The sequence below is a fragment of the Misgurnus anguillicaudatus genome, chromosome 5, assembly GCF_027580225.2.
Source record: "Misgurnus anguillicaudatus chromosome 5, ASM2758022v2, whole genome shotgun sequence".
In the NCBI taxonomy this organism is placed as follows: Eukaryota; Metazoa; Chordata; class Actinopteri; order Cypriniformes; family Cobitidae; genus Misgurnus; species Misgurnus anguillicaudatus.
This window is the reverse complement of record NC_073341.2, coordinates 154265-226353: the sequence shown is the minus strand read 5'-3', so window position 1 is coordinate 226353 and position 72089 is coordinate 154265. Positions and strand designations below refer to the sequence as shown.

The 72089-nt window shown below is 34.9% G+C and overlaps 1 long non-coding RNA gene across 1 annotated transcript; it reads left to right on the top strand.

The window, feature by feature from the left end:
• Positions 1 to 30077: 30077 nt before the first annotated feature.
• Positions 30078 to 36516, top strand: LOC129434329 (uncharacterized). The gene is made up of 3 exons (XR_012369460.1): positions 30078 to 30977; positions 33435 to 33483; positions 35714 to 36516. It is a non-coding gene; the product is annotated as an uncharacterized lncRNA (long non-coding RNA).
• Positions 36517 to 72089: the final 35573 nt, after the last annotated feature.

Below are 72089 nucleotides of genomic sequence, written 5' to 3'. Positions count from 1 at the left end.
ATCACCTCTGCAAGCCTGTAAAGCAAATAATATAATACATTACCATTGACTGCCATAGTAGGAAAAAAATATTTTGGAAGTATTTTGATATATGATGAAGAAAATATTTTGAAAAATAATTAGCACACAGTTGATATTACCTTTTAAATTTCATCATTTTTATTCCTACTATGGAAGTCAATGGTCACTATCTGCTGTGGGTTTACCATCACTCCTCAAAATATCTTCTTTTGTGTTAATCAGAAAAAAATAATGCATACAGATTTAAAACAACACGAGGATGAGTGAATGATGACAGAATTTTCATTCAACTATCTCTTTAAGTTGTGCATTCAGTTGTGTCAAGGATGTTTAAGTCTTCATTATATCACCTCTGCAAGCCTGTAAAAGCAAATAATGAAATACATTACCATTGACTTCCATAGTAGGAAAAAAATATTTTGGAAGTATTTTGATATATGATGAAGAAAATATTTAGAAAAATGATAATTAGCACACAGTTGATGGTACCTATTAAATTCCATCATTTTTTTAATCCTACTATGGAAGTCAATGGTCACTATCTGTTGTGGGTTTACCATCACTCCTCAAAATATCTTCTTTTGTGTTAATCAGAAAAAAATAATGCATACAGATTTAAAACAACACGAGGATGAGTAAATGATGACAGAATTTTCATTGAACTATCTCTTTAAGTTGTGCATTCAGTTGTGTCAAGGATGTTTAAGTCTTCATCATATCACCTCTGCAAGCCTGTAAAAGCAAATAATGAAATACATTACCATTGACTTCCATAGTAGGAAAAAAATATTTTGAAAGTATTTTGATATATGATGAAGAAAATATTTAGAAAAATGATAATTAGCACACAGTTGATGGTACCTATTAAATTCCATAATTTTTTTAATCCTACTATGGAAGTCAATGGTCACTATCTGTTGTGGGTTTACCATCACTCCTCAAAATATCTTCTTTTGTGTTAATCAGAAAAAAATAATGCATACAGATTTAAAACAACAAGAGGATGAGTAAATGATGACAGAATTTTCATTGAACTATCTCTTTAAGTTGTGCATTCAGTTGTGTCAAGGATGTTTAAGTCTTCATCATATCACCTCTGCAAGCCTGTAAAAGCAAATAATGAAATACATTACCATTGACTTCCATAGTAGGAAAAAATATTTTGGAAGTATTTTGATATATGATGAAGAAAATATTTTGAAAAATAATTAGCACACAGTTGATATTACCTTTTAAATTCCATCATTTTTATTCCTACTATGGAAGTCAATGGTCACTATCTGCTGTGGGTTTACCATCACTCCTCAAAATATCTTCTTTTGTGTTAATCAGAAAAAAATAATGCATACAGATTTAAAACAACACGAGGATGAATGAATGATGACAGAATTTTCATTCAACTATCTCTTTAAGTTGTGCATTCAGTTGTGTCAAGGATGTTTAAGTCTTCATTATATCACCTCTGCAAGCCTGTAAAAGCAAATAATGAAATACATTACCATTGACTTCCATAGTAGGAAAAAAAATTGGAAGTATTTTGATAAATGATGAAGAAAATATTTTGAAAAATAATTAGCACACAGTTGATATTACCTTTTAAATTCCATAATTTTTATTCCTACTATGGAAGTCAATGGTCACTATCTGCTGTGGGTTTACCATCACTCCTCAAAATATCTTCTTTTGTGTTAATCAGAAAAAAATAATGCATACAGATTTAAAACAACACGAGGATGAGTAAATGATGACAGAATTTTCATTGAACTATCTCTTTAAGTTGTGCATTCAGTTGTGTCAAGGATGTTTAAGTCTTCATCATATCACCTCTGCAAGCCTGTAAAAGCAAATAATGAAATACATTACCATTGACTTCCATAGTAGGAAAAAAATATTTTGAAAGTATTTTGATATATGATGAAGAAAATATTTAGAAAAATGATAATTAGCACACAGTTGATGGTACCTATTAAATTCCATAATTTTTTTCATCCTACTATGGAAGTCAATGGTCACTATCTGTTGTGGGTTTACCATCACTCCTCAAAATATCTTCTTTTGTGTTAATCAGAAAAAAATAATGCATACAGATTTAAAACAACAAGAGGATGAGTAAATGATGACAGAATTTTCATTGAACTATCTCTTTAAGTTGTGCCTTCAGTTGTGTCAAGGATGTTTAAGTCTTCATCATATCACCTCTGCAAGCCTGTAAAGCAAATAATATAATACATTACCATTGACTGCCATAGTAGGAAAAAAATATTTTGGAAGTATTTTGATATATGATGAAGAAAATATTTTGAAAAATAATTAGCACACAGTTGATATTACCTTTTAAATTCCATCATTTTTATTCCTACTATGGAAGTCAATGGTCACTATCTGCTGTGGGTTTACCATCACTCCTCAAAATATCTTCTTTTGTGTTAATCAGAAAAAAATAATGCATACAGATTTAAAACAACACGAGGATGAGTGAATGATGACAGAATTTTCATTCAACTATCTCTTTAAGTTGTGCATTCAGTTGTGTCAAGGATGTTTAAGTCTTCATTATATCACCTCTGCAAGCCTGTAAAAGCAAATAATGAAATACATTACCATTGACTTCCATAGTAGGAAAAAAATATTTTGGAAGTATTTTGATATATGATGAAGAAAATATTTTGAAAAATGATAATTAGCACACAGTTGATGGTACCTATTAAATTCCATCATTTTTTTAATCCTACTATGGAAGTCAATGGTCACTATCTGTTGTGGGTTTACCATCACTCCTCAAAATATCTTCTTTTGTGTTAATCAGAAAAAAATAATGCATACAGATTTAAAACAACACGAGGATGAGTAAATGATGACAGAATTTTCATTGAACTATCTCTTTAAGTTGTGCATTCAGTTGTGTCAAGGATGTTTAAGTCTTCATCATATCACCTCTGCAAGCCTGTAAAAGCAAATAATGAAATACATTACCATTGACTTCCATAGTAGGAAAACAATATTTTGAAAGTATTTTGATATATGATGAAGAAAATATTTAGAAAAATGATAATTAGCACACAGTTGATGGTACCTATTAAATTCCATAATTTTTTAAATCCTACTATGGAAGTCAATGGTCACTATCTGTTGTGGGTTTACGATCACTCCTCAAAATATCTTCTTTTGTGTTAATCAGAAAAAAATAATGCATACAGATTTAAAACAACAAGAGGATGAGTAAATGATGACAGAATTTTCATTGAACTATCTCTTTAAGTTGTGCATTCAGTTGTGTCAAGGATGTTTAAGTCTTCATCATATCACCTCTGCAAGCCTGTAAAAGCAAATAATGAAATACATTACCATTGACTTCCATAGTAGGAAAAAATATTTTGGAAGTATTTTGATATATGATGAAGAAAATATTTTGAAAAATAATTAGCACACAGTTGATATTACCTTTTAAATTCCATCATTTTTATTCCTACTATGGAAGTCAATGGTCACTATCTGCTGTGGGTTTACCATCACTCCTCAAAATATCTTCTTTTGTGTTAATCAGAAAAAAATAATGCATACAGATTTAAAACAACACGAGGATGAGTGAATGATGACAGAATTTTCATTCAACTATCTCTTTAAGTTGTGCATTCAGTTGTGTCAAGGATGTTTAAGTCTTCATTATATCACCTCTGCAAGCCTGTAAAAGCAAATAATGAAATACATTACCATTGACTTCCATAGTAGGAAAAAAAATTGGAAGTATTTTGATAAATGATGAAGAAAATATTTTGAAAAATAATTAGCACACAGTTGATATTACCTTTTAAATTCCATAATTTTTATTCCTACTATGGAAGTCAATGGTCACTATCTGCTGTGGGTTTACCATCACTCCTCAAAATATCTTCTTTTGTGTTAATCAGAAAAAAATAATGCATACAGATTTAAAACAACACGAGGATGAGTAAATGATGACAGAATTTTCATTGAACTATCTCTTTAAGTTGTGCATTCAGTTGTGTCAAGGATGTTTAAGTCTTCATCATATCACCTCTGCAAGCCTGTAAAAGCAAATAATGAAATACATTACCATTGACTTCCATAGTAGGAAAAAAATATTTTGAAAGTATTTTGATATATGATGAAGAAAATATTTAGAAAAATGATAATTAGCACACAGTTGATGGTACCTATTAAATTCCATAATTTTTTTCATCCTACTATGGAAGTCAATGGTCACTATCTGTTGTGGGTTTACCATCACTCCTCAAAATATCTTCTTTTGTGTTAATCAGAAAAAAATAATGCATACAGATTTAAAACAACAAGAGGATGAGTAAATGATGACAGAATTTTCATTGAACTATCTCTTTAAGTTGTGCCTTCAGTTGTGTCAAGGATGTTTAAGTCTTCATCATATCACCTCTGCAAGCCTGTAAAGCAAATAATATAATACATTACCATTGACTGCCATAGTAGGAAAAAAATATTTTGGAAGTATTTTGATATATGATGAAGAAAATATTTTGAAAAATAATTAGCACACAGTTGATATTACCTTTTAAATTCCATCATTTTTATTCCTACTATGGAAGTCAATGGTCACTATCTGCTGTGGGTTTACCATCACTCCTCAAAATATCTTCTTTTGTGTTAATCAGAAAAAAATAATGCATACAGATTTAAAACAACACGAGGATGAGTGAATGATGACAGAATTTTCATTCAACTATCTCTTTAAGTTGTGCATTCAGTTGTGTCAAGGATGTTTAAGTCTTCATTATATCACCTCTGCAAGCCTGTAAAAGCAAATAATGAAATACATTACCATTGACTTCCATAGTAGGAAAAAAATATTTTGGAAGTATTTTGATATATGATGAAGAAAATATTTTGAAAAATGATAATTAGCACACAGTTGATGGTACCTATTAAATTCCATCATTTTTTTAATCCTACTATGGAAGTCAATGGTCACTATCTGTTGTGGGTTTACCATCACTCCTCAAAATATCTTCTTTTGTGTTAATCAGAAAAAAATAATGCATACAGATTTAAAACAACACGAGGATGAGTAAATGATGACAGAATTTTCATTGAACTATCTCTTTAAGTTGTGCATTCAGTTGTGTCAAGGATGTTTAAGTCTTCATCATATCACCTCTGCAAGCCTGTAAAAGCAAATAATGAAATACATTACCATTGACTTCCATAGTAGGAAAACAATATTTTGAAAGTATTTTGATATATGATGAAGAAAATATTTAGAAAAATGATAATTAGCACACAGTTGATGGTACCTATTAAATTCCATAATTTTTTAAATCCTACTATGGAAGTCAATGGTCACTATCTGTTGTGGGTTTACGATCACTCCTCAAAATATCTTCTTTTGTGTTAATCAGAAAAAAATAATGCATACAGATTTAAAACAACAAGAGGATGAGTAAATGATGACAGAATTTTCATTGAACTATCTCTTTAAGTTGTGCATTCAGTTGTGTCAAGGATGTTTAAGTCTTCATCATATCACCTCTGCAAGCCTGTAAAAGCAAATAATGAAATACATTACCATTGACTTCCATAGTAGGAAAAAATATTTTGGAAGTATTTTGATATATGATGAAGAAAATATTTTGAAAAATAATTAGCACACAGTTGATATTACCTTTTAAATTCCATCATTTTTATTCCTACTATGGAAGTCAATGGTCACTATCTGCTGTGGGTTTACCATCACTCCTCAAAATATCTTCTTTTGTGTTAATCAGAAAAAAATAATGCATACAGATTTAAAACAACACGAGGATGAGTGAATGATGACAGAATTTTCATTCAACTATCTCTTTAAGTTGTGCATTCAGTTGTGTCAAGGATGTTTAAGTCTTCATTATATCACCTCTGCAAGCCTGTAAAAGCAAATAATGAAATACATTACCATTGACTTCCATAGTAGGAAAAAAAATTGGAAGTATTTTGATAAATGATGAAGAAAATATTTTGAAAAATAATTAGCACACAGTTGATATTACCTTTTAAATTCCATCATTTTTATTCCTACTATGGAAGTCAATGGTCACTATCTGCTGTGGGTTTACCATCACTCCTCAAAATATCTTCTTTTGTGTTAATCAGAAAAAAATAATGCATACAGATTTAAAACAACACGAGGATGAGTAAATGATGACAGAATTTTCATTGAACTATCTCTTTAAGTTGTGCATTCAGTTGTGTCAAGGATGTTTAAGTCTTCATCATATCACCTCTGCAAGCCTGTAAAAGCAAATAATGAAATACATTACCATTGACTTCCATAGTAGGAAAAAAATATTTTGAAAGTATTTTGATATATGATGAAGAAAATATTTAGAAAAATGATAATTAGCACACAGTTGATGGTACCTATTAAATTCCATAATTTTTTTCATCCTACTATGGAAGTCAATGGTCACTATCTGTTGTGGGTTTACCATCACTCCTCAAAATATCTTCTTTTGTGTTAATCAGAAAAAAATAATGCATACAGATTTAAAACAACAAGAGGATGAGTAAATGATGACAGAATTTTCATTGAACTATCTCTTTAAGTTGTGCCTTCAGTTGTGTCAAGGATGTTTAAGTCTTCATCATATCACCTCTGCAAGCCTGTAAAGCAAATAATATAATACATTACCATTGACTGCCATAGTAGGAAAAAAATATTTTGGAAGTATTTTGATATATGATGAAGAAAATATTTTGAAAAATAATTAGCACACAGTTGATATTACCTTTTAAATTCCATCATTTTTATTCCTACTATGGAAGTCAATGGTCACTATCTGCTGTGGGTTTACCATCACTCCTCAAAATATCTTCTTTTGTGTTAATCAGAAAAAAATAATGCATACAGATTTAAAACAACACGAGGATGAGTGAATGATGACAGAATTTTCATTCAACTATCTCTTTAAGTTGTGCATTCAGTTGTGTCAAGGATGTTTAAGTCTTCATTATATCACCTCTGCAAGCCTGTAAAAGCAAATAATGAAATACATTACCATTGACTTCCCTAGTAGGAAAAAAATATTTTGGAAGTATTTTGATATATGATGAAGAAAATATTTTGAAAAATGATAATTAGCACACAGTTGATGGTACCTATTAAATTCCATCATTTTTTAATCCTACTATGGAAGTCAATGGTCACTATCTGTTGTGGGTTTACCATCACTCCTCAAAATATCTTCTTTTGTGTTAATCAGAAAAAAATAATGCATACAGATTTAAAACAACAAGAGGATGAGTAAATGATGACAGAATTTTCATTGAACTATCTCTTTAAGTTGTGCATTCAGTTGTGTCAAGGATGTTTAAGTCTTCATTATATCACCTCTGCAAGCCTGTAAAAGCAAATAATGAAATACATTACGATTGACTTCCATAGTAGGAAAAAAAATTGGAAGTATTTTGATAAATGATGAAGAAAATATTTTGAAAAATAATTAGCACACAGTTGATATTACCTTTTAAATTCCATCATTTTTATTCCTACTATGGAAGTCAATGGTCACTATCTGCTGTGGGTTTACCATCACTCCTCAAAATATCTTCTTTTGTGTTAATCAGAAAAAAATAATGCATACAGATTTAAAACAACACGAGGATGAGTAAATGATGACAGAATTTTCATTGAACTATCTCTTTAAGTTGTGCATTCAGTTGTGTCAAGGATGTTTAAGTCTTCATTATATCACCTCTGCAAGCCTGTAAAAGCAAATAATGAAATACATTACCATTGACTTCCATAGTAGGAAAAAAATATTTTGTAAGTATTTTGATATATGATGAAGAAAATATTTTGAAAAATGATAATTAGCACACAGTTGATGGTACCTATTAAATTCCATCATTTTTTTAATCCTACTATGGAAGTCAATGGTCACTATCTGTTGTGGGTTTACCATCACTCCTCAAAATATCTTCTTTTGTGTTAATCAGAAAAAAATAATGCATACAGATTCAAAACAACACGAGGATGAGTAAATGATGACAGAATTTTCATTGAACTATCTCTTTAAGTTGTGCATTCAGTTGTGTCAAGGATGTTTAAGTCTTCATCATATCACCTCTGCAAGCCTGTAAAAGCAAATAATGAAATACATTACCATTGACTTCCATAGTAGGAAAAAAAATATTTTGAAAGTATTTTGATATATGATGAAGAAAATATTTAGAAAAATGATAATTAGCACACAGTTGATGGTACCTATTAAATTCCATAATTTTTTTAATCCTACTATGGAAGTCAATGGTCACTATCTGTTGTGGGTTTACCATCACTCCTCAAAATATCTTCTTTTGTGTTAATCAGAAAAAAATAATGCATACAGATTTAAAACAACAAGAGGATGAGTAAATGATGACAGAATTTTCATTGAACTATCTCTTTAAGTTGTGCATTCAGTTGTGTCAAGGATGTTTAAGTCTTCATCATATCACCTCTGCAAGCCTGTAAAAGCAAATAATGAAATACATTACCATTGACTTCCATAGTAGGAAAAAATATTTTGGAAGTATTTTGATATATGATGAAGAAAATATTTTGAAAAATAATTAGCACACAGTTGATATTACCTTTTAAATTCCATCATTTTTATTCCTACTATGGAAGTCAATGGTCACTATCTGCTGTGGGTTTACCATCACTCCTCAAAATATCTTCTTTTGTGTTAATCAGAAAAAAAATAATGCATACAGATTTAAAACAACACGAGGATGAGTGAATGATGACAGAATTTTCATTCAACTATCTCTTTAAGTTGTGCATTCAGTTGTGTCAAGGATGTTTAAGTCTTCATTATATCACCTCTGCAAGCCTGTAAAAGCAAATAATGAAATACATTACCATTGACTTCCATAGTAGGAAAAAAATATTTTGGAAGTATTTTGATATATGATGAAGAAAATATTTTGAAAAATGATAATTAGCACACAGTTGATGGTACCTATTAAATTCCATCATTTTTTTATCCTACTATGGAAGTCAATGGTCACTATCTGTTGTGGGTTTACCATCACTCCTCAAAATATCTTCTTTTGTGTTAATCAGAAAAAAATAATGCATACAGATTTAAAACAACACGAGGATGAGTAAATGATGACAGAATTTTCATTGAACTATCTCTTTAAGTTGTGCATTCAGTTGTGTCAAGGATGTTTAAGTCTTCATCATATCACCTCTGCAAGCCTGTAAAAGCAAATAATGAAATACATTACCATTGACTTCCATAGTAGGAAAACAATATTTTGAAAGTATTTTGATATATGATGAAGAAAATATTTAGAAAAATGATAATTAGCACACAGTTGATGGTACCTATTAAATTCCATCATTTTTTTTAATCCTACTATGGAAGTCAATGGTCACTATCTGTTGTGGGTTTACCATCATTCCTCAAAATATTTTCTTTTGTGTTAATAAAAAACTAATGCATACAGGTTTTAAACAACACGAGGATGAGTAAATGATGACAGAATTTTCATTGAACTATCTCTTTAAGTTGTGCATTCAGTTGTGTCAAGGATGTTTAAGTCTTCATTTTATCACCTCTGCAAGCCTGTAAAAGCAAATAATGAAATACATTACCATTGACTTCCATAGTAGGAAAAAAATATTTTGGAAGTATTTTGATATATGATGAAGAAAATATTTTGAAAAATGATAATTAGCACACAGTTGATGGTACCTATTAAATTCCATCATTTTTTTAATCCTACTATGGAAGTCAATGGTCACTATCTGTTGTGGGTTTACCATCACTCCTCAAAATATCTTCTTTTGTGTTAATCAGAAAAAACTAATGCATACAGGTTTTAAACAACACGAGGATGAGTAAATGATGACAGAATTTTCATTGAACTATCCCTTTAAGTTGTGCCTTCAGTTGTGTCAAGGATGTTTAAGTCTTCATCATATCACCTCTGCAAGCCTGTAAAGCAAATAATGAAATACGATACCATTGACTGCCATAGTAGGAAAAAAAAATGGAAGTATTTTGATAAATGATGAAGAAAATATTTTGAAAAATAATTAGCACACAATTGATATTACCTTTTAAATTCCATCATTTTTATTCCTACTATGGAAGTCAATGGTCACTATCTGCTGTGGGTTTACCATCACTCCTCAAAATATCTTCTTTTGTGTTAATCAGAAAAAAATAATGCATACAGATTTAAAACAACACGAGGATGAGTAAATGATGACAGAATTTTCATTGAACTATCTCTTTAAGTTGTGCATTCAGTTGTGTCAAGGATGTTTAAGTCTTCATCATATCACCTCTGCAAGCCTGTAAAAGCAAATAATGAAATACATTACCATTGACTTCCATAGTAGGAAAAAAAATTTGAAGTATTTTGATAAATGATGAAGAAAATATTTTGAAAAATAATTAGCACACAGTTGATATTACCTTTTAAATTCCATCATTTTTATTCCTACTATGGAAGTCAATGGTCACTATCTGCTGTGGGTTTACCATCACTCCTCAAAATATCTTCTTTTGTGTTAATCAGAAAAAAATAATGCATACAGATTTAAAACAACACGAGGATGAGTAAATGATGACAGAATTTTCATTGAACTATCTCTTTAAGTTGTGCATTCAGTTGTGTCAAGGATGTTTAAGTCTTCATCATATCACCTCTGCAAGCCTGTAAAAGCAAATAATGAAATACATTACCATTGACTTCCATAGTAGGAAAAAAATATTTTGAAAGTATTTTGATATATGATGAAGAAAATATTTAGAAAAATGATAATTAGCACACAGTTGATGGTACCTATTAAATTCCATAATTTTTTTAATCCTACTATGGAAGTCAATGGTCACTATCTGTTGTGGGTTTACCATCACTCCTCAAAATATCTTCTTTTGTGTTAATCAGAAAAAAATAATGCATACAGATTTAAAACAACAAGAGGATGAGTAAATGATGACAGAATTTTCATTGAACTATCTCTTTAAGTTGTGCCTTCAGTTGTGTCAAGGATGTTTAAGTCTTCATCATATCACCTCTGCAAGCCTGTAAAGCAAATAATATAATACATTACCATTGACTGCCATAGTAGGAAAAAAATATTTTGGAAGTATTTTGATATATGATGAAGAAAATATTTTGAAAAATAATTAGCACACAGTTGATATTACCTTTTAAATTCCATCATTTTTATTCCTACTATGGAAGTCAATGGTCACTATCTGCTGTGGGTTTACCATCACTCCTCAAAATATCTTCTTTTGTGTTAATCAGAAAAAAATAATGCATACAGATTTAAAACAACACGAGGATGAGTGAATGATGACAGAATTTTCATTCAACTATCTCTTTAAGTTGTGCATTCAGTTGTGTCAAGGATGTTTAAGTCTTCATTATATCACCTCTGCAAGCCTGTAAAAGCAAATAATGAAATACATTACCATTGACTTCCATAGTAGGAAAAAAATATTTTGGAAGTATTTTGATATATGATGAAGAAAATATTTTGAAAAATGATAATTAGCACACAGTTGATGGTACCTATTAAATTCCATCATTTTTTTAATCCTACTATGGAAGTCAATGGTCACTATCTGTTGTGGGTTTACCATCACTCCTCAAAATATCTTCTTTTGTGTTAATCAGAAAAAAATAATGCATACAGATTTAAAACAACACGAGGATGAGTAAATGATGACAGAATTTTCATTGAACTATCTCTTTAAGTTGTGCATTCAGTTGTGTCAAGGATGTTTAAGTCTTCATCATATCACCTCTGCAAGCCTGTAAAAGCAAATAATGAAATACATTACCATTGACTTCCATAGTAGGAAAAAAAATTTGAAGTATTTTGATAAATGATGAAGAAAATATTTTGAAAAATAATTAGCACACAGTTGATATTACCTTTTAAATTCCATCATTTTTATTCCTACTATGGAAGTCAATGGTCACTATCTGCTGTGGGTTTACCATCACTCCTCAAAATATCTTCTTTTGTGTTAATCAGAAAAAAATAATGCATACAGATTTAAAACAACACGAGGATGAGTAAATGATGACAGAATTTTCATTGAACTATCTCTTTAAGTTGTGCATTCAGTTGTGTCAAGGATGTTTAAGTCTTCATCATATCACCTCTGCAAGCCTGTAAAAGCAAATAATGAAATACATTACCATTGACTTCCATAGTAGGAAAAAAATATTTTGAAAGTATTTTGATATATGATGAAGAAAATATTTAGAAAAATGATAATTAGCACACAGTTGATGGTACCTATTAAATTCCATAATTTTTTTAATCCTACTATGGAAGTCAATGGTCACTATCTGTTGTGGGTTTACCATCACTCCTCAAAATATCTTCTTTTGTGTTAATCAGAAAAAAATAATGCATACAGATTTAAAACAACAAGAGGATGAGTAAATGATGACAGAATTTTCATTGAACTATCTCTTTAAGTTGTGCCTTCAGTTGTGTCAAGGATGTTTAAGTCTTCATCATATCACCTCTGCAAGCCTGTAAAAGCAAATAATGAAATACATTACCATTGACTTCCATAGTAGGAAAAAATATTTTGGAAGTATTTTGATATATGATGAAGAAAATATTTTGAAAAATAATTAGCACACAGTTGATATTACCTTTTAAATTCCATCATTTTTATTCCTACTATGGAAGTCAATGGTCACTATCTGCTGTGGGTTTACCATCACTCCTCAAAATATCTTCTTTTGTGTTAATCAGAAAAAAATAATGCATACAGATTTAAAACAACACGAGGATGAGTGAATGATGACAGAATTTTCATTCAACTATCTCTTTAAGTTGTGCATTCAGTTGTGTCAAGGATGTTTAAGTCTTCATTATATCACCTCTGCAAGCCTGTAAAAGCAAATAATGAAATACATTACCATTGACTTCCATAGTAGGAAAAAAATATTTTGGAAGTATTTTGATATATGATGAAGAAAATATTTTGAAAAATGATAATTAGCACACAGTTGATGGTACCTATTAAATTCCATCATTTTTTTAATCCTACTATGGAAGTCAATGGTCACTATCTGTTGTGGGTTTACCATCACTCCTCAAAATATCTTCTTTTGTGTTAATCAGAAAAAAATAATGCATACAGATTTAAAACAACACAAGGATGAGTAAATGATGACAGAATTTTCATTGAACTATCTCTTTAAGTTGTGCATTCAGTTGTGTCAAGGATGTTTAAGTCTTCATCATATCACCTCTGCAAGCCTGTAAAAGCAAATAATGAAATACATTACCATTGACTTCCATAGTAGGAAAACAATATTTTGAAAGTATTTTGATATATGATGAAGAAAATATTTAGAAAAATGATAATTAGCACACAGTTGATGGTACCTATTAAATTCCATAATTTTTTTAATCCTACTATGGAAGTCAATGGTCACTATCTGTTGTGGGTTTACCATCACTCCTCAAAATATCTTCTTTTGTGTTAATCAGAAAAAAATAATGCATACAGATTTAAAACAACAAGAGGATGAGTAAATGATGACAGAATTTTCATTGAACTATCTCTTTAAGTTGTGCATTCAGTTGTGTCAAGGATGTTTAAGTCTTCATCATATCACCTCTGCAAGCCTGTAAAAGCAAATAATGAAATACATTACCATTGACTTCCATAGTAGGAAAAAATATTTTGGAAGTATTTTGATATATGATGAAGAAAATATTTTGAAAAATAATTAGCACACAGTTGATATTACCTTTTAAATTCCATCATTTTTATTCCTACTATGGAAGTCAATGGTCACTATCTGCTGTGGGTTTACCATCACTCCTCAAAATATCTTCTTTTGTGTTCATCAGAAAAAAATAATGCATACAGATTTAAATTAACACGAGGATGAGTGAATGATGACAGAATTTTCATTCAACTATCTCTTTAAGTTGTGCATTCAGTTGTGTCAAGGATGTTTAAGTCTTCATTATATCACCTCTGCAAGCCTGTAAAAGCAAATAATGAAATACATTACGATTGACTTCCATAGTAGGAAAAAAAATTGGAAGTATTTTGATAAATGATGAAGAAAATATTTTGAAAAATAATTAGCACACAGTTGATATTACCTTTTAAATTCCATCATTTTTATTCCTACTATGGAAGTCAATGGTCACTATCTGCTGTGGGTTTACCATCACTCCTCAAAATATCTTCTTTTGTGTTAATCAGAAAAAAATAATGCATACAGATTTAAAACAACACGAGGATGAGTAAATGATGACAGAATTTTCATTGAACTATCTCTTTAAGTTGTGCATTCAGTTGTGTCAAGGATGTTTAAGTCTTCATCATATCACCTCTGCAAGCCTGTAAAAGCAAATAATGAAATACATTACCATTGACTTCCATAGTAGGAAAAAAAATATTTTGAAAGTATTTTGATATATGATGAAGAAAATATTTAGAAAAATGATAATTAGCACACAGTTGATGGTACCTATTAAATTCCATAATTTTTTTAATCCTACTATGGAAGTCAATGGTCACTATCTGTTGTGGGTTTACCATCACTCCTCAAAATATCTTCTTTTGTGTTAATCAGAAAAAAATAATGCATACAGATTTAAAACAACAAGAGGATGAGTAAATGATGACAGAATTTTCATTGAACTATCTCTTTAAGTTGTGCATTCAGTTGTGTCAAGGATGTTTAAGTCTTCATCATATCACCTCTGCAAGCCTGTAAAAGCAAATAATGAAATACATTACCATTGACTTCCATAGTAGGAAAAAATATTTTGGAAGTATTTTGATATATGATGAAGAAAATATTTTGAAAAATAATTAGCACACAGTTGATATTACCTTTTAAATTCCATCATTTTTATTCCTACTATGGAAGTCAATGGTCACTATCTGCTGTGGGTTTACCATCACTCCTCAAAATATCTTCTTTTGTGTTAATCAGAAAAAAATAATGCATACAGATTTAAAACAACACGAGGATGAGTGAATGATGACAGAATTTTCATTCAACTATCTCTTTAAGTTGTGCATTCAGTTGTGTCAAGGATGTTTAAGTCTTCATTATATCACCTCTGCAAGCCTGTAAAAGCAAATAATGAAATACATTATCATTGACTTCCATAGTAGGAAAAAAAATTGGAAGTATTTTGATAAATGATGAAGAAAATATTTTGAAAAATAATTAGCACACAGTTGATATTACCTTTTAAATTCCATCATTTTTATTCCTACTATGGAAGTCAATGGTCACTATCTGCTGTGGGTTTACCATCACTCCTCAAAATATCTTCTTTTGTGTTAATCAGAAAAAAATAATGCATACAGATTTAAAACAACACGAGGATGAGTAAATGATGACAGAATTTTCATTGAACTATCTCTTTAAGTTGTGCCTTCAGTTGTGTCAAGGATGTTTAAGTCTTCATCATATCACCTCTGCAAGCCTGTAAAGCAAATAATATAATACATTACCATTGACTGCCATAGTAGGAAAAAAATATTTTGGAAGTATTTTGATATATGATGAAGAAAATATTTTGAAAAATAATTAGCACACAGTTGATATTACCTTTTAAATTCCATCATTTTTATTCCTACTATGGAAGTCAATGGTCACTATCTGCTGTGGGTTTACCATCACTCCTCAAAATATCTTCTTTTGTGTTAATCAGAAAAAAATAATGCATACAGATTTAAAACAACACGAGGATGAGTGAATGATGACAGAATTTTCATTCAACTATCTCTTTAAGTTGTGCATTCAGTTGTGTCAAGGATGTTTAAGTCTTCATTATATCACCTCGGCAAGCCTGTAAAAGCAAATAATGAAATACATTACCATTGACTTCCATAGTAGGAAAAAAATATTTTGGAAGTATTTTGATATATGATGAAGAAAATATTTTGAAAAATGATAATTAGCACACAGTTGATGGTACCTATTAAATTCCATCATTTTTTTAATCCTACTATGGAAGTCAATGGTCACTATCTGTTGTGGGTTTACCATCACTCCTCAAAATATCTTCTTTTGTGTTAATCAGAAAAAAATAATGCATACAGATTTAAAACAACACGAGGATGAGTAAATGATGACAGAATTTTCATTGAACTATCTCTTTAAGTTGTGCCTTCAGTTGTGTCAAGGATGTTTAAGTCTTCATCATATCACCTCTGCAAGCCTGTAAAGCAAATAATGAAATACGATACCATTGACTGCCATAGTAGGAAAAAAATATTTTGGAAGTATTTTGATATATGATGAAGAAAGTATTTTGAAAAATGATAATTAGCACACAGTTGATGGTACCTATTAAATTCCATCATTTTTTTTAATCCTACTATGGAAGTCAATGGTCACTATCTGTTGTGGGTTTACCATCATTCCTCAAAATATTTTCTTTTGTGTTAATAAAAAACTAATGCATACAGGTTTTAAACAACACGAGGATGAGTAAATGATGACAGCATTTTCATTGAACTATCTCTTTAAGTTGTGCATTCAGTTGTGTCAAGGATGTTTAAGTCTTCATTTTATCACCTCTGCAAGCCTGTAAAAGCAAATAATGAAATACATTACCATTGACTTCCATAGTAGGAAAAAAATATTTTGGAAGTATTTTGATATATGATGAAGAAAATATTTTGAAAAATGATAATTAGCACACAGTTGATGGTACCTATTAAATTCCATCATTTTTTTAATCCTACTATGGAAGTCAATGGTCACTATCTGTTGTGGGTTTACCATCACTCCTCAAAATATCTTCTTTTGTGTTAATCAGAAAAAACTAATGCATACAGGTTTTAAACAACACGAGGATGAGTAAATGATGACAGAATTTTCATTGAACTATCCCTTTAAGTTGTGCCTTCAGTTGTGTCAAGGATGTTTAAGTCTTCATCATATCACCTCTGCAAGCCTGTAAAGCAAATAATGAAATACGATACCATTGACTGCCATAGTAGGAAAAAAAAATGGAAGTATTTTGATAAATGATGAAGAAAATATTTTGAAAAATAATTAGCACACAATTGATATTACCTTTTAAATTCCATCATTTTTATTCCTACTATGGAAGTCAATGGTCACTATCTGCTCTGGGTTTACCATCACTCCTCAAAATATCTTCTTTTGTGTTAATCAGAAAAAAATAATGCATACAGATTTAAAACAACACGAGGATGAGTAAATGATGACAGAATTTTCATTGAACTATCTCTTTAAGTTGTGCATTCAGTTGTGTCAAGGATGTTTAAGTCTTCATCATATCACCTCTGCAAGCCTGTAAAAGCAAATAATGAAATACATTACCATTGACTTCCATAGTAGGAAAAAAAATTTGAAGTATTTTGATAAATGATGAAGAAAATATTTTGAAAAATAATTAGCACACAGTTGATATTACCTTTTAAATTCCATCATTTTTATTCCTACTATGGAAGTCAATGGTCACTATCTGCTGTGGGTTTACCATCACTCCTCAAAATATCTTCTTTTGTGTTAATCAGAAAAAAATAATGCATACAGATTTAAAACAACACGAGGATGAGTAAATGATGACAGAATTTTCATTGAACTATCTCTTTAAGTTGTGCATTCAGTTGTGTCAAGGATGTTTAAGTCTTCATCATATCACCTCTGCAAGCCTGTAAAAGCAAATAATGAAATACATTACCATTGACTTCCATAGTAGGAAAAAAATATTTTGAAAGTATTTTGATATATGATGAAGAAAATATTTAGAAAAATGATAATTAGCACACAGTTGATGGTACCTATTAAATTCCATAATTTTTTTAATCCTACTATGGAAGTCAATGGTCACTATCTGTTGTGGGTTTACCATCACTCCTCAAAATATCTTCTTTTGTGTTAATCAGAAAAAAATAATGCATACAGATTTAAAACAACAAGAGGATGAGTAAATGATGACAGAATTTTCATTGAACTATCTCTTTAAGTTGTGCCTTCAGTTGTGTCAAGGATGTTTAAGTCTTCATCATATCACCTCTGCAAGCCTGTAAAGCAAATAATATAATACATTACCATTGACTGCCATAGTAGGAAAAAAATATTTTGGAAGTATTTTGATATATGATGAAGAAAATATTTTGAAAAATAATTAGCACACAGTTGATATTACCTTTTAAATTCCATCATTTTTATTCCTACTATGGAAGTCAATGGTCACTATCTGCTGTGGGTTTACCATCACTCCTCAAAATATCTTCTTTTGTGTTAATCAGAAAAAAATAATGCATACAGATTTAAAACAACACGAGGATGAGTGAATGATGACAGAATTTTCATTCAACTATCTCTTTAAGTTGTGCATTCAGTTGTGTCAAGGATGTTTAAGTCTTCATTATATCACCTCTGCAAGCCTGTAAAAGCAAATAATGAAATACATTACCATTGACTTCCATAGTAGGAAAAAAATATTTTGGAAGTATTTTGATATATGATGAAGAAAATATTTAGAAAAATGATAATTAGCACACAGTTGATGGTACCTATTAAATTCCATATTTTTTTTAATCCTACTATGGAAGTCAATGGTCACTATCTGTTGTGGGTTTACCATCACTCCTCAAAATATCTTCTTTTGTGTTAATCAGAAAAAAATAATGCATACAGATTTAAAACAACAAGAGGATGAGTAAATGATGACAGAATTTTCATTGAACTATCTCTTTAAGTTGTGCCTTCAGTTGTGTCAAGGATGTTTAAGTCTTCATCATATCACCTCTGCAAGCCTGTAAAGCAAATAATATAATACATTACCATTGACTGCCATAGTAGGAAAAAAATATTTTGGAAGTATTTTGATATATGATGAAGAAAATATTTTGAAAAATAATTAGCACACAGTTGATATTACCTTTTAAATTTCATCATTTTTATTCCTACTATGGAAGTCAATGGTCACTATCTGCTGTGGGTTTACCATCACTCCTCAAAATATCTTCTTTTGTGTTAATCAGAAAAAAATAATGCATACAGATTTAAAACAACACGAGGATGAGTGAATGATGACAGAATTTTCATTCAACTATCTCTTTAAGTTGTGCATTCAGTTGTGTCAAGGATGTTTAAGTCTTCATTATATCACCTCTGCAAGCCTGTAAAAGCAAATAATGAAATACATTACCATTGACTTCCATAGTAGGAAAAAAATATTTTGGAAGTATTTTGATATATGATGAAGAAAATATTTAGAAAAATGATAATTAGCACACAGTTGATGGTACCTATTAAATTCCATCATTTTTTTAATCCTACTATGGAAGTCAATGGTCACTATCTGTTGTGGGTTTACCATCACTCCTCAAAATATCTTCTTTTGTGTTAATCAGAAAAAAATAATGCATACAGATTTAAAACAACACGAGGATGAGTAAATGATGACAGAATTTTCATTGAACTATCTCTTTAAGTTGTGCATTCAGTTGTGTCAAGGATGTTTAAGTCTTCATCATATCACCTCTGCAAGCCTGTAAAAGCAAATAATGAAATACATTACCATTGACTTCCATAGTAGGAAAAAAATATTTTGAAAGTATTTTGATATATGATGAAGAAAATATTTAGAAAAATGATAATTAGCACACAGTTGATGGTACCTATTAAATTCCATAATTTTTTTAATCCTACTATGGAAGTCAATGGTCACTATCTGTTGTGGGTTTACCATCACTCCTCAAAATATCTTCTTTTGTGTTAATCAGAAAAAAATAATGCATACAGATTTAAAACAACAAGAGGATGAGTAAATGATGACAGAATTTTCATTGAACTCTCTTTAAGTTGTGCATTCAGTTGTGTCAAGGATGTTTAAGTCTTCATCATATCACCTCTGCAAGCCTGTAAAAGCAAATAATGAAATACATTACCATTGACTTCCATAGTAGGAAAAAATATTTTGGAAGTATTTTGATATATGATGAAGAAAATATTTTGAAAAATAATTAGCACACAGTTGATATTACCTTTTAAATTCCATCATTTTTATTCCTACTATGGAAGTCAATGGTCACTATCTGCTGTGGGTTTACCATCACTCCTCAAAATATCTTCTTTTGTGTTAATCAGAAAAAAATAATGCATACAGATTTAAAACAACACGAGGATGAGTGAATGATGACAGAATTTTCATTCAACTATCTCTTTAAGTTGTGCATTCAGTTGTGTCAAGGATGTTTAAGTCTTCATTATATCACCTCTGCAAGCCTGTAAAAGCAAATAATGAAATACATTACCATTGACTTCCATAGTAGGAAAAAAAATTGGAAGTATTTTGATAAATGATGAAGAAAATATTTTGAAAAATAATTAGCACACAGTTGATATTACCTTTTAAATTCCATCATTTTTATTCCTACTATGGAAGTCAATGGTCACTATCTGCTGTGGGTTTACCATCACTCCTCAAAATATCTTCTTTTGTGTTAATCAGAAAAAAATAATGCATACAGATTTAAAACAACACGAGGATGAGTAAATGATGACAGAATTTTCATTGAACTATCTCTTTAAGTTGTGCATTCAGTTGTGTCAAGGATGTTTAAGTCTTCATCATATCACCTCTGCAAGCCTGTAAAAGCAAATAATGAAATACATTACCATTGACTTCCATAGTAGGAAAAAAATATTTTGAAAGTATTTTGATATATGATGAAGAAAATATTTAGAAAAATGATAATTAGCACACAGTTGATGGTACCTATTAAATTCCATAATTTTTTTCATCCTACTATGGAAGTCAATGGTCACTATCTGTTGTGGGTTTACCATCACTCCTCAAAATATCTTCTTTTGTGTTAATCAGAAAAAAATAATGCATACAGATTTAAAACAACAAGAGGATGAGTAAATGATGACAGAATTTTCATTGAACTATCTCTTTAAGTTGTGCCTTCAGTTGTGTCAAGGATGTTTAAGTCTTCATCATATCACCTCTGCAAGCCTGTAAAGCAAATAATATAATACATTACCATTGACTGCCATAGTAGGAAAAAAATATTTTGGAAGTATTTTGATATATGATGAAGAAAATATTTTGAAAAATAATTAGCACACAGTTGATATTACCTTTTAAATTCCATCATTTTTATTCCTACTATGGAAGTCAATGGTCACTATCTGCTGTGGGTTTACCATCACTCCTCAAAATATCTTCTTTTGTGTTAATCAGAAAAAAATAATGCATACAGATTTAAAACAACACGAGGATGAGTGAATGATGACAGAATTTTCATTCAACTATCTCTTTAAGTTGTGCATTCAGTTGTGTCAAGGATGTTTAAGTCTTCATTATATCACCTCTGCAAGCCTGTAAAAGCAAATAATGAAATACATTACCATTGACTTCCATAGTAGGAAAAAAATATTTTGGAAGTATTTTGATATATGATGAAGAAAATATTTTGAAAAATGATAATTAGCACACAGTTGATGGTACCTATTAAATTCCATCATTTTTTTAATCCTACTATGGAAGTCAATGGTCACTATCTGTTGTGGGTTTACCATCACTCCTCAAAATATCTTCTTTTGTGTTAATCAGAAAAAAATAATGCATACAGATTTAAAACAACACGAGGATGAGTAAATGATGACAGAATTTTCATTGAACTATCTCTTTAAGTTGTGCATTCAGTTGTGTCAAGGATGTTTAAGTCTTCATCATATCACCTCTGCAAGCCTGTAAAAGCAAATAATGAAATACATTACCATTGACTTCCATAGTAGGAAAAAAATATTTTGAAAGTATTTTGATATATGATGAAGAAAATATTTAGAAAAATGATAATTAGCACACAGTTGATGGTACCTATTAAATTCCATATTTTTTTTAATCCTACTATGGAAGTCAATGGTCACTATCTGTTGTGGGTTTACCATCACTCCTCAAAATATCTTCTTTTGTGTTAATCAGAAAAAAATAATGCATACAGATTTAAAACAACAAGAGGATGAGTAAATGATGACAGAATTTTCATTGAACTATCTCTTTAAGTTGTGCCTTCAGTTGTGTCAAGGATGTTTAAGTCTTCATCATATCACCTCTGCAAGCCTGTAAAGCAAATAATATAATACATTACCATTGACTGCCATAGTAGGAAAAAAATATTTTGGAAGTATTTTGATATATGATGAAGAAAATATTTTGAAAAATAATTAGCACACAGTTGATATTACCTTTTAAATTTCATCATTTTTATTCCTACTATGGAAGTCAATGATCACTATCTGCTGTGGGTTTACCATCACTCCTCAAAATATCTTCTTTTGTGTTAATCAGAAAAAAATAATGCATACAGATTTAAAACAACACGAGGATGAGTGAATGATGACAGAATTTTCATTCAACTATCTCTTTAAGTTGTGCATTCAGTTGTGTCAAGGATGTTTAAGTCTTCATTATATCACCTCTGCAAGCCTGTAAAAGCAAATAATGAAATACATTACCATTGACTTCCATAGTAGGAAAAAAATATTTTGGAAGTATTTTGATATATGATGAAGAAAATATTTAGAAAAATGATAATTAGCACACAGTTGATGGTACCTATTAAATTCCATCATTTTTTTAATCCTACTATGGAAGTCAATGGTCACTATCTGTTGTGGGTTTACCATCACTCCTCAAAATATCTTCTTTTGTGTTAATCAGAAAAAAATAATGCATACAGATTTAAAACAACACGAGGATGAGTAAATGATGACAGAATTTTCATTGAACTATCTCTTTAAGTTGTGCATTCAGTTGTGTCAAGGATGTTTAAGTCTTCATCATATCACCTCTGCAAGCCTGTAAAAGCAAATAATGAAATACATTACCATTGACTTCCATAGTAGGAAAAAAATATTTTGAAAGTATTTTGATATATGATGAAGAAAATATTTAGAAAAATGATAATTAGCACACAGTTGATGGTACCTATTAAATTCCATAATTTTTTTAATCCTACTATGGAAGTCAATGGTCACTATCTGTTGTGGGTTTACCATCACTCCTCAAAATATCTTCTTTTGTGTTAATCAGAAAAAAATAATGCATACAGATTTAAAACAACAAGAGGATGAGTAAATGATGACAGAATTTTCATTGAACTATCTCTTTAAGTTGTGCATTCAGTTGTGTCAAGGATGTTTAAGTCTTCATCATATCACCTCTGCAAGCCTGTAAAAGCAAATAATGAAATACATTACCATTGACTTCCATAGTAGGAAAAAATATTTTGGAAGTATTTTGATATATGATGAAGAAAATATTTTGAAAAATAATTAGCACACAGTTGATATTACCTTTTAAATTCCATCATTTGTATTCCTACTATGGAAGTCAATGGTCACTATCTGCTGTGGGTTTACCATCACTCCTCAAAATATCTTCTTTTGTGTTAATCAGAAAAAAATAATGCATACAGATTTAAAACAACACGAGGATGAGTGAATGATGACAGAATTTTCATTCAACTATCTCTTTAAGTTGTGCATTCAGTTGTGTCAAGGATGTTTAAGTCTTCATTATATCACCTCTGCAAGCCTGTAAAAGCAAATAATGAAATACATTACCATTGACTTCCATAGTAGGAAAAAAAATTGGAAGTATTTTGATAAATGATGAAGAAAATATTTTGAAAAATAATTAGCACACAGTTGATATTACCTTTTAAATTCCATCATTTTTATTCCTACTATGGAAGTCAATGGTCACTATCTGCTGTGGGTTTACCATCACTCCTCAAAATATCTTCTTTTGTGTTAATCAGAAAAAAATAATGCATACAGATTTAAAACAACACGAGGATGAGTAAATGATGACAGAATTTTCATTGAACTATCTCTTTAAGTTGTGCATTCAGTTGTGTCAAGGATGTTTAAGTCTTCATCATATCACCTCTGCAAGCCTGTAAAAGCAAATAATGAAATACATTACCATTGACTTCCATAGTAGGAAAAAAATATTTTGAAAGTATTTTGATATATGATGAAGAAAATATTTAGAAAAATGATAATTAGCACACAGTTGATGGTACCTATTAAATTCCATAATTTTTTTCATCCTACTATGGAAGTCAATGGTCACTATCTGTTGTGGGTTTACCATCACTCCTCAAAATATCTTCTTTTGTGTTAATCAGAAAAAAATAATGCATACAGATTTAAAACAACAAGAGGATGAGTAAATGATGACAGAATTTTCATTGAACTATCTCTTTAAGTTGTGCCTTCAGTTGTGTCAAGGATGTTTAAGTCTTCATCATATCACCTCTGCAAGCCTGTAAAGCAAATAATATAATACATTACCATTGACTGCCATAGTAGGAAAAAAATATTTTGGAAGTATTTTGATATATGATGAAGAAAATATTTTGAAAAATAATTAGCACACAGTTGATATTACCTTTTAAATTCCATCATTTTTATTCCTACTATGGAAGTCAATGGTCACTATCTGCTGTGGGTTTACCATCACTCCTCAAAATATCTTCTTTTGTGTTAATCAGAAAAAAATAATGCATACAGATTTAAAACAACACGAGGATGAGTGAATGATGACAGAATTTTCATTCAACTATCTCTTTAAGTTGTGCATTCAGTTGTGTCAAGGATGTTTAAGTCTTCATTATATCACCTCTGCAAGCCTGTAAAAGCAAATAATGAAATACATTACCATTGACTTCCATAGTAGGAAAAAAATATTTTGGAAGTATTTTGATATATGATGAAGAAAATATTTTGAAAAATGATAATTAGCACACAGTTGATGGTACCTATTAAATTCCATCATTTTTTTAATCCTACTATGGAAGTCAATGGTCACTATCTGTTGTGGGTTTACCATCACTCCTCAAAATATCTTCTTTTGTGTTAATCAGAAAAAAATAATGCATACAGATTTAAAACAACACGAGGATGAGTAAATGATGACAGAATTTTCATTGAACTATCTCTTTAAGTTGTGCATTCAGTTGTGTCAAGGATGTTTAAGTCTTCATCATATCACCTCTGCAAGCCTGTAAAAGCAAATAATGAAATACATTACCATTGACTTCCATAGTAGGAAAACAATATTTTGAAAGTATTTTGATATATGATGAAGAAAATATTTAGAAAAATGATAATTAGCACACAGTTGATGGTACCTATTAAATTCCATAATTTTTTTAATCCTACTATGGAAGTCAATGGTCACTATCTGTTGTGGGTTTACGATCACTCCTCAAAATATCTTCTTTTGTGTTAATCAGAAAAAAATAATGCATACAGATTTAAAACAACAAGAGGATGAGTAAATGATGACAGAATTTTCATTGAACTATCTCTTTAAGTTGTGCATTCAGTTGTGTCAAGGATGTTTAAGTCTTCATCATATCACCTCTGCAAGCCTGTAAAAGCAAATAATGAAATACATTACCATTGACTTCCATAGTAGGAAAAAATATTTTGGAAGTATTTTGATATATGATGAAGAAAATATTTTGAAAAATAATTAGCACACAGTTGATATTACCTTTTAAATTCCATCATTTTTATTCCTACTATGGAAGTCAATGGTCACTATCTGCTGTGGGTTTACCATCACTCCTCAAAATATCTTCTTTTGTGTTAATCAGAAAAAAATAATGCATACAGATTTAAAACAACACGAGGATGAGTGAATGATGACAGAATTTTCATTCAACTATCTCTTTAAGTTGTGCATTCAGTTGTGTCAAGGATGTTTAAGTCTACATTATATCACCTCTGCAAGCCTGTAAAAGCAAATAATGAAATACATTACCATTGACTTCCATAGTAGGAAAAAAAATTGGAAGTATTTTGATAAATGATGAAGAAAATATTTTGAAAAATAATTAGCACACAGTTGATATTACCTTTTAAATTCCATCATTTTTATTCCTACTATGGAAGTCAATGGTCACTATCTGCTGTGGGTTTACCATCACTCCTCAAAATATCTTCTTTTGTGTTAATCAGAAAAAAATAATGCATACAGATTTAAAACAACACGAGGATGAGTAAATGATGACAGAATTTTCATTGAACTATCTCTTTAAGTTGTGCATTCAGTTGTGTCAAGGATGTTTAAGTCTTCATCATATCACCTCTGCAAGCCTGTAAAAGCAAATAATGAAATACATTACCATTGACTTCCATAGTAGGAAAAAAATATTTTGAAAGTATTTTGATATATGATGAAGAAAATATTTAGAAAAATGATAATTAGCACACAGTTGATGGTACCTATTAAATTCCATAATTTTTTTCATCCTACTATGGAAGTCAATGGTCACTATCTGTTGTGGGTTTACCATCACTCCTCAAAATATCTTCTTTTGTGTTAATCAGAAAAAAATAATGCATACAGATTTAAAACAACAAGAGGATGAGTAAATGATGACAGAATTTTCATTGAACTATCTCTTTAAGTTGTGCCTTCAGTTGTGTCAAGGATGTTTAAGTCTTCATCATATCACCTCTGCAAGCCTGTAAAGCAAATAATATAATACATTACCATTGACTGCCATAGTAGGAAAAAAATATTTTGGAAGTATTTTGATATATGATGAAGAAAATATTTTGAAAAATAATTAGCACACAGTTGATATTACCTTTTAAATTCCATCATTTTTATTCCTACTATGGAAGTCAATGGTCACTATCTGCTGTGGGTTTACCATCACTCCTCAAAATATCTTCTTTTGTGTTAATCAGAAAAAAATAATGCATACAGATTTAAAACAACACGAGGATGAGTGAATGATGACAGAATTTTCATTCAACTATCTCTTTAAGTTGTGCATTCAGTTGTGTCAAGGATGTTTAAGTCTTCATTATATCACCTCTGCAAGCCTGTAAAAGCAAATAATGAAATACATTACCATTGACTTCCATAGTAGGAAAAAAATATTTTGGAAGTATTTTGATATATGATGAAGAAAATATTTTGAAAAATGATAATTAGCACACAGTTGATGGTACCTATTAAATTCCATCATTTTTTAATCCTACTATGGAAGTCAATGGTCACTATCTGTTGTGGGTTTACCATCACTCCTCAAAATATCTTCTTTTGTGTTAATCAGAAAAAAATAATGCATACAGATTTAAAACAACAAGAGGATGAGTAAATGATGACAGAATTTTCATTGAACTATCTCTTTAAGTTGTGCATTCAGTTGTGTCAAGGATGTTTAAGTCTTCATTATATCACCTCTGCAAGCCTGTAAAAGCAAATAATGAAATACATTACGATTGACTTCCATAGTAGGAAAAAAAATTGGAAGTATTTTGATAAATGATGAAGAAAATATTTTGAAAAATAATTAGCACACAGTTGATATTACCTTTTAAATTCCATCATTTTTATTCCTACTATGGAAGTCAATGGTCACTATCTGCTGTGGGTTTACCATCACTCCTCAAAATATCTTCTTTTGTGTTAATCAGAAAAAAATAATGCATACAGATTTAAAACAACACGAGGATGAGTAAATGATGACAGAATTTTCATTGAACTATCTCTTTAAGTTGTGCATTCAGTTGTGTCAAGGATGTTTAAGTCTTCATTATATCACCTCTGCAAGCCTGTAAAAGCAAATAATGAAATACATTACCATTGACTTCCATAGTAGGAAAAAAATATTTTGTAAGTATTTTGATATATGATGAAGAAAATATTTTGAAAAATGATAATTAGCACACAGTTGATGGTACCTATTAAATTCCATCATTTTTTTAATCCTACTATGGAAGTCAATGGTCACTATCTGTTGTGGGTTTACCATCACTCCTCAAAATATCTTCTTTTGTGTTAATCAGAAAAAAATAATGCATACAGATTCAAAACAACACGAGGATGAGTAAATGATGACAGAATTTTCATTGAACTATCTCTTTAAGTTGTGCATTCAGTTGTGTCAAGGATGTTTAAGTCTTCATCATATCACCTCTGCAAGCCTGTAAAAGCAAATAATGAAATACATTACCATTGACTTCCATAGTAGGAAAAAAAATATTTTGAAAGTATTTTGATATATGATGAAGAAAATATTTTGAAAAATGATAATTAGCACACAGTTGATGGTACCTATTAAATTCCATCATTTTTTTAATCCTACTATGGAAGTCAATGGTCACTATCTGTTGTGGGTTTACCATCACTCCTCAAAATATCTTCTTTTGTGTTAATCAGAAAAAAATAATGCATACAGATTTAAAACAACACGAGGATGAGTAAATGATGACAGAATTTTCATTGAACTATCTCTTTAAGTTGTGCATTCAGTTGTGTCAAGGATGTTTAAGTCTTCATCATATCACCTCTGCAAGCCTGTAAAAGCAAATAATGAAATACATTACCATTGACTTCCATAGTAGGAAAACAATATTTTGAAAGTATTTTGATATATGATGAAGAAAATATTTAGAAAAATGATAATTAGCACACAGTTGATGGTACCTATTAAATTCCATAATTTTTTTAATCCTACTATGGAAGTCAATGGTCACTATCTGTTGTGGGTTTACCATCACTCCTCAAAATATCTTCTTTTGTGTTAATCAGAAAAAATAATGCATACAGATTTAAAACAACAAGAGGATGAGTAAATGATGACAGAATTTTCATTGAACTATCTCTTTAAGTTGTGCATTCAGTTGTGTCAAGGATGTTTAAGTCTTCATCATATCACCTCTGCAAGCCTGTAAAAGCAAATAATGAAATACATTACCATTGACTTCCATAGTAGGAAAAAATATTTTGGAAGTATTTTGATATATGATGAAGAAAATATTTTGAAAAATAATTAGCACACAGTTGATATTACCTTTTAAATTCCATCATTTTTAATCCTACTATGGAAGTCAATGGTCACTATCTGTTGTGGGTTTACCATCACTCCTCAAAATATCTTCTTTTGTGTTAATCAGAAAAAAATAATGCATACAGATTTAAAACAACACGAGGATGAGTAAATGATGACAGAATTTTCATTGAACTATCTCTTTAAGTTGTGCATTCAGTTGTGTCAAGGATGTTTAAGTCTTCATCATATCACCTCTGCAAGCCTGTAAAAGCAAATAATGAAATACATTACCATTGACTTCCATAGTAGGAAAACAATATTTTGAAAGTATTTTGATATATGATGAAGAAAATATTTAGAAAAATGATAATTAGCACACAGTTGATGGTACCTATTAAATTCCATAATTTTTTTAATCCTACTATGGAAGTCAATGGTCACTATCTGTTGTGGGTTTACCATCACTCCTCAAAATATCTTCTTTTGTGTTAATCAGAAAAAAATAATGCATACAGATTTAAAACAACAAGAGGATGAGTAAATGATGACAGAATTTTCATTGAACTATCTCTTTAAGTTGTGCATTCAGTTGTGTCAAGGATGTTTAAGTCTTCATCATATCACCTCTGCAAGCCTGTAAAAGCAAATAATGAAATACATTACCATTGACTTCCATAGTAGGAAAAAATATTTTGGAAGTATTTTGATATATGATGAAGAAAATATTTTGAAAAATAATTAGCACACAGTTGATATTACCTTTTAAATTCCATCATTTTTATTCCTACTATGGAAGTCAATGGTCACTATCTGCTGTGGGTTTACCATCACTCCTCAAAATATCTTCTTTTGTGTTCATCAGAAAAAAATAATGCATACAGATTTAAATTAACACGAGGATGAGTGAATGATGACAGAATTTTCATTCAACTATCTCTTTAAGTTGTGCATTCAGTTGTGTCAAGGATGTTTAAGTCTTCATTATATCACCTCTGCAAGCCTGTAAAAGCAAATAATGAAATACATTACGATTGACTTCCATAGTAGGAAAAAAAATTGGAAGTATTTTGATAAATGATGAAGAAAATATTTTGAAAAATAATTAGCACACAGTTGATATTACCTTTTAAATTCCATCATTTTTATTCCTACTATGGAAGTCAATGGTCACTATCTGCTGTGGGTTTACCATCACTCCCCTGGTGAAAAACAAATATACTTTATTGTATTTCAAGTATATTTAACTTTGCAATAGTACATTACAAATATACTTACAAAGGAATGTACTTTCTTTAAACATATTTAAAGTATGCTTACAACATATTTGCGCGTATTTTTTACAATTAAACTTTTAACATACTTCAAAATAATTATACTTTAGTATATTTTCTAAAAGTATACTTTAGAAAAATATCCTTAAAGTTAAAGTTTTGTGCAATTTTTAAAGTATACTAAATTTAAACTTATTTTAAAATGTATTTTAGGTATACTTTATCGGTATGCTTAAAGTTATCATTATAATAATGCACTGACAGTATATTTCTAAAATACATTATTTAGTATTCTTTAGAAACAGTATATTTTAAGTACATTTTGAAAGTATATGGGGTGTTCAAATGTATATTATTTTATGGAGAAATAACGTGGGCTTAAAATTACGAGAGAGCAGTATGTTCAGTTACATTTTATATTGTAGATGTATACATTTGTAATATACTATTAACATAATAAGGTACACTTTAACTTCACTATAGTCAAGCATAGGATAAACCAATTAACTGTGTTTTACCACAAAATAACCATGGTTTTGCTTATAATAATCAATACACCAAAAAAACATGGTTACTAAACATTTACCACAAAAAAAAAAACATTCATTTTTGTAAGGGGAATATGAGTGTTTGTTTTTTTGTAGTTTTTGAGTCAATTGCATACCGCTTTTAGCTGTACACATTAATTAACTTAAACAGTTTTCGTAAATGCATTTCAGAGAAAAGTGAATTCTAAGATTTGAATAATGCATCTGACGTGTGTGTGATGACGTCACGACGCACGTATTTTGATTTTTACCAGTCGTTCAAGGCGGACGGATTCAGTCCCAAGGTACGTTAAAATATCTTAAAATTAATTATATTTGATTATCGTTTGACTATTCTGAAGTTTATCAGTAGACTATCATATTTCGAATGCGAAATATTGTCAATAACGCGGTGTCTAACTCGCTATTAGTGATAAGCTGCTGTGTAGCTTAGCTTAGCTTATAGCTAATGTTAAAGGTTTGAAAGATAGCACTGTTAGCCGTTTATATCGAATTAGTACACCCGATTGTTTTGTTAAATATACACTGTAAAAAATAAATTGTTGGCTCAATGAATTATTTTTTAGTAACTAGTTCCACAGAAATTTTACGTTCACTCAATTTCTGTCTCCAAAGTGTTACCTGGATTGATGTTTTTTAGTTGGCCCAAACTTGACTCAAATATAAAAAAGTATGTTTGCTCAACTAGCTTTATAGTTCATTCAACTAAAATGTTTTAATCAGTTGAATCTTTAAAAACATACAGCAAATACTCTGTCAATTAAAATTTAAGTATTCACTCAATGTTTTATGTGTTACTTCAATTAATATTTATTATTTGGGTTTTTTTTAATAACATTTTTTAATTATTTATCAAATAATTTATGCTGGTGTTGTAAACAAAATAATTAACTTCAGTCACATAAAAACAAAAGCTTTTTATTCACTTATCATACAGGCTGAACATACAGAATTAAGTCTTCTTTAAATAGAGGGCATAAAACAGTCCAAAAAGCCTCCAAAGTCAGTCAGAACATCTCCAGGGCCATTTAGGAGACTTTCTTCAGCCAGTCCAAGCGGAGACTGTCTCGCTATGTATCCTTCTGGTCTGCCCCTCACATCATCTCCGCTCTGGTTTGATAAACAGAGGAATATAAACACACACACATACATAAATAACATGTTTAATATAATAAAGCTTGACGGTGAAAGACTTTATTCCCTAAATAACGTTAATGTTAGGCCAAATTTCCCTCAGACATCACACATAATTAAACACTATTGGGCGCTTTTCTCGGACAGGGCTTTTCACTGACTAAAATAACTTACTGACATCTCTTAACATATGAGTGCTATTGTTTTGTCTCAAAATGCACGCCAGTATTGTATTATATAAGGTTTGTTTGTAAAAATGTACCAATTATAATAAAGACAGAGTTCTAAACTCTGTCCGGTAAACCAACCCTATATCCAGGCTTTTTATCTTAACTAAATTAGCTCCACTTTACTTCGGTAACATAACATAACACACTTCTAATATATCTTTACAAAAATATAATTACAAAAACGTCGAGTATTTGCGTCTTTGCCAATTAATATATTCTAAAATTAACATTTAATTACAACCACTTACCTGACGTGAACTTGAGGAAACGGCTGATTTGTGTCCTTGTGGGAAACAGTAAGTGATTCCAGCTGTTGCGTGCGGATTGATCTCAGATGAAATGACCTGTGATCCAGATCCTTCCGAGTTAAAACATTTTAAATTCAAAATACACAGACGCACGCCCATACATACATACATGCACACGCGCGAGCACGCACGCGCACGCACACGCACGCACACGGGTACACACACGGGTATATTTAGAAGTTTTAAGATTGTTATGATATTGGGACTATTTCTCCACTCGCACCTACAGCTCTGAAGTTCAAATTCGCAGGCAGTACGCAGCCCAGTTATAACAAATGTGAAAGATATGAAATATCATTCAACAGCGATATCATTTAAGTGCAATCCTAAAATATGATTTAAAACATACCGGTAAACCTTTTATTATTAAGTATAAGAAATTAAAATGAATTAAATCGCATGTTTAAACGCCACAGAGATATCAGAGCCAGCAGTCGATTTCTGATGGGCTTGCCGAGGCGAGGCTGCGCTGGGCGGGGTGTGAGCGCTTAAGTGTCTGTGATTTTCTGGAGCTCTTCTCCGTCCGAAAGTGTCCGAGCACATTTTTAAATAGACGCTATCTATATTAACCGACCGCATATTTAAACTTAAAGCACATACATTCACGCCTGAACAACTCTGAAAATTACATTTTGTTACCAAATAACAGTAATATTATGAGCATTTTGTTGTCAGGAAACATAGCTGTCATAAGTCCACATATTGACCAGATTTGTCTTAATTAGTTCAGTCAACATAGCCATTCTGAATGTTGACTGAATTTGAAAATTACCATTCACTTAATGTTTTAAACACAGATTTATCTAGACTTAAAATAATATGCCTACTCAACTAAGCCCAAACAAGAAAATTGGTTTAACTTATATATTTTTGCCCTTCCAACATTTCATTAATTGAATTTTTACAGTGTATGTATTGGTGTGTATGTATATGTTAATGAAAAAAGGTAGCGTCAGAAAATCTGTTTTTTAAATGTAGCGTGAAAGTTAACCATTTATTGACTGTTTAGAGGTTGTAAGGCTTTTACCTAACTGTATTTAGTATTAATGATGCTGCATTCTTTCCTCAGAAGCTAAAGTTTTTCCAAGACATTTGTAGGGAGGACTTTGCAGCTAATGGTAAGTCATTTTAAACTCTTAAGATATAATAATTCATTCGTAGTAGTAAATCAAGCTTCAGTTTAGATAACGTTATATACATATTGAGGCGGTTTTACCGGACAGGGATTAGACTAGTCCTAGACTAAAATAAATGTAAGAGCTGTCCAAACTGAAAACAACTTGCACTGACATATCTTAAAATACACCAGTGTCCTTTGTTTTGCCTCAAAATGCACACAGGTAATGTTTTTATTAAGGCATGTTTTTTGAAACTAGTTATTGTCCCGGTTAATCCGTGTCATGTCTTGTCTCTGTTCCGATTGTTATCACCTGGACATTCATTGATTAATTACCTGCCTCATCACACCTGTTTGTCATTTAGTCTGTGTGTGTATATATACCTCTGTCTTCTGTTTGCTCACTGCTGGATCATTGTCTTCGATACCCTGTCTGTTCCTGTGTTCATGTTCCTGAGTTTCTGTATTCACCTTGTCAGCCCTCGTGTTTTTATTATTAAATGTTATTTATTTGGAACCTTGCGTTTGCGTCCTGTCTCTCCTACCCTGTCGTGACATAATGATCCAGCCAAACTGGGCGCAGCGGGTTCACGGAGGGCGGCTCCCCCAGGAGTTTCGTCGAGGGGGAGTAGTGACATCGGGGTTCATTCCCCATCAGCCCCGATGTCTCTTGGGGACCACCGTGAGCGCTCGCTCGCTCCTGCGGGAGGAGGATCGGCCCAGGCGGTCCCCCAACGGTTGAGTCGTCGTCGACGGTCCCTCGGAGGACCACCATCCTGCTCGCAGGGGGATCCGGAACGGACCACGCCCGATCATTTCCCCGGGGTGGCTACCGAGGGTCTCCGTTTCCGCGAGGGGATGGGAGATGATTTCCGGGGGCATCTGATCGTCGACGATTCCCAGGAGGGGGGTAATTCGTCTGCCTCGGTTCTCGGAGCGATCGCTCCGGTTCTCCTGGCGCAGTCCGGCCAACCGTCCTGTTGGTCTCATCCCGGCGGCTGCCGGCTTCGCCAGGGTCCCCAAGCCCTCCACCCCTCCCTTGGACTCTCGCTACCAGACTTTGTTTTTGTTGTTTTATGTGAGTGTCTGGTAGCCACTCGTAGAGGGGAGGGTAATGTCACGGTTAATCCGTGTCATGTCTTGTCTCTGTTCCGATTGTTATCACCTGGACATTCATTGATTAATTACCTGCCTCATCACACCTGTTTGTCATTTAGTCTGTGTGTGTATATATACCTCTGTCTTCTGTTTGCTCACTGCTGGATCATTGTCTACGATACCCTGTCTGTTCCTGTGTTCATGTTCCTGAGTTTCTGTATTCACCTTGTCAGCCCTCGTGTTTTTATTATTAAATGTTATTTATTTGGAACCTTGCGTTTGCGTCCTGTCTCTCCTACCCTGTCGTGACAGTTATATTTCTTAATTAAACTAAGGCCTAGTCCTGTTTTAAGCTAATCCCTTTACAGGAAACCACCCAATTGTCTGCTTGTTGCATTTTCTTTCTGACAAGTTTTACATTTAAATTTAATACAATAAAATCTTTCTTTAGGAGCTGAAGTATTTTATGTAAGGAGGATTTTGCAGCCCATATAGGCAAGTCATTATAATGAAAACTCTTAGGGGTGGTTTCCCGGACAGGGACAGGATAGTTTTAACAAACATGCCTTACTAAAAACATTACTTATGTGCATAACGATGTAGAACAATGGGCACTGATGTATTTTAAGATATGTCAGAGCAAGTTGTTTTCAGTTTGAACACCTCTTACATTTATTTTAGTCTAATCCCTGTCCGGGAAACTGCTCCTTAAAGGGACACAAGGCAAGTCTGAGTATTATTTCTCTACTAGCTCCCCCTAGTGTCTGGGAGTAAATGCTTTCTATATCTGAGACTTGACGAGACTGAAGAACACCTGGTCGGATACAGCGAACTTGCAAGTGGGGTATTCTTCCTACTGACGGTAGGCGCGGGCGAGAGAGTCTTCATTCGTCATGTAATGAGTCATTTAACCATATCCAGACTTACGATGATGATTTATTAACATAAAAATGCTGCCTTGTGTCTCTTTAATATATATGATGACATTTAAGTCAAGCTCTAGTTTAGGTAAAAATATATCTGCTATACAATCTCTGCCAGTAAACTATAGATTTAATACAGTAAGTCTTAAATAAATGTAATGTTTTAATATTAAACACTTTTTAATTGAGCTTATTGTCTCTCTTTTTCAGATTTCCTTAGGCTGAACCAAAACCTGCCAGACTAAAGTTGATTTGGGAAAGACATTGTAAACTCAATCATCTTGACATTCTTCAATGAGTAATTGTTCAATTTTTAGGCAAATACTGTACACTTTGAATGCTGTGAATAAAACTATATTTTAAATATATTTAAAATGAATTGTTTTTGACTGTTTTAATCAGCTTTTATTTATTTGGAAAAAATTATTTTGGTTATGTTACCAGCTAAAGAAATCTATTCCCAAAATAGCACTCTTTAAGTTAACTAATTATTAACGCACTTGAAGTATACTCATTACTAATCTAGCTGCAGGTATGTAAAAGTATACAAAATGTAATGTACTTGGCATATTCATTTTTCACCAGGGCAGTTTTTAGAATTTTGGATTGGCCAAAAATATATAGAATATACGCTAACAGTCTATTTAAGGTATACTGATTGTATGTTTGCAAGACACTCATAATACATTTGTAATGTACTCCTAACATAAATAAAACACACTCTAAATCCACTTATCAAGCATGAATTTAGCACAAAAACAGTCATGTACTTAAATTGTACTAAATACACTTAAAGTTGTTCCACTTTAGCACACAAAAGTACACTAAATACACTTAAAGTTGTACTTTGTTACAATTAATATACAACTAAAATATATTAAGTACAAAATTAGTTGTTCCAAAATAGCACTCTTTAAATAAACTAATCAATAGCACACTTTAAGTATACTGGTCATTAGTGTGACTGCAAGTATACTTAAGTATATCAAAATTAAATATATTTAGCATACTATTTTTTCCCCAGGGTCCTCAAAATATCTTCTTTTGTGTTAATCAGAAAAAAATAATGCATACAGATTTAAAACAACACGAGGATGAGTAAATGATGACAGAATTTTCATTGAACTATCTCTTTAAGTTGTGCATTCAGTTGTGTCAAGGATGTTTAAGTCTTCATCATATCACCTCTGCAAGCCTGTAAAAGCAAATAATGAAATACATTACCATTGACTTCCATAGTAGGAAAAAAAATATTTTGAAAGTATTTTGATATATGATGAAGAAAATATTTAGAAAAATGATAATTAGCACACAGTTGATGGTACCTATTAAATTCCATAATTTTTTTAATCCTACTATGGAAGTCAATGGTCACTATCTGTTGTGGGTTTACCATCACTCCTCAAAATATCTTCTTTTGTGTTAATCAGAAAAAAATAATGCATACAGATTTAAAACAACAAGAGGATGAGTAAATGATGACAGAATTTTCATTGAACTATCTCTTTAAGTTGTGCATTCAGTTGTGTCAAGGATGTTTAAGTCTTCATCATATCACCTCTGCAAGCCTGTAAAAGCAAATAATGAAATACATTACCATTGACTTCCATAGTAGGAAAAAATATTTTGGAAGTATTTTGATATATGATGAAGAAAATATTTTGAAAAATAATTAGCACACAGTTGATATTACCTTTTAAATTCCATCATTTTTATTCCTACTATGGAAGTCAATGGTCACTATCTGCTGTGGGTTTACCATCACTCCTCAAAATATCTTCTTTTGTGTTAATCAGAAAAAAATAATGCATACAGATTTAAAACAACACGAGGATGAGTGAATGATGACAGAATTTTCATTCAACTATCTCTTTAAGTTGTGCATTCAGTTGTGTCAAGGATGTTTAAGTCTTCATTATATCACCTCTGCAAGCCTGTAAAAGCAAATAATGAAATACATTATCATTGACTTCCATAGTAGGAAAAAAAATTGGAAGTATTTTGATAAATGATGAAGAAAATATTTTGAAAAATAATTAGCACACAGTTGATATTACCTTTTAAATTCCATCATTTTTATTCCTACTATGGAAGTCAATGGTCACTATCTGCTGTGGGTTTACCATCACTCCTCAAAATATCTTCTTTTGTGTTAATCAGAAAAAAATAATGCATACAGATTTAAAACAACACGAGGATGAGTAAATGATGACAGAATTTTCATTGAACTATCTCTTTAAGTTGTGCCTTCAGTTGTGTCAAGGATGTTTAAGTCTTCATCATATCACCTCTGCAAGCCTGTAAAGCAAATAATATAATACATTACCATTGACTGCCATAGTAGGAAAAAAATATTTTGGAAGTATTTTGATATATGATGAAGAAAATATTTTGAAAAATAATTAGCACACAGTTGATATTACCTTTTAAATTCCATCATTTTTATTCCTACTATGGAAGTCAATGGTCACTATCTGCTGTGGGTTTACCATCACTCCTCAAAATATCTTCTTTTGTGTTAATCAGAAAAAAATAATGCATACAGATTTAAAACAACACGAGGATGAGTGAATGATGACAGAATTTTCATTCAACTATCTCTTTAAGTTGTGCATTCAGTTGTGTCAAGGATGTTTAAGTCTTCATTATATCACCTCTGCAAGCCTGTAAAAGCAAATAATGAAATACATTACCATTGACTTCCATAGTAGGAAAAAAATATTTTGGAAGTATTTTGATATATGATGAAGAAAATATTTTGAAAAATGATAATTAGCACACAGTTGATGGTACCTATTAAATTCCATCATTTTTTTAATCCTACTATGGAAGTCAATGGTCACTATCTGTTGTGGGTTTACCATCACTCCTCAAAATATCTTCTTTTGTGTTAATCAGAAAAAAATAATGCATACAGATTTAAAACAACACGAGGATGAGTAAATGATGACAGAATTTTCATTGAACTATCTCTTTAAGTTGTGCCTTCAGTTGTGTCAAGGATGTTTAAGTCTTCATCATATCACCTCTGCAAGCCTGTAAAGCAAATAATGAAATACGATACCATTGACTGCCATAGTAGGAAAAAAATATTTTGGAAGTATTTTGATATATGATGAAGAAAGTATTTTGAAAAATGATAATTAGCACACAGTTGATGGTACCTATTAAATTCCATCATTTTTTTTAATCCTACTATGGAAGTCAATGGTCACTATCTGTTGTGGGTTTACCATCATTCCTCAAAATATTTTCTTTTGTGTTAATCAGAAAAAAATAATGCATACAGGTTTTAAACAACACGAGGATGAGTAAATGATGACAGAATTTTCATTGAACTATCTCTTTAAGTTGTGCATTCAGTTGTGTCAAGGATGTTTAAGTCTTCATCATATCACCTCTGCAAGCCTGTAAAGCAAATAATGAAATACATTACCATTGACTTCCATAGTAGGAAAAAAATTGGAAGTATTTTGATAAATTATGAAGAAAATATTTTGAAAAATAATTAGCACACAGTTGATATTACCTTTTAAATTCCATCATTTTTATTCCTACTATGGAAGTCAATGGTCACTATCTGCTGTGGGTTTACCATCACTCCTCAAAATATTTTCTTTTGTGTTAATCAGAAAAAAATAATGCATACAGATTTAAAACAACAAGAGGATGAGTAAATGATGACAGAATTTTCATTGAACTATCTCTTTAAGTTGTGCATTCAGTTGTGTCAAGGATGTTTAAGTCTTCATCATATCACCTCTGCAAGCCTGTAAAAGCAAATAATGAAATACATTACCATTGACTTCCATAGTAGGAAAAAAATATTTTGGAAGTATTTTGATATATGATGAAGAAAATATTTTGAAAAATGATAATTAGCACACAGTTGATGGTACCTATAAAATTCCATAATTTTTTTAATCCTACTATGGAAGTCAATGGTCACTATCTGTTGTGGGTTTACCATCACTCCTCAAAATATCTTCTTTTGTGTTAATCAGAAAAAAATAATGCATACAGATTTAAAGGTGCAGTGTGTAAATTTTAGCAGCATCTAGTGGTGAGGTTGTGAATAGTAACCAACGGCTCAGTCCACTGTTCACCTCTTGCTTTTGAAACACATAGAGAAGCTACGGTAGCCGCCACCGGACAAACATGTCATCGTTGGAGACAACTTGGTAAAAAATTTGTCTGTTAAGGGGTTCTGTAGAAACATGGCTGCACAAAATGGCGGCTTCCATGTAAGGGGACCCTCAGTGTATGTAGATAAAACGTCTCATTCTAAGGCAATAAACACATAACGGTGCATTATAAAAATGTCTTTATACACCCATGATAATATAGTTTTGTATATTATTTTGCATTTCTGTCAAGAGATCCTTTTAAAAATTACACACTGCACCTTTAAAACAACAAGAGGATGAGTAAATGATGACAGAATTTTCATTGAACTATCTCTTTAAGTTGTGCCTTCAGTTGTGTCAAGGATGTTTAAGTCTTCATCATATCACCTCTGCAAGCCTGTAAAGCAAATAATGAAATACGATACCATTGACTGCCATAGTAGGAAAACAATATTTTGGAAGTATTTTGATATATGATGAAGAAAGTATTTTGAAAAATGATAATTAGCACACAGTTGATGGTACCTATTAAATTCCATCATTTTTTTAATCCTACTATGGAAGTCAATGGTCACTATCTGTTGTGGGTTTACCATCATTCCTCAAAATATTTTCTTTTGTGTTAATAAAAAACTAATGCATACAGGTTTTAAACAACACGAGGATGAGTTAATGATGACAGAATTTTCATTGAACTATCTCTTTAAGTTGTGCATTCAGTTGTGTCAAGGATGTTTAAGTCTTCATCATATCACCTCTGCAAGCCTGTAAAAGCAAATAATGAAATACATTACCATTGACTTCCATAGTAGGAAAAAATATTTTGGAAGTATTTTGATATATGATGAAGAAAATATTTTGAAAAATGATAATTAGCACACAGTTGATGGTACCTATAAAATTCCATAATTTTTTTAATCCTACTATGGAAGTCAATGGTCACTATCTGTTGTGGGTTTACCATCACTCCTCAAAATATCTTCTTTTGTGTTAATCAGAAAAAAATAATGCATACAGATTTAAAACAACAAGAGGATGAGTAAATGATGACAGAATTTTCATTGAACTATCTCTTTAAGTTGTGCCTTCAGTTGTGTCAAGGATGTTTAAGTCTTCATCATATCACCTCTGCAAGCCTGTAAAGCAAATAATGAAATACGATACCATTGACTGCCATAGTAGGAAAAAAATATTTTGGAAGTATTTTGATATATGATGAAGAAAGTATTTTGAAAAATGATAATTAGCACACAGTTGATGGTACCTATTAAATTCCATCATTTTTTTTAATCCTACTATGGAAGTCAATGGTCACTATCTGTTGTGGGTTTACCATCATTCCTCAAAATATTTTCTTTTGTGTTAATAAAAAACTAATGCATACAGGTTTTAAACAACACGAGGATGAGTAAATGATGACAGAATTTTAATTGAACTATCTCTTTAAGTTGTGCCTTCAGTTGTGTCAAGGATGTTTAAGGCTTCATCATATCACCTCTGCAAGCCTGTAAAGCAAATAATGAAATACGATACCATTGACTGCCATAGTAGGAAAAAAATATTTTGGAAGTATTTTGATATATGATGAAGAAAGTATTTTGAAAAATGATAATTAGAACACAGTTGATGTTACCTATTAAATTCCATAATTTTTTTAATCCTACTATGGAAGTCAATGGTCACTATCTGTTGTGGGTTTACCATCATTCCTCAAAATATTTTCTATTGTGTTAATAAAAAAACTAATGCATACAGGTTTTAAACAACACGAGGATGAGTATATGATGACAGAATTTTCATTGAACTATCTCTTTAAGTTGTACCTTCAGTTGTGTCAAGGATGTTTAAGTCTTCATCATATCACCTCTGCACGCCTTTAAAGCAAATAATGAAATACATTACCATTGACTTCCAAAGTAGGAAAAAAAATGGAAGTATTTTGATAAATGATGAAGAAAATATTTTGAAAAATAATTAGCACACAGTTGATATTACCTTTTAAATTCCATCATTTTTATTCCTACTATGGAAGTCAATGGTCACTCACGTGTAACTCGTCATGACCCGGTTCTGAAAATCCACCGCATCAAACACACACGCAAAACTCCGCTGCTAATCCGGATAATAAACTATATCCATTGTTTCCATAAGGCTGGATGTCTTCTCCTTACATCCAAAAACACACTTCTTGTTGTGCCATTGTTGACTTTTGAAATTAAACAAGGCTGAGTGGCGTGATAAGCTGTTAGCAAGCTCTAGCGTCTCCCGCTGACTGACGGCTGGGCGGGGTTTTCCGGGGTAAGTTTTCCGGCGGAAGCCCATATAAAGAAGTGATATGTATCGAAAACCCCTGAAACGTCAGTTAGAACCGTAATCGAAAAAATTAGCCGAAACTTGTACGAACCCTGGCGAAGTGCATTCGGCACAGAAATACTCTGAAACACGCCCAACTGCATTTTTGACACTTTGCCTACGTTTAGCATGAGGAAACAATAACTGTGTTAATAAGTCAGAATGCTTGAAATACCATTAAACCCCCCCTTTTAAGGATCGCTCTGAATGGGATCTCTATGAAAAGTCCGTCACAAAAATGGAATTATCTCTGCTTTTTGCTCAAAATGTGGTGTTTTTGCAGAAACCTACCCATATTCAAAAGCTGATTACAAAAGAACTACTCAAGGTAGGATCAAACGTTTTTTTTTTGTTTGAAAGCAGAGGGTCTGTTCTTTCATTTGGTATATGTTTAAATATCTGAAGAAGAACATTTTCTGGAAGGCATTAAACTTTGGTGAAAATCATGAAAAACGCTGGCGGGCAACTTTTTTTAAAAAATGCTGCCGGTGAAAGAGTTAAGATGAATATACAACCTCGTATTAATTTTGTAAGCAGTATGATCCCCCTTGCTCCACCGGATGGTTATTGGAAGAAGCTACAAGGAATCATTATCTCTTATTTATGGAACAAAAAAAACCCCAGAATCAAATCATCTAAATTTGTTGTGGTTTTCCTTTTCTTCAAATAAAACAATCTTCAGTCTTAGGTTTTGATTTCAAAGATGGACTTTATTGTTAGCGAAATAAAGCCGTGAGGAGATCTTGCAAGATCCACTGGCTTCTTCTGGCACCATGGCTGATATATATATATACTTTGGGTCCCTCCCCTCCATGCTTAGAACAATATAGGATTTGTAATCTGAAGAACCACATGACATTCCTCAGACCAGTGTCTCCTTCCCATGACCTATTTGACCCTTGGCTATTTGCTAATACTATAACCCTTTGTGCCCGTCCAGATGGTTCTTTAAACTACCATGAAACCTGAATACACACAGCTGGTCCAGATGGTTCTTTAAACTACTATGAAACCTGAATACACACAGCTGGTCCAGATGGTTCTTTAAACTATTGCATAGTTGGATTATATTGGCAAACTCATGATGCACATATTTGGATTAAAATAAACTACTTCACATTACAAAGACATAGATCATCAGGAGGTGTCAATTTGCCCCATTTTGAGTGGTATTCTTGGTGTTTTTTTTGCGTTCGTTTGCCATATGGTCTAATCCAGAGACTTTGGTGTCATGGCGTCCTATTGAAGAACGTTTAGCACAACCATATTGTCTGTCTAATTTGGTCTATTTTAAAATACCCCATAATATAATCAAACGGGATTTTGGGCCAATAATTTCTTATTTACTCATGATATGGTATAAAGTTAATCGATTTGCTAAAATTTCAAAAACTTTCTTTGCTCAATCCCCTTTTTTTAACAACCATTCTCTTCTAATTGAAAAGAAACCAATTATGTTCCATAAGTGGAGCAATAGAGGGGTTTGTGTCCTTAGGGATATTATAGGGGAACAGGGTCTTCGCGCATTCCATGACCTGGAGAGATCTTATAATTTAACGGGCACTTTTTATTTTTATTTACAGTTGCGTGCTGCGATGCGTGCTCAAGGTGTTCCTTGGGGTATTGAGTTGGAGAACCATTCCCTTCATGTAATTGTTGATACCAAGGGTAAAATGAATGGTATTGTCTCAGTCTTAAGTTTATAACTAAAGCTTCATATAAGCCATTACCTCTTTTTAGACTCTGGAAGACAGATATTAACATCTCGCAGGACCCAGACTGGTGTACGGTCTGGTCAAATATATTTCTATCCTCTCAGAATCCTGACCATCAAATGATACATTATAGATTTGTCCATAGGTCTTATCTAACTCCGAGAAGATTGCAGCAAATGAAATTTAGAGATAATCCATTCTGTGATTTTTGTACAGACAATACCGTTGCTACTTTTTACCATATGGTGTGGCAGTGTCCAGAGGTCAATAGATTTTGGTATAGCATTTCATCCATTCTGTCTAATATTATAAAGGAACCTATCCCTTTTTCGCCTTGCTTGTTTTTGCTTAATGACACATCATCTCTTAAACTAACAATAAACAATTGGCGTCTTCTTCTGGCTGGTCTGACAGCCGCCAAAAGAATGATAGTCTCTCGCTGGAAACCACCACATACATTGTTAGTGAAGAAATGGTTTTCTTCTTACTGGGATATTGTCCAGCTAGAGCTTTCAACAGCACGTTTACATCATGCTAAAGCTACTAATATTGATTGTTGGTTAGAGTTATTAGAGAAGTTGAATGAAATGATGTAGGTTAAATTAAATTTTATTTATTTATTTTTGCTTTTTTCCCTCTCTCTCTCTTTTTGGAATGGATATGCATATTGTGTGTCATGTATAAACGAAATGATCGTTATGTTGTACATACACTGTACTTAGCCTTGTGATTACTATTTAGAATATTGAATGGATTTGTATGGATTTATGGATGATGTTTAGGGGTTGACTGTGTGACACTTGCATTACATGTGAACAGCCCCTACGCTAATATGATTTTGTTTTTCTCTCCCTGTCTCGTCCTCGACCCTGAGGACAATGGGACAAACAGACCCAGTTCCGGTAGATGTGAAAGTCGGCACACCTCTGATCTACTGGTCGTCCCTCAATGTGATGCCCAGCTGATGCCTGACCAACGATCACCGGCAGAACCCGCTTAATCTCCGCTTAATCTCCTTATCCGTTTATATGTGTGTATATACATGTATATCTCCCAAGGGTTTTTCCCTCCTAGGACTTTTTATTTTTTATTTCCTCGGCTAAACAACCTGGGGTTTTTGTTTTTTTCTCCTATATACTAAAGGTAAGCACTTTTTGCTTATTAATTGGGTTTGTGTTGTTTAACAGAGTTGCCCAAAGTGGTGAGACATTTAAGCTCTTCTAAATTTAAGAACCATATATGTGAAATGGGTTTTGATTTCAAGGGTACAATTTAACAAAGGCATGCATGCATGAATCTGTATTGACTTACTGATGGGTTGGCTTTATGATCATAGTGATTTGACAGATTTGTAAGTGAAGAGAATGCGTTGTTTATGTGTCATGTTGGGGAAGTGTATTGTTGCATAGGGTAATGTATAGGGATGTCCCGATCCGATCACGTGATCGGAAATCGGCCCCGATCACGTGGTTTCAGACTCGATCGGAATCGGACGTTTCCTCCCGATCAGAACTCGGATACATATGCAGGGTTTAAAATCCATTAAGGTCTCGCTCTGCTCCGCGCCAGTGTACGCGCTGCGCTGGTGCGTGTGAACTGATGAGAAGAGAATAGGCTTGTTCGACTTCATGCAGCGCCACAAGAACCAGCAGCCGGATGGCGTCAAAGTTCCGCGAGAGCGATTTAAAAGCAAACTTCTCCGTTTCGCGATTTCGCGGATCACTCTCGCGGTAGTTTGACATCTGTCGATTGTTGCGGCGCCGCATGAAGTCGAACAAGCCTATTGACGTGCTTTCATTCATAAGTTTCACACTCGTGCGTGCAAGGAACCCACGACAAAACCGGGTTTTTACCGCTCATTTAAACAACGCGTTGATCATTTTTGTCAACATGTGCTCAGACGCACCTCCGCGTCTCACTCAGAACCTCAAGAACGTGCATTCGAATTTCGCGCAGGATACTGTAGAGATGAGAGATAGAGAGAGAGGTAAGAATGGTGCCCACGTCGAGAAAACTTAATAGAAGTCTAGAAACAAAGTATTAAAGTATGTATAGCCATTTCACTCATCTCATTACAATATGTTAACCAACTGGATACAACTGATTGTATAGTTTAATAAAATAATGTATTTTGATTATACAGATTAATTACGACCTAACTATAGGTATTTTATAACTAACTGCTGACCAGCTTAGGGAATCTCTATGGCTAATTTATAAGATATATTGCTGAATCAGTGTGTTGTTTTTCTTGTTAATTGAGTCTGGGTAGCCTATCTTATGCCTAGAATTAGTCAAGGAGGTTGATTCTTATAACTTCCTTCAAAGTTTGATCAATTGTGCATAATGACATGTGCAACAAACGCATATAGGGTGTCAGACTCATAGATTTGCATAATTTAAAGTTCAGATTTTAAAGTTTGGGTCAACATGTGTCACAGCTTTAAAACTGAAACTTATAAAATCCTATCAGAGGTCCAAATTGTCATTGAAACACACCAGTGGTTTGCTGTCATCAGGATTAAACATGTTACCCCTCGAACCCTCCCTCCTAACAGAGCATCCCCACAAAACCAACCCCAATTTAACCCCTGTACATATACTATATATATATTCTCATTATTTTTTAACACATCTGTAGTTATGCGCTGGCACAGAGTTAGACTCTTTTGACTCCACACAGAAACAGCAACGCGTGCGGCATGACATAAGAAACATCCTGCTTCTGTTTTTTTCGCTCTTATTTATTCTTTTTTTATGTATTATAGAAGTATCGGATCGGGACTCGGTATTGGCAGATACTCAAAATCAAATGACTCGGACTCGAGGGCAAAAAAACCTGATCGGGACATCCCTAGTAATGTACAGTGTTTATCTGTATATTGTTTATGTGACATGTTGGGTAAGTGTTATTGGCACATAAGGTAATATTGTGTGGAAGGAAGTGCTATCAATATTACGAGTTAATATACAGTGTTTATCTGTATATTGTTTATTAATCATGTGGATGGAGGTGCAATGATTAATTGCTTTTAGTGTCTTGTCACGGTAGGAAATCCTCTGTTTCCTCCGTGTCATGTGTGTGTGTATGTTTGTTTGTTCACTCACCTCTGCCATGTGCTCGTTTGATTAAGTGTTGTCACCTGTGTATGATTGCCTCGCTCCAGCTGATCCTCATCACCCATCAGCTACAAATACTCACCCTGTTCTCTCCCTGTTGTCAGATCCTCATTTCATGTTGCTGCATCACTTGGATTATCGTCTCTCGTCGTCGTGTTGGATTTGGGTTCGTGTTGTCGTCTCTGTGTGAGTGTTTGGTTTGTTCCTGGTTCTATCCACTGGCCATCATCACACTCATCACCGACTTCACCATTCAACACTCTTCACACCACCATAGACCTTCGTTCACCATTGCCAACATCCTGGACTCAGTCATTCACTCTATTGTTTCATTATATTTACCATCATTATTAATAAAACTGTGTTGATCGTCTGCGCTTGCCTCCTCCACTTTATTGTATCATTACAGAAGGATCTGACCATCATGGAGGCAGCAGGCGATCGCTCCCCATCTCATCTAGAAGAGTTTTTACAGAGAGCTGTGGGTCGTATGGATCGCCAGGACAAGGCGATAGATGAGATGGGTCGAGCCTTCCAAGCAATGGTGACGAAGGTTTCCGAGCTCGCCCTTCAGGCTCAACAACAACATCCATCGCCACCCATTGCGCCCCCCACGCCACCCACACCGCCGATCACCACCGGGGGTATTCCCCAGTCCGAACCACGCCTTCCGATTCCGGAGAAGTATGCGGGTGAGCCGAAATTTTGTCAATCATTTCTCTCTCATTGTTCTTTGCATTTCGCATTGCAGCCCCGCACGTTTACCACCGAGGAAGTGAAAGTGGCGTTCGTGCTCTCCTTGCTCACGGGGAGGGCTGCCCTCTGGGGGACGGCGGTGTGGGAGAACCACGACAGCTGCTGTTCTTCGTTCCACGCCCTCTCGGAGGAGATGAAACGGTCTTCGACCGCTCCGTCGCCGGGAGAGAGGCGGCCAGACTGTTAGCGGACCTACGTCAGGAAGAGAGGTCCGTATCTGATTACTCCATCGAGTTCCGCACCCTGGCGGCGGAGTGTAAGTGGAACGAAGAGGCGCAGTGGGATCATTTCCTGCATGGGTTGGCTGACCGCATCCACAAGAGATTCGAGCTGTGGAACTTCCATCTTCACTCAATGGATTAATCGATCTCACTATCCGTATTGACAACCGGCTAGACCAAGCCTCCAGACGGAGGGGGAGAACCACTCGCACAACCAGTCCCGAGGTTCAGCATCGGCGGCCAGAGGTTGCGGTCAGCCCACCTGGAGATCTGGAACCCATGCAGGTGGGGCGAGCTCGGCTCTCCCGGGAGGAGAGGAACAGGCGGAGATCCCATGGACTGTGTTTATACTGTGGCAGTCCAGAACATCACATCCAGTGCTGCCCAGTAAAAGATCAAGCCCGATAGTAAATCTGAGGCTACTATCGGGTGGGATCTCTGCCAGGAAGACCTCATCTACATCGACACTCCTTCCGGTGAGACTACGGTGGTCTACTCACACACTGGATCAACACGCTTTGGTGGATTCTGGGGCCGAGGGCAGTTTCATGGACTTTAATTTCGCATGTAAGACCAAGATTCCTCTCACCTCTCTCAAACACCCCATTGCACCTTTTGCACTTGATGGACACAAGTTTCCAGTCATCACTCAGACCACCATTCCTGTTTCACTCATCACATCTGGTAACCATACGGAGAAGATTTCATTCCTCATCACAGACTCACCTCAGACTCCCATTGTTCTCGGTCACACTTGGCTCCATAAACACAACCCCAGGATCGATTGGCGTCTCGGATCTGTGGTTAGCTGGAGCGAGGAGTGTCATTTGTCTTGTCTTTTGTCTGCTGGTGTTAATGTTTCTGAGTCTGTGTTTCAGGGGGAAGCAGTGGATTTGACTAACGTGCCCGCGGAGTACCACTACCTGAAGGAGGTGTTCAGTAAGTCGCGGGCTGATTCTCTTCCTCCTCATCGTCCCTATGACTGTGCGATAGAGTTATTGCCAGGTACCTCTCCGCCTAAGGGCAAGTTATATTCCTTGTCTATTCCAGAGACGGCGGCCATGGAGAAATATATATCCAGTTCTCTAGCAACGGGGTTCATTCGCCCTTCCTCTTCTCCAGCGGGGGCGGGGTTCTTTTTTGTGGGAAAAAAGGACGGATCTCTGCGACCTTGTATTGACTACCGAGGGTTGAACAACATAACGGTAAAGAATACTTATCCTTTGCCGCTTATGTCTTCAGCTTTTGAGAGGTTGCAGGGAGCGGCCGTTTTCACTAAATTGGACTTACGTAACGCTTATCATTTGGTCCGCATTAGGGAGGGGGACGAATGGAAGACTGCTTTTAACACCCCTCGTGGCCATTTTGAGTACTGCGTGATGCCTTTCGGTCTATCTAACTCGCCGGCAGTCTTCCAAGCACTCGTTAATGACGTGTTGCGAGACATGGTCGATCAGTTCATATATGTTTACCTGGATGACATATTGATTTTTTCTTCGTCTCTCCAGGAACACGTGCAACACGTACAACGAGTGCTTCTGCGGTTGCTAGAGAATGGATTGTTTGTCAAGGCGGAGAAATGCGTTTTTCATGCACAGTCTGTTTCTTTTCTAGGACACATTTCGACTGAGGGTGTTCGCATGGATCCTGAGAAGGTTAAGGCTGTGGTAGATTGGCCATCCCCAGAGTCTCGCAAGGCCCTGCAGAGATTTCTGGGGTTCGCCAATTTTTATCGGCGTTTTATTCGCAATTTCAGCCAACTAGCCGCGCCTCTGACCGCTTTGACCTCCCCTAGTTTGACGTTCAGGTGGTCAGACGCAGCTGAGGCTGAGTTTGCCAAACTGAAAAGCTGCTTTGTTTCAGCTCCTATTCTTGTCACCCCTGATCGCTCACGTCAATTCATAGTGGAGGTCGACGCGTCAGAGGTGGGGGTAGGAGCAGTGTTATCCCAGCGCGCATCCTCAGACGGAAAGGTTCATCCTTGCGCGTATTATTCTCATCGTTTATCTCCTGCGGAAGTTAACTATGACATTGGCAATCGGGAGTTGTTGGCCGTCAAATTAGCACTGGAGGAGTGGCGTCACTGGCTTGAAGGGTCGGGTGTACCCTTCATTGTATGGACGGACCATAAGAATCTCGAATACATTAGAACTGCTAAAAGACTTAACTCCAGGCAGGCTCGGTGGGCATTGTTTTTCGGTCGTTTCGATTTTACACTTTCTTACCGGCCGGGTTCCAAAAACATCAAACCCGATGCTTTATCCCGTCTTTTTGAGCGTTCCGATCGTACTGCTACTCCCGAGCCCATTTTACCGGAGACCATAATTATCTCCGCGCTCAGATGGGCTTGAAGGGTCGGGTGTACCCTTCATTGTATGGACGGACCATAAGAATCTCGAATACATTAGAACTGCTAAAAGACTTAACTCCAGGCAGGCTCGGTGGGCATTGTTTTTCGGTCGTTTCGATTTTACACTTTCTTACCGGCCGGGTTCCAAAAACATCAAACCCGATGCTTTATCCCGTCTTTTTGAGCGTTCCGATCGTACTGCTACTCCCGAGCCCATTTTACCGGAGACCATAATTATCTCCGCGCTCAGATGGGAGGTCGAATCGAAGGTGTTGACTGCCTTAGAAGGGGTAACGCCCCCGGCTCGTTGCCCACCGAACCGTTTATTTGTACCGGAGGGGTTACGGTCAGACGTTCTCCAGTGGGGTCATTGTTCCAGTGTTGCTTGTCACCCAGGGGTTAGTAGAACTAGATTTCTAGTCAAGCAACGATTTTGGTGGCCTGGTATGGCTCGTGATGTCCACGACTTCGTCTTGGCTTGCTCGGTTTGTGCTGTTGGTAAGACTTCCAATCGACCTCCAGATGGGTTACTCTTACCGCTGTCTGTCCCTTCGAGACCCTGGTCCCACATCTCGCTAGATTTTATTACCGCCCTCCCACCCTCCAAGGGTAATACGGTGATTTTAACCGTAGTGGACCGGTTCTCAAAGGCGGCTCATTTCATCCCCTTGCCCAAATTGCCATCAGCCAAGGAAACAGCGGTAACTGTCATTGACCACGTCTTCCGTATACATGGCCTTCCGACAGACGTGGTTTCTGACAGGGGTCCCCAATTTGTGTCCAAATTCTGGCGAGAGTTTTGTAAATTGTTAGGAGCGACTGTTAGTCTTTCTTCCGGGTTCCATCCCCAGAGCAATGGTCAAACCGAGCGAGCCAATCAGGATGTCGAAAGGGCATTGCGGTGTTTGGCATCCAACAATCCTTCATCCTGGTGTCAACAACTCTCAATTGTGGAGTACGCACACAATTCTCTGCCAGTGTCATCTACGGGCATGTCTCCATTTAAGTGTAGTTTAAGGTACCAACCACCTAATTTTGTTAGTACTGAATCCGAGGTGTCGGTCCCCTCCGCAAACGCACTAGTCCAGAGGTGTCACCGCACCTGGACCAGAGCTCGTAGAGCTCTACTCCAGGCAAGGTCGCGCACCAAGGCTAAGGCCGATCGCCACCGGTCGAAGCCTCCCCGTTACGTCGTCGGTCAGAGTGTGGCTTTCAACCCAGAACAATCCGATGCGTTCCGTTTCGAATAAGCTTGCGCCCAAATTTATTGGCCCGTTTTCTGTTACCAAAATCATTAATCCGGTAACAGTGCGTCTCAGCCTTCCTCCTGCGTACAGGAGGGTTCACCCTGTCTTTCATGTGTCCAAAATTAAACCGGTGATTTTTTCCCGTCTTAATCCGCCTGCCCCGGTTCCCCCCCCGCCTCGTATCGTTAATGGGGAAACCACGTATTCGGTCAATCGGATTCTGGACTCTAGACGGAGGGGACGCGGTTTTCAGTACTTGGTGGATTGGGAAGGTTACGGTCCGGAGGAGAGAAGGTGGGTTCCTGCTCGGGACATACTGGATCACCGCCTTATTGATGATTACAATCTTCAGGTAAAGCAGGCTGGGAACGCCAAGGGGCGTTCCTAGGAGAGGGGGTACTGTCACGGTAGGAAATCCTCTGTTTCCTCCGTGTCATGTGTGTGTGTATGTTTGTTTGTTCACTCACCTCTGCCATGTGCTCGTTTGATTAAGTGTTGTCACCTGTGTATGATTGCCTCGCTCCAGCTGATCCTCATCACCTATCAGCTACAAATACTCACCCTGTTCTCTCCCTGTTGTCAGATCCTCATTTCATGTTGCTGCATCACTTGGATTATCGTCTCTCGTCGTCGTGTTGGATTTGGGTTCGTGTTGTCGTCTCCGTGTGAGTGTTTGGTTTGTTCCTGGTTCTATCCACTGGCCATCATCACACTCATCACCGACTTCACCATTCAACACTCTTCACACCACCGTAGACCTTCGTTCACCATTGCCAACATCCTGGACTCAGTCATTCACTCTATTGTTTCATTATATTTACCATCATTATTAATAAAACTGTGTTGATCGTCTGCGCTTGCCTCCTCCACTTTATTGTATCATTACATGTATAAGTTAAACTGTGTGGTTTTTCGGTGTTAAGTGTTGGAGTACTCTGTGTCTGTGAGCGTGGGAATTTTGAGTGGGGTTGCAAGCTGCAGTGTGTGAGTGTTAAATAAACTTTGCATCTGACAGGCAGTGAGAGCGTTTCCCTTGGACAGGCCTTTGAGCGTGGGAATTTTGAGTGGGGTTTTGATAAACCCTATAAGGGATACGTATGATTGATGAGCCCTGTAAATAAAGGGACAACAGTCTGACTGCATGAGCCCTAAAAATAATAAAGGGTTAGAGTGTGCATTATGAGCCCTAAAAATAAAGGGAGCCAAATAAATAAAGGGATTGATACGAATGCGAGTTTCTTACTGAAGGTTTGGTCAAACAAAGTTTCTGTATGAAAAATAAAGGTTTAGCTAAGAAATAAAGATGGCTGATATTGTTGTTTGATATGTTTTGGATTTGAAAACATTTTATACAATCTCCTTTCAAAGCATAAAAACCTGAGGGGACATATAGGAGAATAAACAATTGAACGTATAAAATTCAATAAACCCACAAAGTGTTCTAAGGGTTTTTGTATTATAAAATAAAGACATGGCATTCAGTCCTGTTGAAACTTTGGGATCAAAGTATCCATTGTGTAAGGATCTTATTTAATTATTTATTTATTTAATATGGACATAACAACAGCATTGGACGCACCAGATACTTTGTTTTTAGTGTTATAGCAAAACTGCTAATTTACAACACTTGTCCATGGAAGCCCACATATTTCATAAAACACAACAATGCAATATACAAAACATAGTTCAAAACAGTATAAAATTAAAAAATATAAACAATTCGCATCATCAATATTCATTTCATATAGTGCTTTCATGTGTGCAGATTTGACTTGACTTCAGCCATTGTTTCAGACCTCTGTTAAAGGTAATCATGTCTGTCTGCAGTTTTAAGTCAGTGGGCAGAGAGTTCCATAGTCTCGATCCATTAAAGGATAGACTGGACTGACCAAAAGATTTAGTAAATCTTGGAAGAACACAGTCCCCACTGACTGAGGCTCGGGTGGAGGGTCTAATTGAGCCTTGACGTCTAATAATGAGAGCTGAAAACAGCGGCGACACATGATTATTCAAACATTTAAAAACCAATTTCAGAGTACTAAAATTTATAAAATTTTCAAAAGTAAAAAAATTATGTCTACTAATGATGTTACAGTGATGCGATCTCTTGGTTTTCTGGCATATACCTTGACTGCCTGATTGTACACTGAAACAGCCGGCTTGAGTATGGACACAGAAGTTTGTGACCAGGATGTGACACAGTAAGACAGTTGTGATAGAATCATTGAATGCAAGTACAACATGGCGGCCTGATAAGACAGATCCCTCCTTATTAAGCGAAAACAGTTCAAATTGGATTTGACCTTTTTACAAACATATTTGACTTGACTTATACATTTAAGGTTATTGTCTAGAATAATTCCAAGATATTTGGTCTCTTTTACTTCTTGAATAATTTCATTATTTATGCTTACTTCAAAAGTTCTGTCAGAAGGTCTTGTTTTAATTGAAAAACAGACAGCAATGGTTTTCTTCACATTTAAAGTTAAGTGAGATAACTCTAACCATTTAGAGATGTTTACTAGGGCAAGTGTCAACTGCTGTGCTGCCAGTGCTGGTGTTTTGGCAGATAGATGTATGACTGTATCATCTGCGTACAGCTGGCAGTTGGCTCCCTTACAACTATCAGGAAGGTCATTAATGTACATTGTGAACAACAGTGGCCCCAGTACAGATCCCTGAGGAACCCCCATATTAATAGGGCAAAGATCTGACATCACCCCATTAACCTTAACGCGCTGTTGCCTGCCCTCCAGATATGATTGTAACCAGGCCAAAGAATCCGATGACATTTTAAATGACTGGAGTTTGTTAATTAGCACCTTGTGATCCACAGTATCAAAGGCCTGTTTTAGGTCTAAAAATACAGCACCAACTACCTGCCCTTTGTCTAGAGGCCCCTTGATTTTCTCTAGCAAGTAACAATTAGCCGTTTTGGTGCTGTGTTTGCTCCTAAAACCAAACTGTTGAGGATGCAGCAACTGGTTTGACTCAAGATGTTCAATGAGTTGTTCTGCAATTGCCTTCTCCAAGATTTTGGACACAACAGGTAGAATTGAAATAGGCCTGTAATTGTTGGGTGTGTCCTTTACTTCTGATTTGTGAATTGGTGTTATAACAGCGGGCTTAAACACTGTGGAAATGTATTGGTTCGAATTGAAAGATTAACTAAGTATGTAATTGGTTGTAGCAAACTGTCCTGATGTTTTTTAATCAAGGTCATATTTAAATTATGTATATCTTTTGCCGCAGAGTTGTTCATATTTGTAATTATCTTTTTAACTTGATCAGAAGAAACCTCTTGGATTTTAAACATACCTACGTTAACTAAGTTATCATCTTCAACACATATCACCTTACTTTTAAAATTATTTGCCAATTCCTGCACAGAGTTTATAAAAAAATTATTAAAAACATTTGCCATTGACTTATTGTTATTAACAAGAGTACCATCCACTTTGATGGACTCTATTATGTTGCGCTTTTTCTTTGCAGGGTTGGTTAAATGGTTTATGTGTTGCCATAATTTTAAACTACTACCATTGGCTTCTTCTATCTTTTTAGTAAAAAAGTTTGTTTTGGCTTTACGCAGATTGCTTATGACTTGATTTCTAAGTGCAGTATAGATTAGATGATCTGTTCCGTTTCTAGAGTTCAGAGACTTTTTGCGTGCGGCGTCACGTTTTTTCATAATGTGCCAAATATCGGTATTAAACCAGGGAAGGGAATGTTTTTTTGGTTTACTTGTCCATGTTTTAGTGAACTTTTTTATCGTATTACTCAGTGTAGTGACAAAGATTTCAGCACTTTTGTTCACATTAGACTCTTTTATAACATTATCCCAGTTTATTTGGTTCAGTTCTTCTTCAAAGTTATTTTGCTTTGCTTTAGGAATTCCTATTTTCTGTAGTTTTGTTTCTTGGTTATAATAAGTCAGTCGTTTTTTACCCAATTTCCTAACAATTAAGGTCATGTTATGATCCGAGAGCCCAGTAATGAGGTTATAGGTTTTTGTTATTCTTTCAGGCCTATTTGTAAAAATCAGATCAATCAACGTTTTACAACTTGTAGTGATTCTGGTAGGTTTATCTATGAGCTGTTTATATTTAAATTTATCCACTAGAGCTTTTAATTTAATTTTACTACTTTTTTCCATCCAGTTTATATTGAAATCGCCCAATATTATGCTTTCAGAGCAATCCATATTTGAAAGACATTTCTTGAATTCATTGTAGAAGTGCACATTGTATGAGGGTGGATTGTAAAGAACACATAGATTAAATGACATAGTTGTAGACAAAGTAATTCGTAATGCAAGGCCCTCCAGTTTCACATTAGTGGTAACCTCTTCACATTGAAATTGATCTCTAATGTATATTAACACCCCCCCGCCCCGTCCTTGTTCCCGATCTCTTCTAAAGCACTTGTAGCCGAGTATATTAATTAAATTTGTTGAGGTACATTGATTTAACCAGCTTTCAGAAATACATAAGAAATCCAAATTAGAGTCAGTTAATAAGTTATGTATTTGGTCTATTTTTGGTAGAATGCTTCTGACGTTGAGGTGTCCCTTTGGGTTTTGTTTGCGGGTTCCATATAACTTGCGCATGATTTACAGTCTGAAAAAACTTGAGCTGCCTCTGCTTGACTGTCGCGCAATTTAAAGTTTTGATTCCTGCGGGACACCGTCTTTGTGTTCTTTCTGCATCTGTCATAGCAGCATAGCAGGGTGCTTGAGTCTCAAGAATATGATCATTGGATGGATTTAAACTTACCGGCGTAGCAAGACATACGGTGTCCGATGTGTCCAGCAGCTCCGTTGTATCAGGAGACATTAGTTGGTATGGGCCGACACACGTTTCTTTGTTCGCGATTTGGACAGCTAACTGCCGCCTAACCACGGAGGCAGAAGCCCCAGCTGTTTCAGCGACCCCACAGATAGACTTGGAAGGTTTCACCCGACTGGATCTTGTAACAATGACAGGCGAAACCCATTCATTCGCTGTAGCGGCCTCTGATATACACGGTGCGCTCCAGTGAGACAGCGATCCACGGCAATCCTGGGATGCTACATCCTCGTCCAAATAACTAATTGACGAGGGCATCCCGCGCAGTGGAGAGGGCAGTGCAGCTGAGCCGGTAAACTCGCCGCTACTCCTTGATGGGCCCGTCCAACTGTTCACTGGTGCCGCCGCACTCTCCGAAGAAACAGAAGAGTCGAGGTGGGTGTTTAGCTCAAATGTATGACGTAAAGTGAAAGTGCGTACCTGTAAGTTTCCTGCTGTACTCTTGCTGCGATATGATGCGATGATATCACGGCAATCTAATGTTGGACACGTTGTCGGGCCGGGGCATTGGTGGATGTCCCCGGACAGTAAAAGACAGATGGTAATTATTAAAGCAAGGATCTGCTGCGATTTTAGTACCGATTTGGAGTGCTTTCTTGCTTTAGTGTGCAAGTGTGGATAAATGAAAGTTGCAGCCAGAACGTATCTTCCAAGTCCAAAGTGTTTGGTGGCTTTGATTATTGCAGTGTCCCCTGGTATAAGGTTAATGCTATTATTACTATAGGAGCCATTCAAAATTTGATCAGTATCTATGTAGAGAAAGTTATTTGCAACGAGTGCATAAGCAAAGAGCGTCGCAGCTATACCTGCCAAACCTGGCGCCGCCATCTTATAAATAAAGTGTCTAAAAAATGGCAAAAACGTACAAAAAACATGGTCACCAGATGGCCAGAAGAGGGGACTTTTGATGTGGCATTGTGTGAGATGGAAACATTGGTTAAAAATTACAAAACCAAAGAGATGAGTAAGAAAAACAAAAAAAGAGAAGAAAAACGTGAAAGGGAGCAAGAGATTTTAGCATTGTTCAAAAAAGAAGGGGAAAGTCTGCGTAAACATTTAAAACAGGCCAGAAGGCTGTTGAAAGACCTCTGAGGGTCAGTTTCTATTGCTCAAGGGAACTGTTGGGATTTAGGGTGAGATGCAGATGAAAGGAACTGTGGATATAGAAGATGATGAGGAAGAGGAGGAAGAGGAGAGAGAGCAAGTTGTAAGACCTAAAACCAAATCAGCTATTGCAACAAAAGAAAAAAACATTATAGTTAGACTGTTACAAACAAGCACGAACAGCACTAGAAAAGATGAAAACGCAATATAACATAAAAACACCAAGTGCAAAGCAATCATATGAGCAGGCAGAAAAAGAAAAGATCCACAGAAAAGTGTAAAAAAGAGAACTTACTAGAAAGAGCAGTAAGTGAAGAAGAATGTTTATTAGATGAAACATATGAAAAGAGTAGGGAGGGCGAAGAGAGAGCGGAGTCCCTGGTTGATGTGGGGAAATGGTCACGCGGGGAAGAAAAATCACTTAGACCTTTAACAAAACAGCTCCCCATATTAATTAAAGGAGCGCAGGGGAACTACGTCCCCTGGGTGTCACAGGATCTCGAAGGTCTGGTCAACCGACTCCCAGACATCCACGAGGGGGCTGGTAAGTTCATCAGAATTTTGGAGGAAGAATTATCTGGGAAGCTGATTGCAGTAGGAGACATCAAAGCCCTCCTAGCGAGAATTGTAGGGGGAGCAAAAACTGATCAAATCCTTCAGGACTCTAACTTGCACAGAGCCGTTAATTCCTACGATATGGATGGGATTGTTTTTGATGGATACCGCGCCGCAGTGTGGCGAGTTTTACGAACTGAATATGAAACCAGAATCGACCCCAAGGCACTGAAGGGGGAGGAACTGGGGGAAACAGCGAATCCCATCCCTTACGTTCAAAGACAATTAAAGAGATGGAAACAAGAGACTGAGGGAGACCCCGAGGGGGATCCTTTAATGACCACACTTTTCAGAAATGCCATAGTGGATGCTATGCCACAGACTGTAAAAAGCAAACTAGAAGATGTGGTAGGTCTAAACTCTAAATCACACAAAGAGTTTTGTGACCACGTGTGTCATGCTGTGGATTTATTCAGAAAAAATGAACAAAAGCTGAAAACGCAAGAGAAAGAACTGCAAAGAAAACTGACACAGTTACAGCTGGAAGAACTTTCAAATAAAAACAAGAGAAAGATTCAAGCAGCAGTACAGAAAGACGAACCCAACCAGATGTCAGTGATGGCTCCTGTGAATTCTCCTCCACCAGCTGTCCAGAGGAGCAGGCAGACTTCCTGAAGTATCATGTTGGGGGTGCGGCGAGAGAGGACATATAAAGAGTGCTTGCCCGAGCAACCCTTGGACTCAGCCCTCGAGGGGAAGAAGGGGGAAGAATTGGCAGAGGTCTGTACGAGGTCCTGTGAACCCCTGGGTAGGCACAAACCAAGATTTTTAGAGATGCCCAGAGAATCCTATTGGGGTAGAGACAGTTACCAATTTTAACCACTAATGCAAATCAAGAACCAATTTTACAGGTTGAAGTAGAAGGAAAAAACATACCCATGATGGTAGACATAGGAGCGGTTTATACATGTGTAAATTCAAATTATGCATCACATCTCCCCATGTCTGGCAAATTTGTAAAGACAATAGGATTCTCGGGACAAACACAGTTAATTCCAATGACCGCTCCGATTTGTCTACAAACTAAAAACAACCGTGTGACCTTACCAATCCTGATATCAAACCAGACTCCACTAACCTTTTAGGAAGAGATGCATTGTGCAAATTAGGTCTTAAAATTTGATGTTCTGCAGAGGGAGTGTATGTGGACATAAAAGGAACTCAAATGATGATCTCTGAGCCAAAAGTTAATGTGTACTGGTTAGGACAGATAGAGAATGATGTGAAACAAGCATTTAATAAATGGGGTAAATTTATTGAAGCACAGATTCCTGATGCACAAATACCAAAATCACAGTTCCATTGTGCAATGATGTATGACCCTTCAAGAAATACAGAACTTGAAACAAAATGGCAGGAAGAAACCAAAAGGCAAAAAATTCTATTGATTTCACATTCTATCATAATAGGTAAACAGGGAGCCGCTATAACCGTAAGTGAGAATGACTTTACAAAGCAATGGTTCAATGTAGCAGATTCTGTACCATATATATCTTTATATGTAGGAAAAAATTGGAAAACAAAAGATATTGGACCTTTGCTAAAAAAGGCTACACAAAGTCAATGGGAAACAACTGACAATCCATTGATTTTTCATTCAGCTGATAAAAATTACATTCAAATACTGTATGGAACTTCTTTATTAGGTGTTCCTCAGGAAATCATGATTAACAAACAGGAACAAATTCAAATGATGTCAATACCTGAAACAGAGGAGAGTTTTATGCTGAGTTATTACAAGATGTAGAACGACAAGTCCCAACAGAGCTATGGTCAAAATATGAAACAGATGTGGGTTTGGTAAAATCAGCCAGCCCAGTCAAAGTAAAGCTTAAGCCAAATACATGCCTTCTTAGGAAAGCACAATACCCGTTACGCCCAGAGGCTGAATTAGGCATAAAAGATACCATTGAAGGACTAGTGAAAGCGGGAGTACTGTTTGAAACAAACAGCTATTGTAACACGCCAATTTATCATGTAGTTAAAGCAAACAAAAATAAATGGTGCCTCGTACATTACCTACGAGCAATAAATGACATAGTAGAGGATAGTCCGATTGATGTGCCAAACCCACACACTCTGCTAACAAATGTCCCCCCTGAAGCCAAATACTTTACTGTGATTGATCTATGTTCAGCATTTTTCAGCATACCAGTTGCGGAGGAAAGTAGATATTTGTTTGCATTTACATATGCGGGTAAACAATACTCATATGAAAAATTACCTATGGGTTTTAAGCAATCACCCACAATATTTAATCAGGTACTTAAAGCTGATTTGGAAGATCTCATGATAGACAGCACTTTGCTGCAATACATGGATGATTTGATGATTTGTTCAACATCACACGAACAATGCCATAGAGACTCAATAAAGGTACTTACTAAACTAGCTCAAGGAGGTCATAAAGTATCCAAAACCAAACTACAATATTGCAAGCCACAGGTGGAATATTTAGGGCGGTTAATCTCATATGGCACAAAGGCCATAGCCCCAACACACCTAGAAGGCATAAGTAAAGCACCATTGCCACAAAAAGTAGGACAGATGATGACTTTTTTAGGAATGACAGGTTTCAATGCTGATTGGATAGAAGATTATGCAATCAAAACAGCACCATTGAGAGACATCATGAAACAGGCAGGGTTACAAAATCTAAATGCCTCCTTAAGTTGGAATGCAGATGCATTAGCAGCATTTGAATTGATTAAACAGGAACTACAAAAATCCCTGTTTTAAGTACTCCTGATTATACCAAACCCTTCCACCTGTTTGTTGTTAACAGAGCTGATGGATATGCTTCTGCAGTATTAATGCAAGAAACCTGCAGTGGTAGGAAAAAACAACCAATAGCATACTACAGCACTAAACTAGACAATGTAGCACAAGGGTATCCACCTTGTTATCGACAAGGTCTTGCAGCAGTATTTCAGACATATGAAAAAGCATCTACAATAACTATGGGATACCCAGTTATCATATATACTCATCACAAAATTGCAGAATTAATTGAACAAGGGAAATTTGTTTTGACACAAGCCCGTACTTTGGCATATTCATTGCTACTTACACATCCAGATGTTACAATTAAACGGTGTAATACAGTTAATCCTGCAGAGTTAATTCCTTTGGCTTATGAAGGTGAGCCACATGAATGTGTTGCTAACTCATTAGCATTCACCAAGTTACGACCTGATCTTGAATCTACCCCAATTACTGAAGCAGATGTCACGTACTTTGTAGATGGGTCCAGTTTCAGAGATCATTTAAGAATCCACACTGGTTATGCAGTAGTGAAAAAAGAGGGAGATGACTTTGTGCCTGTACTGTCCCAATACTGCACCCAGCCATGTTCTGCTCAATTAGCAGAATTAAAAGCTCTTACAGCAGCATGTAAATTGGCAAAAGGACAAACAGCAAACATATTTAGTGACTCAGCCTATGCCTATTTTTTGGGGCAGTATCAAAGAGGTTTTAAAAGAAGTGATGGAACTCCCGTTTAACATGCTGAACAGATAGTTGAATTAATTTCTGCTATGATGTTGCCAAAAAGATTAGCCATTATCAAATGTCATGTTCAAAGGCAATAATTTTGTCATCAAAGGTAATAATGCAGCAGATTCAGAGGCTAAAAAAGCCTCCAGGTGTCAGGTGGCAATAATAGCTCCAGAAGTTCTTATAGAACCCAATCCAACCATAGATGATATTGCTCGGATTCAGCAACAGGCAGGGCCGTATGAGCAATCTATGTGGCACAGAAGAGGGGCTACAAAAGACTCCCAAAACATTTGGAGGTCTCATGAAGGTCACATTGTTGCAACAACCGCACTGTTAAATATTCTAATCCCAGATGCGCATGGATTTGATCATTGTGCCAGAGCAGAAGTGATTAGGAAGATACAAGAACAAGGGTATTGGTCTCCATATTTGTATGCAACTGTAGAGGAATTTTTGTCAACATGTGAAGTGTGTGCTAAATACAATGTCAGAAAAGGAATAACAACACCAATAGGTCATATTTCGGTACCAGAGGGTCCTTTTAAACACTTGGTGATGGATTATGTGGATATGATCAAGAGAGTGCTGGGTAAGAAATATATGCTTGTTGTTATTTGTAGGTTTAGTCGCTGGGTGGAAGCTGTACCGTCGGCTGACGAAGGAGCTGGGACAGTGATTAAATTTCTGACAAGAGAGGTTATTCCTAGATTCGGAATACCATCAGAAATAAGTTCAGACAATGGATCTGCGTTTATTCAAAAAACAGTAAAACAAGTACTACAACATTTAAGAATAAAGCAAAGATTGGGATTTGTTTATCATCCACAATCTCAAGGAAAAGTAGAAAAAGCCAATGGGATCATCAAAGCAAAACTCAATAAAATATGTGCAAGTACTAAACTTAACTGGGTTGATGCTTTACCTCTAGCACTAATGAGCTATCGCATGCAAACTAACAGAAATACACAGAAGGGAGGGACCCTATAAAGTAGTGGCCGCTACCCTAACAGCAGTTTGAGTGGAAGGCAGCAACACGTGGTATCACTTGAACCACTGCACCAAAGCTCATACAGAAAAGCCAGAGACTGGAAAGGACAGCCTTGGAACGAACAACCAAGAATCATCGACGGATAAAAGCAATGAGACACAAGGTGTGGCATCAGGAAATGACAATGGACAGAACACATCTGACAACATGCCTGATCATCATATGCTTGTGGCCAATTCATGCTACGGACAACACAACGACACCAACCATTCAAGTTCAGAATCACACCACAATGCCATGGACTCCAACACCTGTAACTGCGATTCTGAATCTTACTTCCCTGTCATTAACTTCACCTGGAACAGCACAGATATTTAATTGCACATCCTGGACATCAATTTCACCTGCCATAACACAGACTTTGAACGATACATCTCTTACATCACCTTCACTTGCAACCACAAAGACTTTTAATCACACCTCCTTTCAGCCAACATCACTTGCACCAACACAAAATCTCAGTCACATGGCCCTGTCATCAACTTTACTACCCTTAACACAAACGCTCAATCACACATCCCAGCAATTGACTTTTGCACCCACAAAGGAACCTAGGAACAACACAATTGCAAATACAACTGAACTGACACTGAGTGGAAAACAAAGGAGAAACATTGAGGACGATTACAACATGTATGAAGAAGAAACCCAACTAGATATTTTATGGGAAACGGCACAAAGTAATCAATGGTATGAATGGGCAACCTTTACAGCAACAGACATACAAGGAAAAAACTGCCTATTTTGTTCGAAATCACCTGCAAGCCAAGTAATAATAGTACCAAATCCATTTGATTTTGAAAAATGTGCTGAGATAAATAGACTCTATTGTAATATTAAAATGCTTAAACCTACTTGTCCAGCAAATGTTTGGGTTTTCTAAGTAATGCCAAAGACAGACTTATGTATTGACACATACGATCATTAGCAGGTAGATGTAAAGGGATCGATATATCCAAAATTATGCAAATACAAAATAATAAAAAATTGAGATTCCACAATGGTACACCATAGATTATAGTAAGGAATATGAGTGCTTTGTAAAAACCACAGGGGATATTAATATGGGACAATTTAAAGGAAAATGCAAAGTAATTTGGACCATAGATAAAACAAAACTTCGACAGGCCGGCGTTTCCTTAGATTTCCACCCTATTAGGTCATCAGGAATAAGAAAGGGGAAGAAAATAGTTCCAGAAAAAACCTGTGAAAATCAAACTATAGCATTACCTGATGCGGACACCTATAAAGATCAAACACAAGCGATAGCAGATTTTTTCTGGGTTTGTGGCCATAGAAAACTTTTACCGTTTTTGACAAAAGGATGGAAAGGAACATGTACAAGAGTACGACTAATACAGGAAATTCAAATAATGGAATGGGATTTTGATAATAAGTTGGAGAAAAAGGACACAAGTAACCATAGAGTTAAGAGAAGTTACGAACCCGATCCTAAAGTATATTTAGACCCAATAGGTCAACCAAGAGGGGTACCAAATCAATTAAAGGCTAGAGATGAAGTGAAATCAGGTTTTGAACCAATATTTATTTGGATTTCGCAAAATAAAAATACAGAATGGATAAATTACATATATTATAATCAGCAAAGATTCATTAATCACACCAATGAGGCGTTGATGTCGTTAGGAGAACAACTAGATGCAACAAGTAAAATGACATGGCAAAATAGACTTGCTCTAAATTGGATATTAGCAGACAAAAATGGAGTGTGTATTTTATTTGGAAATCAATGTTGTACATTTATTCCTAATAATACTTCACCAGAAGGTACATTTACGAAAGCCATGGCGAAACTCAAAGACTTACAAATAGAAATGGCAAACAATGCAGGAAGGGACGAGAAAATATGGGATTGGTTCGATTTAAAATTAGGAGCATGGGTTTGCAAAATTAGGTATATTCTTGGGAGTAGCAAGCAGCATTGGAGGACTATTATTTTGTTGTGTAATACCCTTATTAAAAGTCTTCATTATCAAAGCCACAGTTAAACAAATGGAAGTGCTGAGATATCAAGATGATAGGAAATTGAAATCGCAAAATAATCAATCTGTATATTATCAAGATCTGCTTTACAAGACAGTAATGAATTTACAACTAGTAAACGAGAATTCAAGCACCTCTGATGAGGATGGAGACGAAGATTTAAAAAAAATCATTTAAATTGTTATCAAGAATTATTATGCATGCTTTACTCAGTTGTATTATTGGTTATTTCCATTTAGTAGTTTTATTTGAATGAATTACATTTATGTGTGTATTATGCAATCTTTACTTAGTTTATTATTGGTTATTTACATTTACTTGTTTTATTAGGAGTACTTTACTTTAATTTGTGTTGCAATCTTTACTTAGTATATTAGTGGTTCACATTTTCTTATGTTATTTGAGTTAATCTACATTTATTTGTGTTTATTATGCCATATTTACCTAGTTTTATTATTGGTTATTTCTCTTTACTTTGTTTATTTGAATTAACTTACATTTATACTTGTTTATTATACTTAATTTTTGAGTTTTTATGCTTCAATTCAGTATCAATTAGTTATATTTACTGGTTTTGAATTTGAACATTGAATCTTTAACATTTATTTTGTGTTTATTATGCATATTTTACTTTTGCTTTTATTATTTTTTACTTGGATTCATTACCGTTGACTTTACATTTACAATGTTTTATCATATACTCTACATAGCTATAATGATAACTGTAAGCGCAGAACCAATTGCGCACAAACTGTTTAGGGCTTAAGTTCTTTTACTTTTACATTCAAGACAAAATGAAGACAAAATGAGAATGGAAAGACGTTTGTTCTTAATGTCCATAGTTCGAAGTGCTGTGGCTTAATTGGGTAATTGGTAATGTATAGTGGCTTTCTTTAGCCACAAGATAGTAATAATGGAGACACTGAATTATGAAACAGCACTCCGGATTAAAATAAATAAACAGGAAAACTGAGGCTAGGTAAGCCTCAGAGCGGGTGTTATGAAGTAGTTTATTTTAATCCAATTATGTGCATCATGAGTTTACCAATATAATCCAATTATGCAGTAGTTTAAAGAACCATCTGGACCAGCTGTGTGTATTCATGTTTCATGTCAAAGGGCACAAAGGGTTTTAGTATGAGCAAATAGCCAAGGGTCAAATAGGTCATGGAAAGGAGACACTGGTCTGAGGGATGTCATGTGGTTCTTCATATTACAAATCCTATATTGTTTTAGACATGGAGGGGAGGGACCCAAAGCATATATATATATCAGCCATGGTGCCAGAAGAAGCCAGTGGATCTTGCAAGATCTCCTCACGGCTTTATTTCGCTAACAATAAAGTCCATCTTTGAAATCAAAACCTAAGACTGAAGATTGTTTTATTTGAAGAAAAGGAAAACCACAACAACCCGACCCAAACCGTGGGGTACTATGCAATGGAAAAGCACCAAATAGGCCCTCCTGGTCTCAGGGCCCCCCTGTACACACTCAGCATTCTTAATCTAAGTATTTTGAGTTTAAAAAAAGCTGTTCCAATATTTAAATGTAAAAAATATATTAAGTTAAGTTAATTACATCTTTGCATTTTTATCAAGATATTTTCTTGCAGCGTTTCACACAGCTCATTTTATGATAGAACATGGGTGTCCAATCCTGCTCCTGGAGGGCTACAGTCCTGCAGACTTTTGCCCCAACCAGGACAGTGGACCTCAAGGGATAGAGTTGCCCACCCCTGAGGTATCTATCTAATTAGGGGTGTCCTCGACTAAGGATTTACATATTCGAATCAGAATTGTCGAATCTTTCCATAGTCGACCGATAGTCGAATCAGATGTGTGTGCATGGGTTGGGAGGGGGCCGGGTACAAATTGGTAAATTTTATTTTCTTTCACAAGCAGCACACAGAAACTTTCTGATAAAGTGACCAAAACTGTCTTTCAAGTGATGAACGAAGACAAAACTGACGATGCATTTATATATATATATATATATTTTTAAGGTAAAATGTAAGGCAACATTTGTTTAATTATTCCTTATAACATTTTAAAGCCACGATCTACAGAACATCACACACAAAAAAAAACATTTTTTTAACTAAACCTAAAAAATAACAAAGGTGATCCTGCCCTTGGAAACCTCAGCTAATTCAGTGTTTGTTTTTAATTTGGAGATTTAGGGCGTCAAAGCAGTCATGACAAAAAAAAACGAGTAATGAGAAATGACAAATAATTTGTGATTGTTACTGTAAATGATGAAAATTAAGCTTTATATACAATTCATTAAACGTTAATTTATAACAAGAAAAACACTGAAATTTATGATTTTATAGACACATTTTATTTAGCACAGAAATACCTGCTTGCTTGCTTTGACTTTGATCCTCTCTGTATTCACTTTAGATACAGAAACACCTGATGATTCTTATATTATTTATTTCAGGAATCTCTTTTGTATCATTTGAAAGTGAACCCTGACCATAATATTAAATCACAAGAAAGACAGTTGTGTCAGGCATAAATATAGGTTTGGTGCAGATATTTTTCGTTTCATCACCGAAATTTAAAGAAACGGCTTACCTGTTTTGTAGTTTAACTTTTGACAAGATAATCACTCTGTTTGAAATACATTTTTAAACGTATTCCCGTCGAAAAACATCCGTTTTTTAATGTTTAGTTTGATGAACTCCTAAATATGAGATGCAGAACACCTAGCCCGTTCGGCTAAATTGCATGCGCAAGCATGGCCAGCACGCAATAGCGCAACATCGATACAACGAAAAGCAATCCAAAATTTACAGACTTAAATCAGATCAGAATTTACGTTTATAATAAATATATTTTTTTATAAAATAAGGTCAGAAGTAACAAAGTGCAGAACAAATGTGCATAATGCCTCAAGTGCAGGGAAACAAAACACAAGCCAAATAGATAAATCATATAACCCAGAGTGATTTATAAATAAAATAAAATAAAGAAATTATTAAAAAGAACAAAAGTATTGCAAAAATTGCCAGCTTTGTCTTTTAAATGTAGAAACAAAGAGGCAATGGTTTATTAACCTAGAAACCTCTTATGGACGTGTAGCCCTTTCAAAGCGGCTGTTGGATTTATTAACGAATTTTAACTCATTCACCGCCATTGACGAGTTATCTTGTCATTTATGAGTTCATATTTAACTAATAAAAATGCCTTTCTGGACGAATTTCAAAGTGAAAGTGTAATACCGCTTTTATCCACCAGATGGCGCCAAAACGAATTTATCAAAAACGGATGTTAAAAAGGATTTTACGATTTATTTTAAATGCCTTTATGTTTTGATAGTCATTCTGAGTCTGATCTCTAACATAAATTCCTTAAAAAAACGCAATTTTTTAAGCTTTTTGCTCAAAATGTTGTATTTTTGAAGAGAAATATCCATATTTCAGTGGTTAAATTAAGTGGAAAAAGTAAATATATAATGAAAAGTTTTTTCCCCATTTTGTTTGTTTGTTTGTTTGTTTATTGTTTGTTTGAAAGCAGAGGGTGTGTTCTTTAATTTTATATAATTTGTATGTTTATATATTTATAGAAAATAATTTTTCCTGCAAGGAATTTTGTGAAAATTTTGTTAAAATCACAAAAATGCAGGTGGGCAACTTTTCTCAAAAAGGCTGGCGGTGAATGAGTTAAAAATATTTATTGAAAGCTGCTACTCCACATATTATTTGCAGCATTATAATAATATGCTGTATATTAATATATTGGGAGAAAGCTGTTATGTGAAGTCAGATAATGTGTGCACCCATATACGGCCAAAATCGAATGATCCTCATTTCATAACACATCTGTGACGATTCGACTGTGAGATTGGTAGTCGAATCAGTCTTCTCCTATCAATGCATCGAATATTCGACTATTCGGGGTCACCCCTATATCTAATTATTTATTTTTGTTTATTTGAAGTTTACATTTCAAACCTGAATACAGAGAAAGCATTTTGTAACACTTAAAGGGAAACTTCACCCATTTGCATTAAGCTTTGTACCGTTAGAACCCCAGTCATGTTTTTGAATGGTCGTGCACCATTCCCTCAGTTTCCCCTGAGAGGGGAGAAATACTGATTTCAGTGAGGCACTTCCTTCTTTCAATGATGTAAAAATCGTCATTTTGCGTCATTGAAAGAAGGAAATCCTGTATCTCTATTGAGTGTGAAAGACTACAGACACTCATTCCTCATTTTTCCAAGGTAGGGGCTATGGGTGGGACCCACTCGCGCTTCAGACCAATTACAGATAAGTGGGTGGGACTTACGAAAATATACGAACACAGACCGAACAAAAACGATCAGCCGCCATCTTTATGCTAAGCTAAGCTAAACAGAAGTTGTGGAGCGAGCCGAATTCATGTTACAATAACAGTGGAAGTTAATCAATATTACATGGAAGAGGGTGATTTCGCAAGCGTGATGCTCTAATCCGCTGTACATTGCACCTTTATGAGCCACAATACTGCAAAGAGCTGAGGCAGATGAAGGAACAGAAGCCCGAGGAGAAGCCGGAGCCTGGGCGTCGGCTGGGTAGAGGAGCCCGATGAAGACGCAGCAACCATCGGCCTCTGCTGCGTAGAGAAGCTTGCACAGACCACTGTCTGTATTCTCGCTGTGTGCTTGCTTTATTACATTTCTGCATCAGATAAGGATATGGGCGTTTGTTTGGTGAAGGTTTCTATGCAAGAGAGAAACTTTGCGCGCGTTTGGAACGTTTATTTCACGGACATGTTTCGGTTTACGAGCAGACGCGCTGCGGAGTATATAAGCTTGGACGGACTCGCGCCGTTTGCTTTCGGTTTAACATTTCTGGATCAGATAAGGATATGAACGTTTGTTTTGTGAATGTTTCTGGTCGCGTGCTTATTTCAAAGACGTGTTTCGGTTTACGAGCACAAGCCTGAAGAGCTGAGGCAGCGCGTATGTGGAGATATTATGCAGGGGACGCGTTTGTGTGGAGGAGGATGGAGGGATAAACGGACGTCTGACTAAAGTGAGTGTTTATATTTTCTTTGTTATACTAACGTGGCATTTATGTACACAATAGCATATCTGAGCGGTGTTTTATATGTCTATATTGTGAGAGCAGTGAGGCCAATAATAACACAAATGTAATTACAGTAAACAAGAGACAAAAAGAAAATTGGTAAAACTAAATAAACATTTAAAATGCATACCCTTTTTTAACTAATTGAAAAGACATTTGTACTGCGGATCTGAAACCGCACGTTACTGTTTGAATAAGACTTTGCTACGCACCAGGCCAGAGTGTTATTGTGTGTACCACAATGTAACATCACTTTTAAAAGTAAATCATGATTGGTGTCAGTCAGACACAGTGGTGGTGGCGGCTATTTTCTTTGTTTTACTAACGTGGCATTTATGTACATAATAGCATGTCTGAGCCGTGTTCCGATTAATGGGAGTGGCTTGCAGAGCTGTGCATTGTGGTGCATAGTGGCAGTTGTAGTTTTTCATACAAATGTGCTCTAAAGTCACATTTTGTCTTTTCTCTGTCAAATAGGCACAAAATTCTACATTTATGTTACATTTTGACTACAAATATGACTCGCTTTCCATAAAGATTAATGTTCCTATCGGTGAAATGGCCCTTTAACATATTACAGTTAAATAGAAATGTAATAAAAATAAACAGCAAAGCTTTATCACAGCTTAATCCATCTGTATTAAACCTTTTATTTCAGTCTTTTGACTCATTTCTGCATTATGGTAATATCTTGACTCATTTCTGCATTATGGTAATATCAGTACCTGTGTGTGTGTGTGTGTGTGTGTGTGTGTGTGTGTGTGTGTGTGTGTGTCTGTCTGTCTGTCTGTCCCATTCATTTCCTATTATTGCACTAGTGTAAGAAGTTTTTTTCTTTTTTTGACATTCTACTAAATATATAAATATTTCTCTACTTGTGTGATTACAGGTGGCAATTGCATCAGAGGGAGAAGACTTTACAGTGCCTCCCTATTCTGCAGGGACAACCTTGCAGTCATATGCAAAGGATTTGCTAAAATTTCTTTCATCCTGCCCCCAGCTGAAATCGAAAATTTAAAAAATGAAGGCAGCAAACAAGCTGTTGCCTATAAAAAACAAATTTAGGCGTTATTTTTTTTAAATAATTAAATTGATGTTCTTTTGTTAAAGGAATACTTCACCAATTAAGTATTCAGCTTTGTATCAGTAGAAACCTGGCAGTATTTCTGAATGACCGTGTTTCCCTACCTCATGTCCCAGTGAGAGTAGAGATATCTGTATTCTGGTTGTGCAAAAAAGTCCTCCGATGACGCTAAATGACGATTTTTGCGTCATCGGAGGAGATTTTGGCCAGAGGCAAAGACTACAACCAGTATTAGTAGCTACTTCCGCATGTTTTATCCCCACCCATAGGGGTTGGACTGCGAGTCCATTCGGAAAAGCCAGAATCAAAACGAGAGTCAGACATCTTTAATCTTCGCTAAGCTAGCCTGGATCTTGCTTTGTGGAGAAAGCAGAGTAAACAAACCACACGGCACAGTGTAGTTTTGAAAACGGATTGCAGAAGGGGATTTTGTTGCTCAGGATGACCTGTTGCTCGAATCTGATGGTTGTGGTTACCTGTACGAGCCGCAATACAACGAGGAACAGTTACGGATGATCGAGGAACAAGAGGCTGCCACCGCGGCTGCTGTAGCCGAGATGGGGCCGGTCTGGTGGTGTGAGCGCTCTCGCTGTGCGCCTATGGACACCGAAAGAGAATCATATTGCTGTCATGAATTTCAGCGATGGCATTTTCTTCTTGAAGCCCGCAAGGAGAAACGGAGGCATGGGTATAAAGTGAGTATTTTGTTTTGCACGTCTGTCAGCTGAGCTACAGTTGTTATATTTACACCTATGTTAGCCTATTGTATGTGAAAATAGCTTGCATTGCTAACGTAGTGCTTGCTGTTTTTAGACAATATCGACTTACATCCTATCGTCATTTCTTGGAATGAGTTTTGCAAGACTGGGGAAAGGACATCGACTTGTTTTACCTGCCTGTGTTCGTTGTTCAGGACATCAGACGTAGATATCCAGCTCCTCAGGACATTTTAGCGGCTATAAAGAAACGGATTAAGCTCTGGATGAGCTATAAGTGTGAATTGTTTATGTTTTGTAATAAAAAGTTAAAATTCACATTGATTGTGGTTCATGTTATAGTCCTTATTGTTGCTACATTAGAGTGACTGCAATTTGAGGAAAACATTCTTGCATTTTTTTAAAAGTTTAAGTCTAAATTGTGTAACAAACATAATATTTGGCTTTATTTTTAACCCAAATGATTTTGTAAAGTAAGTAATGACAGCTAAATCACAGTAACAGTAATCATTGTGCCTCCACAAGTCTATAATGTATAAATTTGGTGTACAAAATACAGGGTTAGATGAAGAAATTTATTTTTTATTATTCACAAAGGAAAAATATTGTGCCATGTTGTGGTTTTCCCTTTTGGGTTCTTTAAGAATAAAATACTCAAGCAGTAGGTTTCATTTTCAAAAGATAGACTTTTATTAACCAGAGTAACAA